Source organism: Miscanthus floridulus, chromosome 10 (assembly GCF_019320115.1).
Source record: "Miscanthus floridulus cultivar M001 chromosome 10, ASM1932011v1, whole genome shotgun sequence".
Classification (NCBI taxonomy): domain Eukaryota; kingdom Viridiplantae; phylum Streptophyta; class Magnoliopsida; order Poales; family Poaceae; genus Miscanthus; species Miscanthus floridulus.
The window spans coordinates 81412891-81484979 of NC_089589.1; the positions used below are offsets into that span (position 1 = coordinate 81412891).

At 45.8% G+C, this 72089-nt stretch overlaps 1 long non-coding RNA gene across 1 annotated transcript; it reads right to left on the reverse strand.

The window, feature by feature from the left end:
* Positions 1-25101: 25101 nt before the first annotated feature.
* Positions 25102-36333, reverse strand: LOC136484961 (uncharacterized). The gene is made up of 4 exons (XR_010766281.1): positions 35907-36333; positions 26006-26065; positions 25832-25906; positions 25102-25321 (listed from the first exon to the last, which is right to left on the reverse strand). It is a non-coding gene; the product is annotated as an uncharacterized lncRNA (long non-coding RNA).
* Positions 36334-72089: the final 35756 nt, after the last annotated feature.

A 72089-nucleotide genomic window follows, 5' to 3' on the forward strand; every position in this document is an offset into this window, starting at 1 on the left:
TCGAACAGACCTGAGAACTATATGGATTGGTCGTTGAGAATCTAGAGTCGGTCACCAGCTGACCCAAGCTAGACCCCCATGAATGGGATGCTAGGGCCCCACTCGAACTAGCTCGTTAACAACTCAACGAGCACCATGATTTGTCCATAGAGGAAAATCATGGCATGGCTCAGCCCCTCTGTTTTTATGAGAAAAAACGCTTGAGGGAAGATGATCATGAAGACAAGCCAACCCTCGACCAGACCCCTACTATGGGTGGGGGCTCGAGGAAAGTTGGACTCGCAAGGAGATCGAATGCGCAGTCGCAGAACGATAGACCCCTGTCGCACCCAATTTTGCATAGCAAAACCAAGTACTCATATGTGTGCGCCCAGGATGTCCAAACACACACATATATCACAAATTGCAATAGTATCAAAGTAAAGTACTTATTACATCGCATAACTCATCATAAAGTTAATACAAAGTTTGCTCGAAGGCAATATTATTACAATCATAGCAGAATAACTAGCCCAACTGCCACAGGGACTCCAACTGGTGAATGTCTCCCTAGTAGTCCTGGACATCCTCCGGAAACTCTTCATATCCATTATCTGTTACCCATCCGGGATTTTCATTGGATGTAAAGCAAGTGTAAGGTCACCATGCTTAGCAAGTATATCAAAGGGATCTATGAGGCTCAAAAAGGCTCGACACTGTTTGACTGCGGTTCACAATTTTAGTTGATCAAATTTTAACATCCTAAACTACTACTTTAATGAACAGTCCCAATTCCCAAGTGGTATTAAAGTATCATAAGTTTTATCTCATATCCCAACCATCCATCATCCACAGTAACCACTAATCTCGAAGGATCCAGACCGCTCGTATCCGTGAGCACGGCTGTTATAACAGGTTAATTATTTCTGCAGAAATTGTACATCTTTACCCACTGAGCTGTGATTCCCAATGCTAGGGTTCGTGAGACCCACTACACCTCTTCCTAGGAAGTGTGGTAGAGTTTCACTATGAAACCCTTAGCTAGTTGCACTAACAAATCATAGCTACAAAGGAATGGCACGCGTGGGCATCACAGCACGGTGCACACCCTAACAAAAAAAGGAAAGATACCCTCTTACCCCTTACTAGAGCTATAGACGAGCTAGTACAATCTAGTTAATAGGTTAAAGTCAGAGCCATGTGACACTCCGGGTTGTACGGTCCCTCCTGGGTCGTTTGTTTTACTATACGCTAGTCCTAGAGCCCGAGATGGACTTGAACTCAAGTTGGACTGGCCTCCGACTTGGCTTGGACATCCTTGCTGGCCTCCTAAGGTGGTGGCCAAGGAGGAGGATGTCTAAGGGCTTCCTTGGTGGGTTCTCCAAGTCCTTGGGGTGTGCTCCCACTTGAGCTAGGGTCCCAAGGATGAACAACAAGCCTATGACGACAGTGTATCTCTCGATAGAAACAGCGACAGAATATCAAACAAGCTTTCCATCAAGTGCTTATTGACTTCGATCGCACTCCAGATGGCTGAGTTATGGCCTTTCCACTAAAGCACTATCAAGCTGTCGATGAACCTAAAATTCAACTTTGATGAACTTGCACGTTGAGACACATTTGTACCTACATTCAAATAACGACATGTACATGTGGAACCAAGTGAATTATACCAAAAATCACTATGCAAATATAGGAATGAGCTCACTTTATAAACAATGGTCCTTTCTGATGGTGGCATGTCCTCATCACCTGGGTTGCCGCTTCAGGATTAAGTCCTTATGGAGAGGCACTAGAGTACTCAACCCTGTACTCCAGCCCCCTATCTGTTGCTAACAGCTTCACTTTATCACATTGCATATAGTCTTTAATCATGTTTAACAATTACTTCATGTTAAGCGTTGCAGCATCTATCCAACATGCCTACCCAATAAACCCAGGTATCAAGGATATGTGGTACAAGAATCATCTAGGTAAAGTCCTTAAAGGCAATTCAAATTAAACACATGCATAAATGTAAGTGGTAGTAGTTCATAGGTAACAAGGGGCCTTTGGTACACTTGCCTTCCTCAAAGTCATCCTGGGAGTACTGCTGATCCTACTGGGGGTCCTCAGTCACCTCAAATGGCTCACCCTCTAATCATGATCCAATCATCAATCAAGCATCATACCAATCATTACATGCACATAAGATAGACTTCCATTAGAACAGTACACCAAACAGTGAAAACATAAGTTGAAAAGCTTACAAATCTATTCTACACATTGCTATGAACACGTGAGCGAAAGAATCACTCAAATCGGACTTAAAACATGAAGTTATGCATGAAATAAGGTTCAGTGGCATTTCTGTAAATAATTGAACTCAAATTTGAATTAAAACAATTAAAATATGAATTTAAATGAATTTTGGACTGGGCATACTATTTCTGGAAACTGCAGGGACTTGAACGAACAAAAATAGGGCTGATTTGTATTTATTTTGAACTAAACCAGACTGTGGGTTGAATACTTCAAAACATGGGGGCTAAACTGCAAAACGGGCATGGCTTTGACTGGGGGTTTGACCCGACTGCTGACCAGGGCGACACGTGGCTGCACATAATTGGTGCGGTGCACCACGTGTGCATGGGCGTGCTAACGCAGGCACGGTGCACCGGGTCCACGAGTCCACGGTGGACCGGCCACTTAACCCCGAAGGGGTATGCAATCTTGACTCCTCATTCAAAATCTAACAGCGTAGGTGAGTGTGGGTGAGCCATGGCAGCTGCATAGTCCTGCCGGCGGTGACTGGTGCTTGTGGATACGAAGTCCTAGGGTGCTTTTTGAGGAACAGAGAACACCGGGAGGTGGAGAAGCTCACCGTGATGCTTCTAGAGGTGGTTGCGACGTCCAGGGAGGCTTGGTAGGGGTAGGTCGATGGTGGTGGCAACATCTGGAGAGAGAGAAGGCATGGTGAGGGCGAATCCAATCCAATCGCGACCAAAAACAAGGGGTGGAAGTACCTACAGACGCGGAGGATAATGGCAGAGCTCTTGGAGACATCGGAGACGAGGTTCAAGGCGCGGGAGGGGTGGATTGATGGGCGGCGGTGGCTAGCTTGAGCACCGAATGGAGAAGGGTAGAGGGGAGGGCTCGGCCTTTATAGGCAGGCGGGGCTATGGCGTGGAAGGAAGGGGAGCGGGGCAGATTGGCGCTTTCCATCTGTGGGCGACGGTGAGGTGGCCTTCCATACGGGAGTGCCATCACCAGAGGCAAGGAAGGAAAGAGCAGCACAAGGAAGAAGGAAAGGCCACGCTGATGGGCGGGTCCTACGGGGCAGTGAGGGAATGGAGAGAACGGCGCATGCGGTGAATGGCCAAAGTGGCCGCGGGGGAGCTGGGCCATGCGGGCGATCGTAAGCTCGCGGGGCAGAGGCCGAGCAGAGCAAGCTAGCGTGGGATGGGCCGCACGGAGCAGGCCGGGCGTGCTGGAAGAGAAGCCAAGGGGCACGAGACTGGGCTAGGCCGGGAAGGAGGGGAAGGAGGGGCGGCTGGGCCGCCAGCAGCGGGCCAATGCCGGGAAGGGAAATAGAGCAGGCCAAGGGGAGGAGTCATCGCCTCCAGATTGATGCTGTCCCCATAATGAGAATGAGCAATCGTGAAGGACTGATTAAACCCCGGTGCGAAGGGCATTCCTCTCGAGCTGGCGCACCTGAGCCATGATATCAACGGCATGAGCCGCGAGCGAGCTGGTCCCCTCCAACCGCACCACCTCAAGGTCATCATAGACCACTCTAAGGGCAGCACTTAGGATACCAAGCTCGTCACTCTCTGACTAAAGATTCCTCCTCACCTTGGTGAGATCCACAACTAGCCCAGCAGAAACGCTCTCAGCCTCCAGCTTCTGGGTCGTCTCCCTTTCGATCTCAGCCTAGAGGGAGCCGACCTTCTGCTGCATGTCGTCGTGCTCTTGGCAGGCTTGGTCACAATCTTAGAAAGCCTAGTCATGCTCCTCGTGAGCCACGCTGTGTTTCTGAGTGGAGCCTCTCTGTGGTTTGGATTAGCTCATCCCGTTCCTTGTGCAGTCAAGCGACCACCGTAGCATCTAGGCTCATCCTTTTCTCTAGGGCCATGAGCTTCTCCTAGGCCCCTAGCTTTAGATCCCTTTCTTTCTCGACCTCACCTAGAAGGTCAAGGATTCGCTGCTGGGTTTTGATGTCCTTCTAGAGCAACTCACATCCTGCTCCTTCCTGACCCTGGTGGCTTCTCATCATCCTTTCATGACCTCACCGATAGGCCTCAAACAACCTTCTCAGCCTCGTTAGCATCCGGACAGGCCTCGGCCACCCGTGACTGAGATTAGCCACCTCCTTGACACAGGGAGTCAGCTTGATAACCTCTGCTGTGGCAACAAGCTAAGCTAGTCACCTCCCCACATAGCTACGCCTCCTCGACAAGGTGGTCCTATGCTTCCTTCTATTGACGAAGAAAATCAAGATTTGCCCTTGCTACGAGCTATAAGGGACTGCAGGGATACGATGGTCAGGATCAAAAGTATAAGAGAAAGAAAAGGGCAAGAACTAGGACCAAACAATACCCAGCTAGAGGGAACAACAATGTCGCGCAATGTGCCCGTGGCGTGGTCTAGGGCCTTGAGGCATGGACATGATCCCTATGTCAAGGCTCTCCTAGCTCCATGCTCTCTGTGGCATCATCAAGAGTAAAAGCATCGATGTCGGATCCTATGGATCCATCAACTAGAGCTAGGGTCTCACCCAGTGCGGGTGAGCCGCTGCCCACCGACTGTTTAGGGTTAGGGATGACTCTCCGCCGGCCCCCAAGCACCTGCTAACCCCTCTTGCCATGATGTCCCCGCTGATATGCCCCCTCCCACGATAGAAGGGGTCAGCGATGTCGACACAACCTCTCTCCCAACACCATGACTCCCGAGGACCCCGCGGCAGCATCCCCCTCTGTCCGGCCTATGCCTAGGCATCGTTTGCTTGAGCCACCAATGGCTTGGAATGCCTCAAGCAACTGCTGTGGTGTGCCCGGCTATGACCCATCTGTCATGGCCGACTGCCACCCTCCACCTACAGTTGGTGGGGTCATGACCAGCTGCGTCACACCCGCCACAGTTGGTGCCACGAGCGTGGTCGGTAGCCCCATTTGCCCTGCTATGGGCAGTGGTATCGCAGCCATCACCGACTGCTCTGCGACCACCAAAGGTGCCCCTTGAACACCCACGGTCCGCTCGTCCACCTGAGGGCACAGGCGCCACCATGGGTGACACTCGACTAGCCAGCGATGCGGTCACACTGGCGCCGCTCCCTGTCTGAAACGGGCACGACACTAGCCAATGGCTGCTGCCCCGATTAGAGGGTGATGCTCTTCTTTCGGCGCCAACGCCAAAGGATTCTGGTGCCTACCGATGCTGCAAGGGACGAAAAACATAAGTCATGATGAAATCTGACTAAAACAGGAAAAAATAGAGGAATTGATGACTCACCTCAGCACCATTGGGTGATAGACATGTTTGGGGGATGAACCCCCCGACCCTTGATCCACCTCATTGGAATGAGGGCCGTTTCGAGCCCGTCGCCTGCTCCTAGGCCGAGGGGCTCGCCCCTGGCAGCTCCTATGGCACATTGGCGGAACGTCCCACTCCCCTTGGCGCTTGGGGCACGATGGAGGAGCTGCTCGCCTCTGTTGGAACCTCAGGCATGAAGGTAGAGCCACCCACCTCTATTGGCTCCTAAGGTAGGCTAATAGTGTGGCCTACCTCCACGGCTCCTAGACATGCCCTCCCCTCCATGGAATGGGAAGGGTCTCGACGCCTGCAAGGACTGAACCAACGCCTATCAGCGCATCCTCATTCTCCAGGTTGTCCCACTCGATATCGTCGGCTACCTCCATCACCTCAGTTGTCATCACCATCGTCATCGTCATCATCACCGTCAATGTCCTCCCCTCATTCCTATGCCCGCAACCTCCGTACCATCTTCCTCTTCTTGTCCTCCTTCACCTTCCTCAGCCGCTCGCCCTCAGCTCGATTCACCACCCTCATGGCCAAATCCCTTGGCAGCGACGCCGGGTGATCCATGAGGACTGAGGTCCCTCGGCTAGTCCCTGCCCCTCTTTAGAGTTAGTCTCATGGGGTTAGGAAATCAATTGAAGAGAAGACAAGACTAAAGGGAAACTTACTGAAGACAACAGTAGCCTGGCTCTAGCCTGCATCAGGAGGATGCCTCGACACCGAGTAGATGAAGTCAAGGGTGGCACCCACATCATCCCGCAAAGGCTCCATCACCTCCTTGATGCGTTGCGTGATCTTGGAGTTGGGGAGCGTTCCCTCGGTGAGCACCGTTCCATCGAACGACGCCTCGGGTGCCATCATGTAAAGCGGGAGCATATGCATCATCAACGGCGCCACCCTCCTTGCATGGTAAGCCCCAATGATGCCCAACCCTTTTAGGCCATTCTCCTTTAGGATGTGGATGGCAGTGATGTGGTCTCAGATCTTCTTCTTGTCCTTCTTCAGGACGCCCCACTTTGTCCACTGCTCTGGGGCCTCTTCGATCAGGCGTCTGGTGAACTCCAACAGAAGGGCGGTGGCATCATTCTTGAGGTAGAACCATTGCGAGTTCCACCCTTTGTTGGATGTCGAGAGCTGCATGGACAGGTACTCACCAACCCGATTGTTCCAGAGTTGTATGCTGGCGCACCCCATAGGCATGTGTAGCTCCTACCTGCCACCCTTCTCCCTCTTCTTCTAGAGGCTGACGGTGAAGAAATACCTCCACAAGTCAAAGTGGGGGATGATACCCAGGAATCCTTCACACAGCACGACGAATGCCGCCATGTGCTGGATCCCATTGGGATTCAGATGCTACAGCTTGATCTTGTAGAAGTGTAGTAGCCCCTAGAGGAATTTGTGGGCAGGGGTCGCGAGCCCACGCTTATGGAAGTGGGCGGACGACACCACGTAGCCATTGGGCGGTGATGGCTAATCCTCATCGCTAGGCAGCAACCATTCCTCGCCTGATGTCTGCACGTGGAGAAGACCACAATAGACAAGGCCCTCCATGCGCTGGGAGGTGATGTTGGAACAGCACCACAGATCCATTGGATGTGGGGGCAGATGGATGCGAGCCAAACGATGGTAGAGGAGTGGAGGCTATGAATCTAGGGCTCCAGCGGTGGACTAGCAAGTACGGCAGATCTGAAACAGCGATGGCAGAGAAACAGAGAAGGTAAGGTTGCAGGTTTTGGTGTGTAGAGACATCAAGGGGAAGGCCGCTATTTATAAGGCGAAGCAGGGTAAGGAGGCGATCCGTCCTCCTAGATTCACTGCGCCCTGCTGCACCACAACATGACACCTCCCTCCGAAGATCATGCCCACGCAATCTCTAGCTATGCCCTCTAAGGACACTGCCGGATAACAATTCGAGCGATCGAATAAGCCAAAAACCGTCGTAGGTAAGTAGGGATACTAGAGCTGAAAACACTCCCACTGGCCCACTCAGGCCTAGGAGTTCGAAGGCCTGGCCCACCGATGGTTTCACGGCCACTCCAGGGCACCCTAAGAGCGAGGGGTGGAAAAGGGTGGGCCCACTAGCGGCCAATACCCAGGCGCACAGAGCACCATGGGCATCCCTGCCCATGTTTAAGTCTCAGCCAAATACAATCCATGGATTTTTCCTCGAAGAAAGGTAGAGAGCCCTTGGGACTAGTCGAATAGACCTGAGAACTATATGGATTGGTCATTGAGAATCTAGAGTCGGTCACTAGCTGACCCAAGCTAGACCCCCATGAATGGGATGCTAGGGCCCCACTCGAACTAGCTCGTTAACAACTCAACGAGCACCATGATTTGTCCATAGAGGAAAATCATGGCATGGCTCAGCCCCTCCGTTTTTATGAGAAAAAACGCTTGAGGGAAGATGATCATGAAGACAAGCCAACCCTCGACTAGACCCCTGCTATGGGCGGGGGCTCGAGGAAAGTTGGACTCGCAAGGAGATTGAATGCGCAGTCGCAGAACGATAGACCCCTGTCGCACCCAATTTTGCATAGCAAAACCAAGTACTCATATATGTGCATCTAGGATGTCCAAACACACACATATATCACGAATTGCAATAGTATCAAAGTAAAGTACTTATAACATTGCATAACTTATCATAAAGTTAATACAAAGTTTGCTCGAAGGCAATATTATTACAATCACTAGCGGAATAACTAGCCCAACTGCCACAGGGACTCCAACTGGTGAATGTCTCCCTAGTAGTCCTAGACATCCTCCTGAAAACTCTTCATATCCATTATCTATTACCCATCCAGGATTTTCATTGGATGTAAAGCAAGTGTAAGGCTCACCATGCTTAGCAAGTATATCAAAGGGATCTATGAGGCTCAAAAAGGCTCTAACACTGTTTGACTGCGGTTCACAATTTTAGTTGATCAAATTTTAACATCCTAAACTACTACTTTAATGAACAGTCCTATTCCCAAGTGGTATTAAAGTATCATAAGTTTTATCTCATATCCCAACCATCCATCATCCACAAGTAACCACTAATCTCGAAGGATCTAGACCGCTCGTATCCGTGAGCACGGCTGTTATAACAGGTTAATTATTTCTGTAGAAATTGTACATCTTTACCCACCGAGCCGTGATTCCCAATGCTAGGGTTGTGCAAGACCCACTACACCTCTTCCTAGGAAGTGTGGTCAGAGTTTCACTATGAAACCCTTAGCTAGTTGCACTAACAAATCATAGCTACAAAGGAATGGCACGCGTGGGCATCGCAGCACGGTGCACACCCTAACAGAAAAAGGAAAGATACCCTCTTACCCCTTACTAGAGCTACAGACGAGCTAGTACAATCTAGTTAATAGGTTAAAGTCAGAACCATGTGACACTCGGGGTTGTATGGTCCCTCCTGGGTTGTCCGTTTTACTATACGTTGGTCCTAGAGCCCGAGATGGACTCGAACTCAAGTTGGACTGGCCTCTGGCTTGGCTTGGACGTCCTTGCTGGCCTCCTAAGGTGGTGGCCAAGGAGGAGGACGTCTAAGGGCTTCCTTGGTGGGTTCTCCAAGTCCTTGGGGTGTGCTCCCACTTGGGCCAGGGTCCCAAGGATGAACAACAAGCCCATGATGATAGTGTATCTCTCGACAGAAACAGTGACAGAATATCTTGATGGTTTGGAGGCCTTGCCGATGTGATATTGAGATGAGACCAGATCTATTTGAAAGCTTATCAAACAAGCTTTCCATCAAGTGCTTATTGACTTCGATCGCACTCCGGATGGCTGAGTTATGGCCTTTCCACTGAAGCACTATCAAGCTGTCGATGAACCTAAAATTCAACTTTGATGAACTTGCACGTTGAGACACATTTGTACCTACATTCAAATAACGACATGTACATGTGGAACCAAGTGAATTATACCAAAAATCACTATGCAAATATAGGAATGAGCTCACTTTATAAACAATGGTCCTATCTGATGGTGGCATGTCCTCATCACCTGGGTTGCCGCTTCAGGATTAAGTCCTTATGGAGAGGCACTAGAGTACTCAACCCTGTACTCCAGCCCCCTATCTAGTTGCTAACAGCTTCACTTTATCACATTGCATATAGTCTTTAATCATGTTTAACAATTACTTCATGTTAAGCCTTGCAGCATCTATCCAACATGCCTACCCAATAAACCCAGGTATCAAGGATATGTGGTACAAGAATCATCTAGGTAAAGTCCTTAAAGGCAATTCAAATTAAACACATGCATAAATGTAAGTGGTAGTAGTTCATAGGTAACAAGGGGCCTTTGGTACACTTGCCTTCCTCAAAGTCATCCTAGGAGTACTGCTGATCCTACTGGGGGTCCTCAGTCACCTCAAATGGCTCACCCTCTAATCATGATCCAATCATCAATCAAGCATCATACCAATCATTACATGCACATAAGATAGACTTCCATTAGAACAGTACACCAAACTAGTGAAAACATAAGTTGAAAAGCTTACAAATCTATTCTACACATTGCTATGAACACGTGAGCGAAAGAATCACTCAAATCGGACTTAAAACATGAAGTTATGCATGAAATAAGGTTCAGTGGCATTTCTGTAAATAATTGAACTCAAATTTGAATTAAAACAATTAAAATATGAATTTAAATGAATTTTGGACTGGGCATACTATTTCTGGAAACTACAGGGACTTGAACGAACAAAAATAGGGCTGATTTGTATTTATTTTGAACTAAACCAGACTGTGGGTTGAATACTTCAAAACATGGGGGCTAAACTGCAAAACGGGCGCTGGCTTTGACTGGGGGTTTGACCCGACTGCTGACCAGGGCGACACGTGGCTGCACATAATTGGTGCGGTGCACCACGTGTGCATGGGCGTGCTAACGCAGGCACGGTGCACCGGGTCCACGAGTCCACGGTGGACCGGCCACTTAACCCCGAAGGGGTATGCAATCTTGACTCCTCATTCAAAATCTAACAGCGTAGGTGAGTGTGGGTGAGCCATGGCAGCTGCATAGTCCTGCCGGCGGTGACTGGTGCTTGTGGATACGAAGTCCTAGGGTGCTTTTTGAGGAACAGAGAACACCGGGAGGTGGAGAAGCTCACCGTGATGCTTCTAGAGGTGGTTGCGACGTCCAGGGAGGCTTGGTAGGGGTAGGTCGATGGTGGTGGCAACATCTGGAGAGAGAGAAGGCATGGTGAGGGCGAATCCAATCCAATCGCGACCAAAAACAAGGGGTGGAAGTACCTACAGACGCGGAGGATAATGGCAGAGCTCTTGGAGACATCGGAGACGAGGTTCAAGGCGCGGGAGGGGGTGGATTGATGGGCGGCGGTGGCTAGCTCGAGCGGCGAATGGAGAAGGGCAGAGGGGAGGGCTCAGCCTTTATAGGCGGGTGGGGCTGCGGCGTGGAAGGAAGGGGAGCGGGGTGGATTGGCGCTTTCCATCTGTGGGCGACGGCGAGGTGGCCTTCCATACGGGAGCGCCATCAATGGAGGCAAGGAAGGAAAGAGCAGTGTGAGGAAGAAGGAAAGGCCGCGCTGATGGCGGGTCCCGTAGGGTAGTGAGGGAAGGGAGAGAACGGCGTGTGCGGTGAATGGCCAAAGTGGCCGCGGGGGAGCTAGGCCACGCGGGCGATCATAACCGCGCGGGGCAGAGGCCGAGCAGAGCGGGCCAGCGCGGGATGGGCCGCGCGGAGCAGGCCGGGCATGCTGGAAGAGAAGCCAAGGGGCACGGGACTAGGCTAGGCTGGGAAGGAGGGGAAGGAGGGGGCGGCTGGGCTGCCAGCAGCGGGCCAATGCCGGGAAGGGAAACAGAGCAGGCCAAGGGGAGGAGGAAAGAAAGAGTGGGCCGGTTCTGGGTCTGGGCTGGAAAAAAAGAAGAGAGAGAGTTTTTCAAATTCAAATTCTTTTCCAATTCTAGTTTTCTCTACTTTAAATTTTAATCCAAATTCAAATGGGATTTGAATTCAACTTCAATTCTTCTAACCCTACACTCACCCAAAAACCATATGCTTCGGCATGAATGCAACAAACAAGTTTCTAAACCTTATAGTTTATTTTATTTATCCAATATTTAATATTTAGCCTAAGTTAGAAATACCTAGAAAATGTATTAAAAGGGCAAGAATTTAATTGCTAATTTGTAGTAGAATTTTGGGTGTTACAAACCTACCCCCCTTAAGATGAATCTCGTCCTTGAGATTCGGATGGTTCAAAAAGATTGGGATAGTTAGTTCTGAGATCTTCCTCTCTCTCCCAAGTTGCCTCATCCACTGAGTGTCTGTTCCACTGAATCTTGCACATTCTTATTATTTTGCTCCTTGTGATTCTCTCTGCTGTTTCTAGGATTCTTACTGGATATTCTTTGTATGATAGATCCCCTCGATATCCAGTTCTTCCAAAGGTAGTTATTCCTCAAGTACTCTCAAACATTTCTTAAGTTGTGACACATGGAAAACATCATGAACACCTGAGAGCTGCTCCGGTAACTCTAGCTGGTAAGCAACTTCTCCTCTCCTGTTGATGATCTTGAATGGTCCCACATACCTAGGTGACAACTTTCCCTTGGTATGAAATCTCTTTACTCCTTTCATAGGTGAAACTTTGAGATAGACAAAGTCACCGATTTCAAACGACAAATCTCTTCTTCTCGTGTCCGCATAGCTTTTCTATCGGAACTGTGCAACCTTCAAGTTTTGCCTTATTGTTTGCACTTGTTTTTCTGCTAGTTGCAAAACATCTAGTCCAAAGACTTGACTTTCCCCCATTTGATTCCAAAACAATGGTGTTCTGCACTTCCTGCCATACAATGCCTCAAACGGTGACATCTTAAGACTCTTTTGGTAGCTATTATTATAGGAGAATTCGGCATAAGGTAAACTCTTATCCCAACTTGTCCCATACTGCAGAGCACAAGCTCTTAGCATATCCTCTAAGATCTGATTTGTTCTCTCGGTCTGTCCATCTGTTTGAGGATGGTAAGCTGAGCTAAAGTTCAACTTCGTATCCATTGACTCATGCAATTTCTGTCAAAAATGTGATGTGAACTGTGTACCCCTATCCGAAACAATCTTCTTTGGTACACCATGTAAACATACAATCCTTTCCATATATAACTCTGCTAACTTTGCACTCGAATAAGTTACCTTGACCGGAATGAAATGGGCCACTTTTGTCAGACGGTCAACAATCACCCAGATAGAGTCAAATCCTCTCTATGTACGGGGTAATCCAACTATAAAGTCCATTCCAACTTCTTCCCATTTCCACTCGGGTATCTTCATAGGCTGTAGCAAACCTGCTGGCCTCTGATGTTCTGCTTTCACTCTTTGGCACGTATCACATATAGCCACATGTTCAGCTACATCTCTCTTTAGTCCATATCCACCAGTATCTCTCTTTAAGATCAAGATACATCTTAGTACTTCCTAGGTGTATGGAATAGGCTGAGTCATGAGCTTCCCTCAAGATAGACTCCCTAATAGATTTTACTTCTGGCACACAAATCCTTTTACCAAACCATACCGTCCCTTGATCATCCATATGGAATCCTAGGGCTTTACCAATCACTATACACTCTGCAATATCCTTGATCCTTTCGTCATTCAATTGTCCCTTATGAATTTCTTGTTCCAGAGTGGATTCTACCTCTAACTCCATGGTGTTGGCCACAATACCCAAATTCAAGTATTTGAACTCCTCACACAACTCTTCAGGTAGTTGAGTTGTATAGGCCATGTTCACATAACTCCTTCTACTCAAGGCATCTGCTACAACATTAGCCTTTCCCTGGGTGATAGTGGATATCCAAATCATAATCCTTGATTAACTCGAGTCATCTACGCTGCCTTAGATTTAGATCTGACTGCGTGAATATATACTTCAGACTCTTATGGTCCGTATAAATCTCACACTTATGACCAATCAAGTAGTGTCTCCAAATCTTAAGAGCATGCACCACAGCTGCCAATTCCAGATCATGAGTCGGATAATTTAACTCATGTTTTCTCAGCTGTCTAGATGCAGTAGGCAACAACTCTGCCTTCTTGCATAAGAACACCTCCTAGACCTTGCCGTGAGGCATCACAATAGATAGAGAAACTTTTGGTGAGATCAGGTAAGATAAGCACTAGGGCAGAAGTCAATCTCTTCTTCAACTCCTCAAAACTATCCTGACATTGCTTAGTCCATACAAATTTGGCATTCTTCTCTAACAACGCAGTCATGGGCTTGGCTAACTTAGAGAATCCCTCGATGAATCTCCTATAATACCCAGCCATACCTAGAAAACTCCTGAATCTCACTGACATCTTTAGGTGGCTTCCAACTCAACACATGTCTAACCTTCTTAGGATCTACTACTACTCCTCCATTAGAGATTATGTGACCAAGGAAAGATACTTCTTTTAGCCAGAACTCGCATTTGCTGAACTTGGCATAAAGTTGATGTTCTCTAAGCTTCTACAACACCAATCTCAAATGTCCTTCTTGTTCTTCTTCATTCTTAGAATACACTAGTATGTCATCAATGAACACGACGACAAACTTATCAAGGTACTCCATGAACACTTTGTTCATCAGATACATGAAATAAGCAGGTGCATTTATCAGACCAAAAGACATGACTATGAACTCATACAATCCATAACGGGTCACAAAGGTGGTCTTGGGGATGTCAGTATGCCTTATCCTCAACTGATGGTATCCAGATCGAAGGTCAATCTTGGAAAACACACAAGCCCCTTTCAATTGGTCAAATAGGTCATCAATTCTAGGTAATAGGGTACTTGTTCTTAATTGTGACCTCATTAAGTGACCTGTAGTCTATGCACATCCTTTGTGTACCATCCTTCTTTTCTACAAACAGTACTGGTGCACCCCATGGTGATGAACTAGGTTAAACATAACCCTTATCTAACAATTCCCTTAGTTGTTTCTTAAGTTCTGCTAATTCATTCACTCCCATTCTATAGGGTCTCTTAGCTATGGGTGCAGTTCTAGGTAAAAGTTCAATTATAAACTCGATGTCTCGGTCAGGTGGCATACCTGACAATTCCTCAGGGAAGACATCCGAGGTACTCATTTGCTATCCTTATATCTTCTAAGGTTGTGCCCTCCAACTGATTAACCTAGCAGATTTCTACAGCTGACTGAGTTGCCACATACACCACTTCTTCTCTAGTTGAAGTGATAAGATTCACATAACTATTACCATAATTAATAACTGCTTTCTGCAACCTTAGCCAATCCATACCCAAGATGACATCGATACCGGTGGAATTTATGACTACAAGATTTGCTTGAAATTCTACCCCCCTTATGATGAGACTAGCAGCTAAGCATATCCTACTTTGCTTTCATTACCCCACCAGGTGAGCTTACTAACATGTGTTTCTTCATAACACTTACTGGAATACCATGCTTCTTTATGAATGTATATGTTATGAAGGGATGCGAAGCACCAGAATCAAAAAGTACTGTAGCTGAGTTTGAGTTGACCAGAAACGTACTGATCACCACATCCGGTGCCTCCTAAGCTGTTTCAGTAGTAACATGGTTCACCTTTCCCCAAACATAGTTCTGTTGTGAGTTAGCCGTCTTCTTGGGACATCTATTGGAGTAATGTCCCGGCTCTCCACAATTGAAGCATTTGTTGTCATTAACTGCATTTGGCGCTTCTGGTGCGCCATTCCTCTACGGAGCATTGGGGGCATTATTCCTCACCGGTACATTGTTGGGCTGCTGCTGGCGCTGAGCTAGTGCCTTATACTGCTGCTGCTGCTGTGCACGCTGCTATTGCTGGTTGCGGTTGGGACCTATCTGACCTTGATAGCGCTGCTGAGGTTGAGCTTGTTGAGGGTTGGTACGGAAGCGAGAGTTGCTCCCGGATTGCTAGTCCTTGAAATTTCCTCTTTTTGTCCTCCATCTGGCGGCGCTTGTTCTCAATCACTAAAGCTTTGTCCACCAGCTGCTGGAAGTTAGCAAAGGTATGAGACAACAGCTGGTACTAGAGACCATCATTCAAGCCCTCCATAAACAGTTCCTGCCTCTTTCCATCCTCATCTACCTTAGTAGGTGCATACCGTGACAATTGTATGAACTTATCACGATATTCAGCAATAGTCATGCTCCCCTGCTTGAGAGCCTAAGAACTCCTTCTTCTTTAGCTTCATCAGTCCTGCAGGCACATGGTGAGTGCGAAAGGCACTGCGGAACTCAGCCCAAGTGATGGGATTAGCTTCGGTGCAGGCCGAAAGCGGAATGAGTCCCACCAATCCTGTGCAGCTCCCTGCAACTGTCCAAAAGCATACAAAACCTTCTCCCTATCATCACATTGGGCAATCTCTAGTTGCCTCTCAATGGCACGTAGCCAATCATCAGCTTGGAGTGGGTCGGCAGAGTGCTTGAATACAGGTGGGTATCCTTTCAGGAACTCTCCCCTCTTATCTCTGACATGAAGGGGTGCATTCCCATTCCCTTGCCCCATGTTCTGCATGTTCTGGGCCATCTGTTGAAGCAACTGGGTCTGCATCATCATCAGCTGCTCCATGGTGACTGGGGGTGGTGGTGGTGGTTCCTTCGCCTCCCTGGTTGTTCCTCCTGGTGTTCACCATCTTTAGATGCATTATATAAGTCTCACATATCCAATCATATAACTCTGACAAGATACTGGTGTAACAAGAGTAGGTGTAGACAAGAGATATATGTAGGGTATGCAAGAAGATATTTGATCTGAACTTTTCCAGCGAGTTGGACAACAGCTGTTCTATAAAAATGAGCATATCTCACTCTCTATTTATCATATGATTGCGTATTTTATCTTTCTGGAAAGCTTATGAAATTCTCTACAACTTTGTTTAGAACACTTTTCCAGATTCTGACCGTTTACTTAGTCAAATACAGACGATAAGCAGTACTATTCTAGAATTCTGAACAGCACAGAAACCTCAACTTACAACAGCTGTATCTCACAATTTATAATAGCTATTGAGGTGATTCCAGAGCCAAAAGAAAGATGTTGAAGCCTACTTATCTCCATAAAAATTTCATGATCTTTGAACATCTATATTATGAGATATGAACTGATAAAGACAGACTGCTCCGAATGATACAGAATGGACAGCATGATAAAACGAAACCCAACTATTTATTCATAATATCCTTAAACCTTAACCTTAACTAAATGACCGTGGACATGCCCACAAGTCATCACAATCATATCAAAGATCCAAATCAAACATTATTCATAATGATAAACATCCAACCATGCAACTAACACTTGTCCAACCATTAAAAGAAAGAAACTAAATACTCTCTCGCGTAGCTACGCGTGCTTATTACATATTTTTAAGACTCTCCTATGGGTACGGGTCGATGTTGGTGCTGGTGCTGGGGTCTCTAGACTCTCCTCTGGTCCTCGGGGGAGACTGAGCGGGTACTCCTGAATCTTCCACATCTGGACCTCCTAGCTGCCGCTTCAGTGTAGCGTTCTCACGGGCCAGCTGCATATAGGCCCTCCCCATGGCATCGAGCTCGTCCAGGGCCTGATCCAAGTCAGTGTGGGTCTCAGCCAAGCACAACAGGGTAGGCCTCAGCCTTAGGTTCGCCTCTCCAAGTGGTGCAGCAATGTTGCACGTAGACTGTCCGCTCCGACAGCGGGGAAGATAGCGATCGTCCTCCCAGGCGATGTCATCGAAGTGACGGTTGTGGTTGACCATCAATGCCTGTCGAGCTGCATCCCTAATGACGGCCGCACGTGTGAGCCGTGTAGTGGTGATGCGGTGAGATGTAGCGCACCTGAGTCCCCTCTCGGATGTACACTTCTGTCTCCCAGAAGCCGGTGTAGTCGGGGTGGGTCCAATGCTCCGTCCAGTACTGAACAGTGCCTCTAGGGTGGATAGCGATGCACAAGTGCGAGAAGCCTAGGGTGGTAGTAGCCATCACCCTCCAAGTCAGTAGTGGATCTCCTGCAGTCCATCCCTGAGCCAACAGTGCATTGTGATCATCATCACTGTCATCACCCCCATTTCCACCGTCTCCATCGTCTCCACCATCTCCACCATCATCACCTCCATCAGCATCAGAATCATCAGAACCATCTCCATCATCGGGGTCACCAGCTCCATCCTGGCCACCTCGTTCCTACACCTCCTCGGGATCCTCCTCAGACTCCTCTATCTCAATGGGTCCCTCGAACATGGGTCCCTCTTCTGTTTCTTCATCCATTGGATCCTCCAGCAAGTCCTCCAGAGGTTCCCCCATGGGCACCTCCACAGGTGGTTCCTCCTCCTGGTTCCTTAGAGCCTCCACAAGATGTGCCAGGACATGCTTGCCCAAAGTGAACCTGGTCCTCCTAGTGGGCATCAGGATGGTCCTCTTGCATGGGGTCTGCTTAGGTACGGGCCATCTACAAGAATGAAAAGGTTGAGTATTAGAACAAAATAATTTTTGGCAACAGATAAAGAACAGAATATAAGCAAAAAAAATTAGTAAAGTAAAAGTAGTAAAATAAAGATAATGAAATCCTAGAAACATCCATTTCTAACTAGGTTGTTCGTCCTACAGTCAGTTATAGCATTGATACCAATTTGTCGCACCCAATTTTGCATAGCAAAACCAAGTACTCATATATGTGCGCCCAAGATGTCCAAACACACACATATATCACAAATTGCAATAGTATCAAAGTAAAGTACTTATTACATCGCATAACTCATCATAAAGTTAATACAAAGTTTACTCAAAGGCAATATTATTATAATCACAGCGGAATAACTAGCCCAACTGCACACAGGGACTCCAACTGGTGAACGTCTCCCTAGTAGTCCTGGACATCCTCCGGAAACTCTTCATATCCATTATCTATTACCCATTCCGGGATTTTCATGGATGTAAAGCAAGTGTAAGCTCACCATGCTTAGCAAGTATATCAAAGGGATCTATGAGGCTCAAAAAGGCTTGACACTGTTTGACTGCGGTTCACAATTTTAGTTGACCAAATTTTAACATCCTGAACTACTACTTTAATGAACAGTCCCAATTCCCAAGTGGTATTAAAGTATCATAAGTTTTATCTCATATCCCAACCATCCATCATCCACAGTAACCACTAATCTCGAAGGATCCAGACCGCTTGTATCCGTGAGCATGGCTGTTATAACAGGTTAATTATTTCTGTAGAAATTATACATCTTTACCCACCGAGCCATGATCCCAATGCCGGGGTTCGCGAGACCCACTACACCTCTTCCTAGGAAGTGTGGCAGAGTTTCACTATGAAACCCTTAGCTAGTTGCACTAACAAATCATAGCTATAAAGGAATGGCACGCGTGGGCATCGCAGCACGGTGCACACCCTAACAGAAAAAGGAAAGATACCCTCTTACCCCTTACTGGAGCTACAGACGAGCTAGTACAATCTAGTTAATAGGTTAAAGTCAGAGCCATGTGACACTCGGGGTTGTATGGTCCCTCTTGGGTTGCCGCTTTAGGATTAAGTCCTTATGGAGAGGCACTAGAGTACTCAACCCCGTACTCCAGCCCCCTATCTATTGCTAACATCTTCAATTTATCACATTGCATATAGTCTTTAATCATGTTTAACAATTACTTCATGTTAAGCGCTACAGCATCTATCCAACATGCCTACCCAATAAACCCTAGGTATCAAGGATATGTGGTACAAGAATCATCTAGGTAAAGTCCTTAAAGGCAATTCAAATTAAACACATGCATAAATGTAAGTGGTAGTAGTTCATAGGCAACAAGGGGCCTTTGGTACACTTGCCTTCCTCAAAGTCGTCCTAGGAGTACTGCTGATCCTGCTGGGGGTCCTCAGTCACCTCAAATGGCTCACCCTCTAATCGTGATACAATCATCAATGAAGCATCATACTAATCATTACATGCACACAAGATAGACTTCCATTAGAACAGTACACCAAATAGTGAAAACATAAGTTGAAAAGCTTACAAATCTATTCTACACATTGCTATGAACACGTGAGCGAAAGAATCACTCAAATCGGACTTAAAACATGAAAGTTATGCATGAAATAAGGTTCAGTGGCATTTATGTAAATAATTGAACTCAAATTTGAATTAAAACAATTAAAATCTGAATTTAAATGAATTTTGTACTGGGCATACTATTTCTAGAAACTACAGGGACTTGAACGAATAAAAATAGGGCTGATTTGTATTTATTTTGAACTAAACCAGACTGCGGGTTGAATACTTCAAAACGTGGGGGCTAAACTGCAAAACAGACTGTGGCTTTGATTGGGGGTTTGACCCGACTGCTGACCAGGGCGACACGTGGCTGCACGTAATTGGTGCGGTGCACCACGTGTGCGTGGGCGTGCTGATGCAGGCACGATGCGCCGGGTCCACTGAGTCCACGGTGGACCGGCCACTTAACCCTAAAGGGGTACGCAATCTTGACCGCTCATTCAAAATCCGACGGCGCAGGTGAGTGCGGGCGAGCCATGGTGGCTGCATAGTCCTGCCGGCGAGGATGCCATGGCCGGCGACGACTGGTGCTTGTGGATATGAAGTCCTAGGGTGCTTTTTGAGGAATGGAGAACACCGGGAGGTGGAGAAGCTTACCGCGATGCTTCTGGAGGTGGTTGCGATGTCCGGGGAGGCTCGGTAGGGGCAGGTCGACGGTGGCGGTGGCGATGTCTAGAGAGAGAGAGGGCTGCGGTGAGGGCGAATCCGATCCAATCGTGACCAAAAACAAGGGGTGGAAGTGCCTACGGGCGCGGAGGATAACGGCGGAGCTACTAGAGACGTCGGAGATGAGGTTCAAGGCGTGGGAGGGGTGGATTGATGGGCGGCAGTGGCTAGCTCGAGCGGTGAATGGAGAAGGGCAGAGGGGAGGGCTCAGCCTTTATAGGCGGGTGGGGCTGCGGCGTGGAAGGAAGGGGAGCGGGGCGGATTGGCGCTTTCCATCTGTGGGCGACAGCACGGTGGCCTTCCATATGGGAGCGCCATCACCGGAGGCAAGGAAGGAAAGAGCAGCGTGAGGAAGAAGGAAAGGCCACGCTGACGGGCAGGTCCCGTGAGGCAGTGAGGGAAGGGAGAGAATGGCGCGTGCGGTGAATGGCCGAAGTGGCCACGGGGGAGCTAGGCCACATGGGCGATCGTAAGCGCGCAGGGCAGAGGCCGAGCAGAGTGGGCCAACGTGGGATAGGCCGCACAGAGCAGGCCGAGGCGCACTAGAAGAGAAGCCAAGGGGCACGAGACTGGGCTAGGTCGGGAAGGAGGGGAAAGGAGGGGCGGCTGGGCCGCCAGCAGCGGGCCAACGCCGGGAAGGGAAACAGAGCAGGCCAAGGGGAGGAGGAAAAAAAGAGTGGGCCGGTTCTGGGTCTGGGCTAGAAAAAAAGAAGAGAGAGAGTTTTTCAAATTCAAATTCTTTTCCAATTCTAGTTTTCTCTACTTTAAATTTTAAGCCAAATTCAAATGGGATTTGAATTCAACTTCAATTCTTCTAACCCTACACTCACCCAAAAACCATATGCTTCGGCATGAATGCAACAAACAAGTTTCTAAACCTTATAGTTTATTTTATTTATCCAATATTTAATATTTAGCCTAAGTTAGAAATACCTAGAAAATGTATTAAAAGGGCAAGAATTTAATTGCTAATTTGTAGTAGAATTTTGGGTGTTACAACCCCCATAAGTGTCGAAATCAGGAAAGACCTTTTCCAACTAACCAAAACTCACGGCTATACCGCCGAGGGGTCCGATCATGATGAAAGAGAATCACCATCCCTAGGACATGCTGTGGGCGACAAAGGAAGGCCAAGGCCCTCAGAGTCCTCCCGTTTGGAAAAGCCTTCGAAGGAGTTTTCTACTCCTCTATAGGCTCGGGGGCTACTGTCGGGGACCAATACTAGGGTACCCAAAGAGGAGGAGCTAATGGTCATCAACATTGATTCATCCGAGAAGTCAAGAGCATGACTACAGCTCCAACTGACCCCTAGGTGCATGGGGCTCTGCCTTGCCCGACCTCTGGGGGAGGGCTTCGCCTCGCCCAACACCAAGGCTGTTGGCTCCGCCTCACCCGACCCTTGGGTTTGCGCTCCGCCTTGCCCGACACCTTGGATGCAGGCTCTGCCTCGCTCGACCCTTAGGTTTGCGCTCTGCCTCACCCAACACCTCTGGTGCGGGCTTTGCCTCACCCTACGGGGCCCCATACCACCGCCAACCACTCTAGGTCTAGGCATATGGGCCTAGGTCAAAACTCTAACACCAAGGAAGAGACCGGCATGCCCCGACATAACCCATGGCCATGACGGGCCATACCTGAGGATTCACATCAAGAAATGCGTCGGGTGTGTTAGTGTTGTTCTACCTAACCCTTGTATGAATGCTGACAGGCGCATCAGTTCACCACGATGTCTGCCAGGACAGAATGGAGCGCCATGACCGGTAGATGACACATGTGCATGGTGCCATTGATGGACAAAGCCATGACATGGAGCGGTCTCTATTGACATCTATAGGGTCGGTGGGACCCACATGAAGGAGAAGAAGGACCCAGCGATCCTAGGAGCCTTCCTCTCTCTCTTGTTCTCCACTTTTCCCTCCACTATAACCTGTGATTTCCCTTGGCCTATAAAAGGGAAAGCAGGGCACCCCATGAAGGGGATGGATCAATTAAGATCCGCACGAGATCAGAACACGAGATAAACACACAAGAACACGACACGAACACACGGCTGAGCAACGATCGAGCTCTCAGCACCCGTTCACTCCTTCCACTAGAGACTTGGGATCCTTTCCCTCTCTCGCATGTTTGTACCTCTACTACAAACTTTTAGTGCTAGTAACATGAGCAACAGCGACGAACTAGACGTAGGGACTTTCTGCCCAAACTAGTATAAACCTCGTGTCCTCTAAGCACACCATCTGGGCCAGACGTGTAATATTACAAATTTACTCATCGGTGGTAACTCGAAACACCGACACTCTTCCCTCACTCTCTATCTCACTATTTCTATTTATAAGACTAGATCCTATGGAGGACTAATCTTCTCTTGATAGCTGGCTCTAGTCCTAATGAGGAGGATATGAATTAGGGTTTCAAGATGGCTCTCTGGAGGGGGGTATAGGGCTGTATATATAGGGGGTAGCATCAATTCTAGACCCTCGGATCAAACCGACTTGAATAAATGACGTAGATGCAATCTTTAAGGCGATGGAGAACCATCATTCGAAGGAGACACTGAACCTTGGGTCCATAGGCCAGCCGGCCTACAGGTGGGACTAGCCAGCCCCACCTAGTAGCCCCTCACAGTCTTCTTTGGTGTGGTGTCCTCTAGAACCTTCTAGAGTTGTTTATGTCGCGGTTAAGCGCAATTTACTTTGACGAATAGGTCCACCTTGATGGTTTTCTAGATAAACCCTACTGAAAACACATATTCACAAAACTCATGGAATTCATTAGTTTAAACCCCTAAACCCATGTTCGGTGATGGAATTAAGTATATATGTAGAATATGTTGATGGTTTATGATTGATGTTAACAACCATCAACAGACCCCTAGGGAACAGGCCAGGCGTCTCTTCAATCCCTGTAGCACGCCTCAGGGCGGTTGCATGATGACGGCCGCGCAATAAAGATGGAGTCAGGGAACCACTGACAATGAGTCAAGTCCCTGCTCCACTTTACACCACGCACGCCGCCCACTCCGCACATGCCCCCTCGCGGAACTTGAGTGGATCCGACTCCCCTTGAGCCCACTGGCTATCATCGACAGCCTGGATCTGAGCGCACCAAGTGCCGCGGCTCCTCCACTAGATCTGCTCCACGTGGCCCGACGTCCCATCTCCTAGATGAAGTGGGACGACATGGGCGTGCATGCCATAACTCCTCCACTAGGCACAATGGCCCAGATGCCATCAACCGCCTGCGCAAGACGTCAGCGGAAGGGACATGCCCAGAAACCACCACTCCTGCTGATAGGGAGGCCCCACAATGGCCTCGGGGGCTGCCCTAGCTCCTCAGACGGAGCGGCCCGACCCCCCGATCAATGGGCACTCGGGTGACGCACCCCCAAAACCAACCAACTTCCTAGAGTTGGGGCGGGAGACGCTGAGTAGTGGAACCAACGAGGGCCCCCGTCTAAAGGCTCAGTGCGCTCCTCGCACCCTAATCTATGGCCGTAGAGGGTCGGCCCCAGAAGGCTGGCTCGAGAGGATTGGGACCTGCTACCGCAACCCTCAGAAGGGCGTGGTGCTCCGGATGATCAGATGGCCTTGAGCCAGAGCCTAGACGCTCTCAATCACCCAGCCCACGGTAGGCTCCAATCAAAAAGGAGGGCGCCTGTTGGCGATGCTTAACTCATGGTCCTACCGCCAACATTTAAATAAAATAAACACATGAGAATACCAAAATTTAGAATTAGGGTTTTTAACTCACACTTTCCACAAGTTTTGGTATAAGTATGTTTTGTAGGACACAACTATGAAATACATGAGAAAATGTGTAATCAGGGAAAGCGGGATGCGTATCCAAGCCAAGGAACACAAAGTAGCCCATCCAAACTCCAATTCTAGACAGAAGGCACCATGGGGACGCACTCTATGTCTAGCTCAGAGCCCACCGTGCGATGGCGGTGGCCACCAGAGCCAGTCAAGGGGCGGCCGACCCATGGGGGCGCCCTGACCCCCAGGTGGCGTTGCTCGTCCCCTCCTTCGTCTGGTGGTGGCATGGAGGCATGCAGAGGCGGTGGGAGCTGGGTTTTCGCGCCAAAGATAGCTGCAGCACCGCCTTACTCCCTATATAAATAAAGGGGTAGAGCTCCCCTCTACAACAGACAACAAGAGAGCAAGAGAAGAGAAAGAGCTTCATTCACTACTAGAAATACCCCCTGTAGTGACGCTTTATTTATACATTAGACATGCTTTATTTCGTGTCTACGAGAATATAGGGACGTTTTCATAAAGTGTGTTAGAAGCGTCTTCGCATGGACTGTGTCAGAACTTGTAGAGACGAATTCTCAAAGCGTATCAAGGAGATGAAAGGGCGCTTTGTAGAGACGTTATTTGCATGTCTACACACGCTGATATACTTTTATAGATACATTGATATAGCATGTCTATTTTTTTAGTTACGATGTCTAGCAGCACTTTATTATGTGTTAAGAAATTTAGAGACGCTCTCATAGATACATTTATAATACATGTGTACCTACTTAGTCACGCTGGGTAGTGACACCTTATTGTGCATCAAGAAGTATAGACACGTTTTAATAGATGCGTTTATATGGCGTGTGTACTGATTTTGATACATTGTATAGGTACGCCATGTTGCTGTCTCAAGAAAATGTAAAGGCGATTTCATATTAGCATCTACTAATATAAATACGTTGTGTTGTAAAATTTTAGTACGTCTTAACAAAAATAGGGACACTTTCATAGATGCATCTATATAGCGTAACTATTAATATCGATACACTTTATATTAACGGCTTCTTACATATTAGAAACAAAAATATATTTTTTACTGGACATAAATGATTTTTGTACTAATTTCTATGATTTGATAATGAGAAAGTGAATCATAAATTGCATTGATAAAATCCATTCTATCTTTACAAACCACGTTCATCAAGACAACCATGTTCATCAAGAAGCATAGGAAAAGTGACCATATCATACAAATATATATAATTTGTCTCTAACATCTAAAATTTATCTTGTTGGCACTAAACTTGTAGCTTGCCTTCCCATCCACATCAATCACATGCTTCCATTTACTTGTAGCTTGCCTTTCCATCCACATCAGGTCACATGCTTCCATCACGCTACAAAATAAGAGGAGATTAAATAGGAAAATTTAACCAATGAAAATAAGCTTGAACCGAACAATAAGTTTTATAATTCTCAACTTGGCTGTCCTCGGGAATTTTTAGTTGTGCCCTTTAATCAAGCTTTCACGAAGGAGTAGCGATCATAGTGATCATAATTTACATTAGACCATCATGGGAATAAATACTAAGTTATGAGCCTATAATATAATATGGTTAGCAGTTCTGATTTGTGCGACATCATTTTATACGAATGGGCCATACAATAGTTAGAGCAGTAGTTCAGACAATTTGGAGTTCTATATCAAATTCGAATAGTACAGCATGACAATGAAACAAATACTAATTATTTATTTATGTAGGCACCATGATTGAGCCAAAAAAAATTGTGACGGACCATGCATCTAGAAGTCTACCCTATCCGAAGCCTTACTCTTAAACCATTCAACTCAGAATATCCTTAGCTCATTATAATTGAGTTTGATACAATAGACATTTCTAACGTACCTTAGCAGTTGTTTGTTTCAATGGTAAAGATGCCTGAGCAAAATCCTTACTGGCTTGGCTATATCTCTGTTGACACTGCATTTTATGATGAACCAAAGTTTCTAGGACATCAGCAATTATTTACATACTATGCTTGTAGAAGGGAAATTAGAAATAAAATAGGAAATGTATTACCTGCACATCATTTGTTGGAGAGTACGCATTAGCATTTGAACGTACCACTATATTCACTTTCTGCAAAAATTCAGTGATGCATGCCTGACATCATATATTTATACAATGCAAGAACACAATGCTATCAATTATTAGATCAAAGCACTCAGTTAACAGGTCAGAAAACTTCAGTACAGAAGTTCTGAATTTTTCCTGCTACAATAATCCCTTCTTTTGTCAGTGTTCAAAATTGATCAATCTCCTACAACTAAAAAGAACAAAGCATGGACACTTTTTGGTGCAACATTTATTTTGGGTCTGCCTCTCCCCGTGCGATACCACTCTTCATCCGCTTCGCACGCTCACTTGAGATCCCGCTCTGCTTCTCATCGCGAGATCCCGCTCGTTCCCCCATGCGGCCGCGCCGTCATCCTTGCCGTGCACGCCAGCTCCGTCGTCGCATCCAACCCGCGACGACCACGACCCGATCCATCGACCATTCCTTCCCGTGACGACCACGCTCTCCAGCAGCCGCTCCTCCTCTCTAGTGGCAGCTTCTCTCCGCGACGAGCACCCTCCCCTCCGGCGGCGGCTCCTCTCTTCACAATGAACGCGACCTGTGGCAGCCACTCCTCTCTCCGGCGGCGGCCCTGGCACAGGTGAGCTCCGGCGTGGCAACCCCATCACGGGTGGCCTCCCGACGCGGTAGCGGCTCAGATCCACGGGGCGGGGCGCAGATCATCGAGGTGACGAGGCCCTAGCTCCCACTCTTCCTCTTCTCTCACTCTTCCTCGCTAGCCGGAGTGTAGGGTGGAGACACGGTGGTGGCATCAGTTTTAACCAGGGAGGGGCTTGGGATGTGCATGGAGGCAGTCAACGGCGAGGCCCCTGGCGGCCTCCATGGAGGGGGATGTGCTGGTCGCCTGGCCACGTACAAGGAACGGATGCGTCAGTGCACTGCTCCCTCTCTGTTTCCGACTGCCTCTTGTGAGTTGGCATATGCATGTAAGGTGTTTGATGAAATTCCTTGCTGAGTGGAAAGCTCTCGGATGCTTGGCAAGGCATCCATCCATCAATGAAGGTAAGGCATTGGCATTGGCACATATTCCTCTCAACTTCAGCAGAAGATATGAATATGATGCCTACGGGAAGATATTCCTCTCAACTGACAGCAAACACCACACCTGCAGCTCTTCTTTAATTCATGGTCTTCATGGCAGATCTTATTATTAACCTTTCAGTTGAGTAGATGCAGTAAGGTATAACGATCACAACACTACCAAGAAGCATGATACTTTCCTTGTTTTGCATCCATATTAGATGCAGGTCATGCATAGCTTGTTATTAAGCATTAAGCAGTGCAGATAATTCTCACAAGACTACTAACCTGTGGTAACCACTGCAGCTAGCTCAAGTAAAGCTCACATGTGTTATGCATTGTGCTGCTATAGTGACAAGGAAACCTGTGAATTAGGTCTTTATTCACATGTTTGATGCTACTAGATAGAAAAAGATCTACATTCAGAATAGCACACTAAAGTCATTGCCTGAAATAAATTAACATTCAGATCAGCAAAACCATTGCAATTCTCAGTAATTTAGATTACCAACAAACTGTTGCAACCCTTTAACCACGGTGGCATGACTGGTTATGTTTTACGAAATCTTGGATTTCATGAATTTTCATTAATTTCATAGATTTCGACATTTCGATCTGTCAGCTGACGAGTTCCCATTCAAATTTTCCTACTAGAGCCACTAGTAACCCCCCATCTGGTGCAGGTACTATGGAATTTTCCCTTTTGCCTAATTATCAAATTAGTCTAGATATAAATGATACACTGTTTTTTGCTACTCTACGAAATATCCAATTGAATCCTTGTGCTTGAACTAGATATGCACATGATCTAAATTCATGCCATGTCAAGTGTATATTCATATATCGCTAAGTAGTGTAGGATTGAATGAACAGTGTTGTGTTTTTAGGCAATTTTCTTGCAGTTCTTCAAAAGCTCCTTTATAATGTGGGAATCGAAGGACTGGATGTTTGCATGTAATTGGGTTAGTTTAGGAAGGAGGGATGGAGAGCAAAATTTACCACTAGCACTTGTGGTAGGTTCTCTTACATGGCTCATTATATTCAAACTTTGCTAGGATATGTTTTTTTACATTGTTCTTGATGCATTCAAGTATAACTAAAAGCTATTGGTTGCTTAGGAGATACTCCTTTTATCTTATTGCCATGGAGTGAATAAATTTGCCACCTGAAAAAACTATTGTTGCCAACCAGGCAAATTATTGTTTGTCCCTAGGCAAAGAAATGTATAGTGTTTCATTTTAACAAAAAGAAAAATACTAGACATGCTGTATAGTTTTCAGTTAAAGGAAATTTACTATTTTCGGTCAAGCAGGTGGAGGGCGTGCGCGACCGGAGGGTTGGGTGCTCTGTTAATCTTCTCTAGATACATTGCTTTCCCTTAGGCTGTGCGTGCTTCCTTCACCACGTCTCAGCCAGATCAAGGACGGCCGGGAGGTCACCAAGTATCTCATTAACTAATAAAATGTGTGCGTGGCTACAAGCCTACAACTCCTCATCTACAGGTCAGTTTACTCTTGCATATCCTAGATATTGGACGATATGCCTCTTTTTGGTGTGTTAGTATACTTTGCCTGGACTCAGTTTTGCCTGTTCCCAATGTGCTACTTAATGGTCCTCATCCACAGTTAATGATGATTCTAGATTGATTCAACTAGGTTAGGCATTTGGTGTGGGATAAATAGATAGTTCATGTTTTTAAAAAAAAGAAATTGGTTTTGGCTGCTTATAACTTTCGGTGACTAGTAATCAATTAGCAATGGCCAACATATATGGTGTTCTGGTAGGCACTTCATTCATTTGGCTGTCGTAATATAGGATGTTGCTCTCTACTCTTCGTTGTCAGGTTCCTGATTAGGGCCATCTTCTTATGAAAAGAGTCAAGGCCATCTACTTATGAAAAGAGTCAATAGACTCTCTCAAAAACAATCAAGATCATTATACCCCATTATACCCTACAATTATTAGTCATAGTTGCAGTCATTAACAACAATAGGATGGGTTGATGTATATGCCTTGGTTAAGTGATGCTACTAATAAGGGATGTACAAGAGTTGGGTTGATGTACATTGCCTGCAATAGGAATTTACACCAAATACATATTGAGTTTTTTCAGTCCATTTGTATGTTTGGTAGACTAACAACAATGCGGCATTGCTTTCATATGCATGTTGTTTTTTTTGGTCTGAGTAACAGAATATAATTGTCATACATTCTGACACATCAGCAGCTAGGGCATCATCAAGGCAAACACTGGAGGCCTTATCCAGCAAGGTGCATCTAACAGTGTCACTTCACCTTCTGCACCTTAGGTATTCTCCTCAACCCTGCTCACTGTCTCCAACAACGGTTACCCAAAATACAAGACTTATTCCACATTTGGGTAACGCTACAGGCAAAAGGTTTAATACCCATTTTCGGTCTTCTCCAACAACAAGACCCAAAAGCGAACCCTTTCTGCAAATGGGTCTCCAGGAGAGAGAATACTCAGATTTGGGTTATATCTCTCCTGACACCCAAAATGGGTCTTCTATATAGGCACTCTGTTGGAGGCTATAGGTATTCTGTTGGAGACCCATTTTAGGTTTGGCTCTCTTGATGGGTCTCCTGTTAGAGACAGCCTTATGATTTTGTATAAAGACCTACCAGCTATTGTGTCAACCAAATATCTAATCCTGTTCCAATTGCGCTAGGAAAAAAAAGTCCAAAATAATTGCACAATAGGACTTTTGGAGAGGACTCCAAAACAAATATATGGTTCTACTAAACTATTTGTCATTGGTTAAGCACAGTCACACATTCTGAAGTTAATTTGCTATAGTTTCATCACATTAACAAGGTTTTGATTCAGCTACAGTCCTCTAAACTAATGCCCTAATAGCCCTAAAAATTTTGAGGACATATACAAGGTTATAGTGCACACCCATAGCATGTTCTAGGTTGGGAATTTTGTGTCTATAGACCTGCATTTATGTTTTTCAGTAGAGATTCATACGGTTTTAGGAGGACCATGAGCTTTGAACTAGAAAATAATCTTCTACTTTTTTCAAGCCCTTACATGTGTGTGTCTTACCAAAGTGTTTCTTCCTTGTAGGATGGTTTGATTTCGTTGGCCCATTTAAAGAAAGTCTCAGTGATGCCCTCTCAAATTTGCATGTATGTAGATGTCCTTTGCTGGCTGCAGAGTGCAAATAAAAAGCAATGGAAATACCAAGAGGAAGGTTGAATGAGCATGTTCCAAATGTAAATTGCTACGGTTCAAGAAAAAGTTTTCCCCTTGCATGGGTTCCTATTGAATTTACCGAACCATATTTTGAATAAGTCAATTGCTTTTAGTAGATTTAGTTATAGAGATGGATCATGGCCCTGGTAAAAGATCCTAGCTTACAGATTGGATTTGACCATGTATGTTTATGGCGGTGCATCCTAGATTTCCTCATATACTGCACTATTAGTTTGAAGGTGGATCCGAAAGGTTTGCAATTCACAAAGGTCATATCTCCACTGCAATCTAAACAGCTTAGGTATTGATGGTGGACAATCATCGAAGTGAAATACAAGCTGTTCTTGCAAGACGTTTGACCATACAAAGTCTCACGGTTACCTATGCATGTACTCAAATCGAAACCATGGTGCACATGAGACATTTCTTTCATATATGTATTAGCTGGAAAATATATAGGATCGTGTGAATTTAAAAACCTGTAGCAACACATGCACACGAACCTATCCACTGCAATCTAAATAGCTTAGGTATTGATGGTGGACAATCATTGAAGTGAACTACAAGCTGTTCTTGCAAGACGTTTGACAGTTATCTATGCATGTAGTCAAATGGAAACCATGGTGCACATAAGACATTTCTTTCATATATGTATTAGCTGAAAATTTTATAGGATCGTTAGAATTTGATATGTATTAGCTAAAAAAATTTGACCATACAAAGTGTTTCAGTTATCTATGCATGTAGTCAAATGGAAACCATGGTGCACATAAGACATTTCTTTCATATATGTATTAGCTGAAAAATTTATAGGATCGTTAGAATTTAATATGTATTAGCTAAAAAATTTATAGGATCGTTGAATTTGATATGTATTAGCTGAAAATTTTATAGTATTGTTCAATTTGAAAACCCGTAGCAACCACGGGCACGAACCTATTATTTAAAATATGAAGAAGGGTGACCTTGGTATAATGCATACATTGATGATTGCAAACCATCAATGAGAATTTTAGCCATGCACAAAATTTAATTTGTAATATTCACAATCCCAACATCACCCTCGAATTATTGTTTTTTGTAACATTTTCCTCATGACCAATTGCTCTCAATGCCGCTGCATCAAACCTGTCCTCCCCTAATCCTACCATTGTGGTACTACCATGGTTGCTCCACTGCGCCCATCACTCAAAATCCTCCCCTAATCCCATCGCTTAGGCACTACCACCGCTGCTCCATCTATCACTCAGTAAGGGTTGAATCATGAATGCTCCAGCATCCTCCTAAAAAACATTCAGCTCAAAATTCTTGCAAAATTCTCCATTTCTCCTCAACTGTCGACAGAATAAATATACTGCATTTATAGCTATATCTAAATGAGAAATGATCATCATCGTTAAGGTGTCCTGATATAACTCCTTCATTTAAAACCATAAATGTCTGTTAATAGAAAATACAACTCCCATTCTAGCAAAACTGAAGAGTATCCCATGAAACAGAATTATGGGCTTATAGGCAAGGTGTCCTGAGGCAGATGTGGACCATTTCCATAGCTTGCTCACTAGGATTTTGTGGCATGGATTGATGAAAAATCAGATTGCTTCTCTGTAAGTAGTGCTTATAGGCTAGGGATGGTGCTTGGTGACCTTGTTGAGCAGGGTATTTAGAATTGAAACTGATCTAGTTCTTTGCTGCCTGTCGCAGGGCATGTGATTCTGTACTCGCCAATGCATGCCATGTTTGTCACTGTCTCCTCATGACATCTATGTCCTCTGGTTAGTCCTGTCGACTTAGTGCCATATTTGTTGCTTCTTGGAAATGCTCGGTTGTTGCAGTTATCTTGTCAATTGTTTGATTGCTGTCGAGGTACATCCAATTTAAGTCCTTCCTGATGTTTGAATTAAATATTTGTTGAGATTGTGATTACTTGAGTTCACTCAAAAATCAATATAAAATGTTTTTCAAAATGGTTAGGTTCTGCAGCAGAATAATGGTTAGATGTGGCATGATGCTCTAGGCGGGGAGGGGAGGAGGAGTTGGAGGGCTGGTGGGCGCCATCGTGGGGGTGCTGCGGAGTCGCTGGTGATGTGCAGCACGGGTGTCGTGGGTGTTGATGACGACGATCATGAGGAGGAGGACAGCGACAAGGAGCGGATCGAGATTGGGCAGCCCACGGACGTGCCACACGTCTCGCACATCACCTACGACCGTTTTGGCAGCTTCCTCGGCCTCCCCGCCGACCTCGAACCAGACGTACCGCGGCGTGCGCCCAGTGCCAGGTGAGCTCGCCACTGTCATGCTGTGCGAATGATTAAGCGTTGATTACCTTTTTGTCTCTTGGATTTTTCCCTTGATTTGTAGTTTTGTGTGCCTTGATTTTTCTATTGCTTCTGTGATGGAATTGTAGCTTTCTGATGAAGTGGGCGTTGGCCAAACACGCTGCGTGAAAAATGGTGTGTTCCTAAATTCAGTTTGAGTGACGCACTACACTTTATAGAAGTTTTTTGGGGGGGGGGGGGGGACGTTCCTAAGCAAGCTGATGGAAGTGAGCTGTATTTTGTTTTCAGATATTGTCTTCAAATTTGTAGACTGGATAGCTCTTGGATACTTGGATCTTGGTCCAATTAATGAATTATATTAAGGTGCTTCACCGGACTGCTATATCATCGTCTTTTTTTTGTAGGAATGAGGTGTTTAGTGTTTAGTGTTCACGTCGAGCTTTGAGGACGACACAACGAGGACAAGCTCGGCAATGGCAGTCCGGGCGTCGCGCGATCGCGCGCATAGGTGGTGAACGTGTATCCTTAAGGTGTGAAAAATAAGGAAAATATTATACAAAGAATTTTTCGGCCTTAGATATTAACTGATATCAACAACACAATACTTAGATATCAACTGATATCAACAGCAGGAACAAAACGTTAATTCCTTTTGAGTTGAGCTGTAGTTCTGAGCATCAACATAACCCCTTTTTTCTAACACTGTTTGGGTGGTAAGCAGAATATCATTTTTTAATGTTGGGATTATAAATCATGTACTGCATATTAGCATATTTTTAGTGCTACTTGTGTACAAAAGTATAGAAGTAAAATACTTTCTCATTCGGTATGTATCTATTTTGGTTGTGCAGGTGCTCTTCCTATCTGTGTACTGGGTCATTGGCTTCTATAGTTGCACATTTCAGAAGGTGTAGAACACTTCAATATAGTACAGTTCAGTTTATTCAGTCAGCACAAGATGATGGGTTATCTACTCAATACTTCAGTAGTTAGAATATCATCCATCGAATCTGCTGACACACTTGTTTTTGTTAGTGTTTTATCGGCATACCATCTGTAGTTGAAGATGAAGGAAAGAGATGCACCATCAATGCGGTCTGGACTCTGTGAACTGTTCAACCTGGCCAAAGAGGCGTCGAAACTGCTGGTGTCCAACGAGAAGGTCCTACCTTGGATGAGGGGCAGTACGTTTAGGGTCCGCTCGTAACTGAGAGAGGCTGGCGGTAGTTTTTACAAAAGTCATAGCTCCTCAATCAAATACACCCAAAAGTAGGGCTGATGGTGCTGTGAAATTTGAACACGCTAAAAGTTGCTTTTGGTTATACAATATATAAGACATCAATCTTAATAAATCTGTTTTTTTGTTTTATTTTTATATAAATTTTCACTTCTTATTTTACAGTATATGTTTGCGTGGAATAGATCTAAAGCAACACATATTTATACGGTGAGTATAACATACTTTGTTTTAAGGTTTTGTGAGAGATTTTTCAAGACATGTAGTATTACCCATATGACAGGCACTAATATTTATATATATACTCGAACCTGTGTATATGATGGCATGGAGTTCGTGGATTTATTGGCGCACGAAAGAAACAGATATCAAAGATTTCTTCCTCCCAATATAAAATATTATCGTAGCCACATCACGAAAAGATCTATACAATAGAGTTTGTGAGCATGCGACGCCGCGCTCTCTGTAACTGTGTTAATTTTACGAACTTCTTGGATTAATGTCACTTTAATGTCTGTATTTAATTTCACAGTATTGTTATCTTATCGTGCAATCCGGGTATTTTTAGTATAAAAGTTTAGTTGTCCCATAGCAATGCACGGACACGCTACTTAGTAGTAGCTACTAATCTCCAATCTACAGGTCAAAGGTAATTCAGTTTCCATACACATTATCAGAAGACAGAAAACAGCAGATTGATTCATAAAGGCCAAAACTACTTGGCATGGTAGGGCACAATTACACAAAAAGAGGACAGGTGATTTAATGTCAATTTACCCAACCAAAATGGTTAACTTTATGTCAACTTTGAACTAAAAACTACTGCAATGGGTCACTAGACCAATATAGAGTAACCAATAAAACACTCAGACGTTCAGTATTTTTCTGCTCCAATAATCCCTTCTTTTCTGAAACTCCAAAATAAACCCAGACTAATCTCTACATTAAGGAGCATAACACTAGAATTCAGTGAGTAAGACCATCTAGGGAATAAAATCAGTAACTTGCCGAATTCTAATGATTGCAGTAGCATCCAGCCAGACATTAGTGCTTCATTGCAAAGTACTCCCTCCGGTTCTCTAAAATAAGTCGTTTTGAGGTTGTCTTAAGTCAAATATTTTAAACTTTAACTACAAATAACTTTTTTTGGGTTGAGTTTGAAAATATAAAAGTGATGTAAGTAAATTCATCTTGAAATGTAGTTTCATAAAAGTATATATTGACTATATTTTATAAATATTTTATAGCAAAAAGTTATAGTCAAAGTCGTTTCTTAAAGACCGTGTCGATATTCAAATCGACTTGTTTTAGAGAACCGGAGGGAGTAGCATCACCAAAATAAAGTCCTCGAAGACAAAAGTATCTGAACCTACCACTATGTTCAAACAGATATGACCAGTTAGGCTAGAAAGAATTAATCGATGGTAGCTGCAACAGTAATATATATTAGGCTAGTAGCAGCATAGGCACAGGGACCAATCCCACCGGATCATGGGACAAATCTGAATGCAACTAAATATAACATTTACTTTCTCAGGACACAGCACAGGAAGCGCTAAAAATGCAATACTGATTTTGTTGGCCATGTTTTTGGCAGCTATGCCACAATATAGAAAAACCAAACACTGATTGACAACACCAAACTGCAGTGCGAGAAAAAAAGTGCCCTAGATGTGATGAGAGAATCACCTGAAGTCCTGAACTAATAACATTAATTTAAAATGCTCAAAGAACGTTCGGATCAACCTTGTGACTAGAAAATTTGGGAAAACAGTATATGTCGCTCATCTGTTGTGGGGCAAATCTATCATACAGTTTCTTATTCCTTGAAAAGCCTTAAAAAAGAATTTCATGTTTAATAGATGCAAACATATGCAGCTAATTCCCAAAGATTCATCTCCACATAAGATAGTATTTCCCCATCTTACTAATTCCCAAAGATTCATCTCCACATTGACATATGCAACTCAAATTAATTCCTGGAAACTAATTATCAACAAGTAAATCAGAAAACTGGGATTGGATTCAACTTGCATCTGAAATTAAAATGTGTAAAAAGAGACAAATGGAAACAAAAAATGCATTGCCTGCTGCAGAGTGCTGCTGCGAGTGGCCGTAGCCCTTGGTGGCTTGGTCGTCTTGCAGGCCTGCTGCGACTGGCCCCTGGCGGCCTGGCCGGCGATGGCTGGTGCCTGCCCTGGCGGCCGGGCCTGGCTGCCCGCCTTCCGGCCTGCGCCGCTGCTCGGCTGCCGCTCTCGGCTACGGCTGGCCCTGGAGCAGAGGGAAAGGGTGAAGTATGCTCACCGATGGCAGATGTGGACGGCAGCGATGGGAAGGGAAGATGTCCGCCCTCTGCGGACAAGAGCGACGACGAGTCTACGATCGGTGGATGGCTGGTGCCGTCCAAGGAGCGGCCAAGTGTTGGGCGGTTGATGCGTCGGCGTCGAGGAATTGGGGATGCGGGCGTGCCGCGAGTGCTGCGCCGACTCAGATGTGGACGGGGGAGGGAGGGAGGATAATGGATGCGCTTTTTCCGTAAATCTCAGATTGTGGGGCAGTTTAGGTGCGAAAATAAAATGTAAACACTGCCATTAGGCGGCAAGTTTTTATTATTCTGCGTTACAGTAGGCGGCAAAAAATTAATGTTCATCCGAAATTCCAATTTGATTTTTGTGGTACTTATGTTAATGAATATCTATGAACTTTACACTTTGCGGTACTTATATTTCTAAACACCGGATCTTTTAATCTTGTAAATTTCGTAAGCTTGGAGTTATTTTGAATCTTAAATGGTCTTCGAAATCTAAAACTCGTTCAGATTAAGAAACCGAGGATGTAGAAAAAATATCAAATAAAAATATAATTTAAGTTGTGATAGTATATTAGCAACATGTATCGAATGGTTTAACTTTGTATAAGGGGACATCAGGAGTAGCCGGAGCAACATGTATTCAATTTTTTTATTTCATTCAATCCTGTTTCATCTAGCCGACGTCTGTAAAATTTTGAATTTTCTGACAAAATTGAAGCAAATATTCTTTATCTGGATGCTGCTCTTATGCAACTGCAAACTTTATTCTTTTCCTCTAGATTGGGTAACCCACGGCAGTGATGGATCTTGCCTATTTTGCAAATATTTTTTTTATTTCATTCAATCTTGTTCCATCGAGCGGACGTCTAAAACAGGGGTAAATAAATAATAGTTTTAATAACAAAGTCAAGGTAAAGTAACAATGTTAAGAAGGACAAAAACGTCATTGAACTTTAGAATAGAACGAAATCACTAAAATCCCTATAAGTAATAATATTTTTGTGTAAAATTTGTTGAATTTAAAATGGTTTGACCTGATCCTAAGTCAAAACCACGGTTTGCTTAAACGGTCGTTTAGTCCATTTACACACCATTAACGCTACACTGTACTTCATTTCCATTTAACTGTTTATCCTGTTTAAATGGTTGTTTTGTCCGTTTAAGTGATCATTTAGTCCGAATAATGGCTAAACGATAAGTAAGTAACCGTTTAGTTTAGTATTTAGAATAACACTTGTTAAAACTGTATTTTTCGCTAAAATTGTATTATTTCTAAGGAGGAGGTGCAGTATTAAGCAAACACAATTGTGTGACTGTAATTCCCATGTGTAGCATCTTCCATAACATTATTCATATTGAGTGTGTTGTTAAACTCCCATCCATGTTCACACGAAACACTACTACAAAAGGATTTGTAGCAACGACCACCCCATTTTTAGGGGTGGCTCTATATTAAGCCACCCCTACAAATGGTGCCCAAATGATCCGCCCCTGGTGTTATCAGCCGCCCCTACAAATGGCTCGATTTGTAGGAAATTCAATTTTTTTCAAACGATCTTGGATGGATAAATGATCAAAATGAAAGTTGTAGATCTCGAAAAGTTATGAACTTTTTCTATATATAACTTTTTCATTTGAAATCATTTACTACTTTAAAATATTATTTAAAATTTAATTTTGAAATTATCGAAGAACACTAATTTCTCTTTTTAATCTCTGGCTAAAAGCTGTAACTAGTCTTTCTCTCTCGTACTAACTTCAAATTTAATGATTATTTTTTCTAAAATTTTCTAAAATCATGCTCTATCAATTTATTATGTTATTACAACTATTATTTTATCCATCTTTTCATTTGACTATGTTTTATCAATTTGAATTTTGAATTTCAAAAAATAGCAACTTCAAACGTCATTTTGAAACATTAAATGATTTCAGCTGAAAAAATCATAAACATAAAAGTTATAGAACTCATCCAGATCTACAATTTTTATTCTAGTCATTTCTCATCCGACAAAGTGGTAGTAATATTGTTCATAAAATTTACATCTCTTGTATTTTCATAAACTATAAGAGGGATATGTAAAATTTATGAACAATGTTACTACCACTATGTCGGATGAATAAATGATCAAATGACCAAAACAAAAGGTGTAGATACCAAAAAAGTATACAATTTTGTAGTTGATAACTTTTTGATTTGAAATCATCTTTTCAAGGAAAACTACGTTTGAATTTCCAAAAATTTTAAAATTTGAATTTTTTAAACGACCTTGAATGGAGAAACCACCAAAATAAAAGTTCTGGATCTCAAAAAGTTATTAAACTTTGTAGTTGACAACTTTTTGATTTGAAATCATCTTGTAAAGGAAAACTACGTTTGAATTTTTCCATTTTGAAATTCAAATTTTATAAATGACTTCGGATGGAGAAACTACCAAAATAAAAGTTGTAGATCTCAAAAAGTTATACAACTTTGTAGTTGACAACTTTTTCATTTAAATTCATTTAAGACCTCAAACAATCAATTTAAACTTGGTTTAAGATAATACGAGGGGAACCAAAATCTAATACAAATATAAGTGTGTGGTGTGTGGTAGAGGAGCTTATGCACGAGGGGGAGTCGCGGGTTCGAATCCCCGCAGCTACGCGACTTGCGATTTCGACAGAGCGGGCGGATGGCTGACTAGTGGGGGCCTCCCTGAATTTAAAAAATTCCTATTTTTTAGCCCGGATTTGTGAATTTTTGGAAACGGAGCCACCCCTACAAATTCGATTTCTACAAACTAGCTATTTGTAGCAATAGATCAGTAGGGGCGTGTCACACCCGATTTTAAGGATAAAATAGGATGCAAAATCTTATGTGTGCCTAGAGTTCAGTCACACACATAAGCCGATAAATTATAAATAGTATCATCACAAGTGTTTATTACATCACGAATAATAAGACATAGTCTTCACACAAATGTAGCGGAAGTATAAAGGAAATATCTCTCGTGTAAGCTCCATATCACAGGGACGTCAACTGGTTGACCACAAGTCTAGTAATCCTCAGAAAAGTCGTCATTACCATAGCCATCGTTACCCATCTAGGATTTTTATCCAAATAATGAAAATAACACAAGCGTAAGTACATGTCGTACTCAACAAGTGTAACATGGGGTTCATGAGGCTCAAAAGGCTTGACACTGGTTTAACAGCGTTTAGCTTTTAGTTGTCACAATTTTAGCATAAGAGTAGCAAGAAGTTGTTTCATTCCTAAAGTAAAACACATGATCAATGTAAACATGAATAATGAATAGCCTAAACCAATAATTCTTAGTGATTATCTATTTCATAAGGGTTCCAAAGCCACTCATGACCGTGAGCACGACTGATATACCAGTTTTATACTCTGCAGAGATTGTACACTTTCACTGTGAGTCGTGATACTCATATGTCTAGGTTAATTACTCCCAAAACACTTTTAAGGTGAGTAGGTAGGGGTCACTATGAAGCCTTTCAAAGGTTCGTCTAACAAGTTAGGGCCATCAGATTCATTCGGCAAATAGATATAGGAACTCTCCCTGTCGAATGGCACAATTCTATCATGGCTATACACATAAGAGTAGTGGTTGTCCTATACCCGATTTGTCAAGCCATTCTTATGCTAATAAAGGTAACCTCTAACAAGCTTGAAAAGGTCCTCATACTGAGCTAAAGCCAGAGCCATGTAGCCCTCACAGTTGTATTGTAAGTCCTGGATGATCACTTACAGATAAGTCCTTAGGGAGAGTAATCTGAAGCATTTAGAAAGTAGCTAAATACTCCAACCCCCTGTTTCCAGGTTGCTAAAAAGTCAAGTTTTAATGTTTATTGCATATACCATTAGTCAAGTTACAAGATCATGGTTGAATTGAGCACTAGCAAAGCTACCCAATGCATATCTCATAGGTGACAAGGTATAAGTTCAATTCTAGGGAATCCCTATCAAGGTGACACATGCAACAGGAATTAAATGTATTAAGGTTGATAGAAAACAAGGATGATTCCATGCTATAGTTATCTTAAACAAAATGCTCCTGCTGATCCTACTCGTCAAAGTAATACTCTTGGTCTCCCACGAATTGCTCACCGTCTGTACTCGATAATCACAGCAACATACAAGCATCCAGAAGCAATCATGCATAGCAAACAAAAGCTATAGATTAGAATAGTACATTAATCAATATAAAATTAAGATGAAAAGTTTGTAGAACAAGTCTACGTCTCACTACGAACACACAGACGCGAAGATCATAAAAATCGGAGCTAAAACAGAGAAGTTATGAATTAAACAAGATTTCCTTTAGTAAAATAATAGATTAATCTAACCTCGAATTTTAAAAGTTGAAAACCTACTTAATAGTAGTATGAACATGTAGATTATGAAATTACGAACCTAACACAAGTTGAACGGATCAAATCGGAGTTAAAACAGAGATTTTATGGCCTACAGAAGGTAGTGACAATTTTGTAAATAAGTGGAACTTGATTTTTGAAATACAATAAATCAAATTCTGATTTTAAAATGATGGAGGGACTATGGGCACTATTAAAAGAAAAGGCAGGGGTCCTTTTGAAAGAAACCAGGGACAACAGGTTGAGATCTAAATAGTTATAAGGGCCTTTTTGCAAATTTCATAGAGAAGGGGTATCTTCTAATCTGGGCCCTTGATCTCAGATTGGACGGCTCAAAATAGATCTGGATGGGATGGGGGACGCCGGCGAGCTCCACGGCGACGCCATGGCTGGAGACAGGCGGTGCTCGTCGAATTCGGTCTACGGACCATGATACAGCAAACCAAGAACACCGGAAGCTAGAGGAGAGCAAGGCGAACTCGTCTAGGTAGCTTACCAAGGTGCGGAGCGGACGAGAGCAGCGCGGTGCTCGGCGAGGCGGCGAAGATGGCGGCGGTGCTAGGGTTAACGGCGGCGCTGCGAACTCGAGACGAGGTGAGGTGGCTTCGAAGCTTGGGACGGGCGCGGCACGATGCAGGCAACCGGTTTTTTATAGCCAAGAACGTCTTGGGGAACAAGGCAAGGAGGGAGCGTGGGCGGCGCGGATTCGGCAGCTACGGCAACGGCGGAGTCCGTCCCGGTCACGCGCGGAGGAGGAAGACGGCGCTGCTGACAGGTGGGGCTGGACTGTCAGCGAGAGGAGAGAAACGGGCCCGGCTATCAGCGGAACGGAGGGAGAAAGAGAACGGTGCGGCGCGCTGCCCGCGGGCCAAGCGAAGCTAGGCCACGCTTGCTGGGCCACGGGGGAAGAGAGCAGGCCACGCTGGAGCGAAAGAGAGCAGGGCAGCTGGCCAACAGGCCGACCGGCTACGGCAGGCTGAATTCAAGGGAGGGAGGGAAAAATCCTTTTCCATTTTTCTAAACTAATTTCCAAACAAATTTTTTAATGCAAATTCAAATCAGTTCAAAATCTGACTTCAAACCACACAATTCAAAAATAATATGCAGCAGCATGTATGCACATACATGTATGTAGTATTTGATTTTATTTGATAAAATTTATTATTTTTCTATGTTACATGCTCACACTATTACATAAATAATTCCAATTCACCTATTTTCAAAATGTTACAAATTTTAGGGTGTTACAGGACGGCTGGCCAAACTGACCCTACACACCATCCTGGACCACCCCTGCAAATCGCTACTGGCGTAGTGAAATAAAATAGCACACGCATCCCACGATACAGGGAGATGACGCAGGATTTAAATTATGTTGCAATGCATGTGCAATTCTACGAGTACACATAAAATTCTAGACGGATCACAACTCAAATTTCCTTGTAGCCCAAGTGGTTAGGCTTGCCATTCGGATAATCATTGTTCAAGGTTCAAAATATAGGTTGGTACTATATATTTTTTGATCTTTTCATTATATTAATAAATTCCACAGTGGACGTATCCTATTAGGCCTCATGCCATAACAAACGTTCATGATTTGAACCTGAAACATGTACTATGTTTTTGTTGTTGTTTTCATCATATTATATAAACTCAATAGTGGCTTAGGCTCATCCTATAGTACGTTGAGAAAATCGAGTCAAGTAGTAAGTCCGAGAGGTACATAAAATAGAAACTTATGGAAATATTTAAAAAATATGTTATAGCAATATAATTTTGCCATAAGTATAGATGTTTGGTTTTGGCCTATATTTTCTTAAAACAATGAAAAAATATTTCATTACATCTTGACATTAATGCCTCACGGTGTGTCGTGGCTATATTTATTGCTTGTAGGTAACTACAAATGTGTAGGACAAGGCTTTGTGTGTGAGTGAGAGAGAGAGAGAGAGCTCGATATGTATTGGATGTTTAATATATTTTTTAGGACGTCACCATGCTACTTATGGATGATGAAGGCACATCTAGTTTCGTTTCACTTTGAGATGTTCTTAATATCGTATCAAGAAGCATGTTTATGTGACTATATATGATTATTGATAAGCTTTGCATCGTCTATAAATTATACTAACGGCTTAAAGCCGGTTTAACTTCGTGTTATTTTGAGACGACTTTAGTATTGTGTCAAAAAGCATCTTTAATTAGTTGTGAAGCGTTCTCTGATATGCTTTGTACTGTGTCTAGAAGCTATTGACGATTAAAAGAGTGTCTAGCACCTTGTCAGTTTGAGACGCTTAAAAAATCATCGTAAAAAGTGTCTTTAGATGCCTTTTAACATAGAAAACGTGTCTAATATCATGTTAAGCTGAGACATTCATAGAATCGTGTCAAAAAACATCTTTACATCACTATGTAGAGACGCTTTTAGTGTACGTTTCTATGAAAGCGTGCCTAGAGCAGCTTTTTCTTGTAGTGATTACTACTTAGCTTTAGCTAGAATAAGAGTGGGAGTGAGTGAGGAAAGAGTTGGAGAAGTGCCGGGGCTGTCGGCAACCTCCCTTAGTGTGCTTGCTACACTTAGTGGAAGGAGTGTCGGAGCTAGCAACTCTTCCACTTGTACCTCTACGTCCTCTTACTATTTGGGGTAAGAAGTTCTTGTTTAACTTCGGCATTGATTTCTTAAGAAAGATACCTTTGTTCATTATAAACTTGTGGGTTCGTCGTCCGTCCTTGTGGTAGGTACTCTAGTATAAGGGCCCTAATAAAGACGGATAACCCTTGCATGCGCTAGAGTAATAGTTGATAGCGTAGACGTGGTGTCTAGGCTAGAAGCTATCTTCGTTTGTCTCATTCCCCAAGGTTGAGGGGTAGGCGGTAGGTGGTGACAACCCTGTCCATCTTTCGTACTCCCCCACGTCCGGGTTCGACGTAGAGCTACAAGCCGACATTGCTTGGCAGACCAAGTGATAACCGGTGCCCGAACCAAGTCTATAGTGTCAAGGTTATCTTCGCTTAGGATATCTATCCTTAGAAAAACCTCACTACCCAAGCTACCCTTTCACTTATTTTTGAGGTGAACTAGCTAAGAGACTTACACATCTATTCCTTCGAGAAAATACGATACCATGAATACTTCAGGGTGAAGTGCTACAATGGTGTATCCGTGCGCTTGCAAATTCCTCTACTTATGCTAAGATACACCAACAAGCATTTCTGGCGCCGTTGCCGGGAACGGTTGTCGTAACTATCTCCGAACCTAGTTCGCTTGTGTATCCTTTTATTTTACCTTTCTTTTTTTTATTCTTTTACCAATGGAGCACAAAACCATCCAAAACCTTTATGCTCCCAAGGGCGAGTTCATAGAACCACCACAGTCTTCGAAGCCAATCACAGCTTCCAGTTACGAACTCCGCCCTGGCTTTATAGCCATGGTTCGGGAACAAACCTTCTCAGGTTTAGGCTATAAAAACCCATACACACACTTAAGGGAGTTTGAGCAGCTCTATGCTTGCCTGACCATTTCAGGAATGTCATAAGAAACACTTCGGTGGAAGTTGTTTCCTTTCTCACTTGATGAGAGGGCGAAACAATGGTACACACACAACGTAGGGAAGGTAGCTGGCGATTAGGAAGAACTATGGAACAGATTTTGTCTCACGCTCTTCCCTATATCCTGAATCGCTGCCCTACGACAAGAGATCCTCAACTTCCAACAAAAAGAGAAGGAAACCATAGGTGCAGCCTGGGACCATTTTTCAATCCTAACAAGGTTCGGCCTAGACTTGTCTATACCAAACCAAGTGCTGTTACAGCATTTTTGGCTAGGGCTTAGCAATGAGTCTGCCCTACAACTTGACATAACTATTGGAGGTTCATTCACACACCAAACCACTGAGGAAGGAGAAGCCCTCCTTGACCGCATTTTAGAGAACACTCCTCCGTTGGAACACCTCCGTGTAGAACCGATGTTAAGCCATGAGGAACACTCTTCGGTCGAGGCCGAACCAACACTTCCATTCAAGAACCCTCACCCGAACCAGAAGATCCAAAGGAAGGTTTCCAACCTTTGGACCTTCCACCTTTCGAGGATGATCTTTTTGAAGATTTTGGAAACACCTCGAATTATTCATGTCAAAAGAACCACAAGCTCCTATCACTCCTATAAACCCATTAGACGAATATTTCCTTAGAGAAAACATCAAGGAGTTGATTGCAATCATGAGCAGCGAATGGGTAGAAGAAACGGAGCACTCATCTGAAGAAATTCAGATCTGCACCCCTTCTTCTACCATCCAATGCCAAATCTATAGAACTACGATGGAGGTGCTATACAACCCCCTAGTCAGAGCAAATCTCATGTCCTGCATCTTTCGCATGCACCTTCTTTAATGAAAACACCCTTGCTCCGACAGACAAGTCCTTTAGAGTCGCATCACGGTCAAAACTAGAAGCACTAGGGGTTCTTCATAACATCTCACTAAATCATAATAAAATTGAAGTTGCCCTAGACTTCCATGTCTTTGACATTCATGACTTTTAATTTATGATAGGGCATCCCTTAGAAAAACTTTTTATAGAACCACCATCATTAGGGGATCTGGACATAAAGTAGGAAGAAACATATTTTCAATTCCTATCACTAGAGCCAAGAACTCAGTGGCAGACACTCTTCCCTACCATGAACCACTAAAGGAAGTCATGTTGGTCTCACCATTTGAATCTCCTAAGTCATCCTTAGACAAAGATGCCAAACTCTTTATAGAAGAAGAGGATGACCTAGGCGAAACCATTAACCTTCCTCAAGAGGAAGCACCGACATGACCTCCTGTTGAACTTAAACCCCTACCCATTGGCCTGCGTTATGCTTTCTTGAATGGCGACAAAGAAGCTCCTGTAATCATAAGCGACAAGCTTACTGATGAGGAGATGTCCAAACTCATTGCTATCATAGAAAAACATAGGTCAGTTTTTAGGTATTCACTCCAAGACCTTAAGGGGATAAGTCCAACGCTTTGCACCCATCGTATTCCAATTGACCCTGCAAGCACACCATTGATGAATGTGTATAGAATGTGTATAGACTACCGAAAACTCAACGCGGCCACAAAGAAAGATCATTTCCCACTACCCTTCATTGATGAAGTGTTAGAATGGTTGGCGAAACACTCTTTCTTTTATTTTCTCGATGGGTATTTGGGGTATCATCAAATACCTATCCACCCTGACGATCAAAGCAAGACTACTTTCACATGCCCATATGGAACATATGCATATAGACGAATGTCTTTTGGGTTGTGCAATGCACCCGCCTCTTTCCAATGGTGCATGATGTCAATTTTCTCAGACATGATAGAAGAAATTATGGAGGTTTTTATGGATGATTTTTTAGTTTATGGAAAAAACTTTGACCACTGTCTAGAGAACTTAGACAATGTCTTGCAACTATGTCAGGAAAAAGACTTAGTGCTTAATTGGGAAAAATGCCATTTCATGGTCCAAGAGGGCATCGTTCTTAGACACTTAGTGTCTGAGAGGGGGATTGAGGTTGACAAAGCTAAAATAGAAGTTATAGAATAGCTACCTGTCGGGTTCATAAACCCGGGGTCCCTCGGGGACCGGCTTCCATGCCAAGGCTCGGCCCAAATAGGCAGCACACAACTCATCGCCCAGCCCAAGGGTCTAAAACGATAGGCCAAAAGGGCAGACCAGTCATCAATCGGAAGGTCTGGCCAAAGAGGAACGACGCCCGCTCGTCGACTACTTTGGCCCACCTCTCTGGCCGGAGCGCTCACTTTAGACTCCAACCGCCTCTGGACAACCTCTCCGATCGGAAGGCCTAGCCCAAAACGCTACTCCTGACTCTGACCCTGCGTCTTCAACCGAGGTTCGTAGAAACCCTGCTGACCATTCTTCTCCAACAAGCGTGACCAGGGCCGACTGGGGCCATCCGACCGGGGGCGCCCGCTTGGAAGGAACTAGGGGATGAACAGAGAAAGCAAGCCAGGGTGCACAAGTCAAACCATGATACCAGGGACCATACCCTGCACACCTGTAGGAACAGTACTCTGCAACTGCCCTAACGCAAATAGTATTGTAGGCGCCGACATTTTCCCTCTACAGTGTTGTGGGCGCCGGTAACTCTCTTACGGTAAGGCCCCCCACATGCCTCTAGGCATCGATAGTGTTGTGGGCGCTGGGATTTACCATACCAGGTGAACATAGTGAAACTCCTCACATGCCTCTAGGCATCAACAGTATTTGCAGGTACCGACATCTACCATTTATGAAGAAGGCAACGTAACCTCCCATGTGCATATGACATTCTACAGTGACAACCAATAGTGTTGTAGGCGCCTACCATTATCCTTGTACCCGCTGGCATGGGCAACAGAGCCCAGTAGCATACGTACCCTCACCCTCTCACTTGTAAAGCCATCCCTTTTATCTATAAAAGGGGATGCGCTCCCTCCAACAAAGGAGAGCCTTTTTTAGTCCTTTTAGTGAACCAACGTCGATCCAGTTCATCAGCTCACAACCATAGAACTGCCGGGTTTGTACGCCAAGCACACGTCTAAACACTTAGCTCATAGTGGAGCTCCTGTCGCTCTTGGCCCTTCCGACCGGAGCCGTCTGGACCTCTCATACACCCCATTTTCTCCTCCTTGTTTGTAACCCCACTGTAGACTTCAAGCACCTAGGCTCAGGAATAAAGTCACCGACCGACTCAGACTGGACATAGGGCATGTTGCCTGAACTAGTATAAACCCTATGTCATTGAGTGTTAGGCCACCTCCGATCATAACGTACGGCAGAACTACAAATATTCACTAGTAGGTCACATTCTGCACCGATAGTTGGCGCTGTCTGTGGGGAAGATGTTGTACGTTCAACACTTTTTGGTCATCGGATGGCCCACTTTTCTGCCACCCTCGCCGTGGCGGGCTCGAGCGATACGATTTGCTTCGGCTTACTGGAGTTTCCCACACTCTCACCAGCTGGGAAGCGGGTTCCACCAGTCTTCGAGCCATCCTAGGCCTTCCTCTTCGGAAGCCTAGACTTTGTCATCGACCAGCTCAACGTACTACACCTCCATGAGGAGGCTCACATCCCCACACCCATCGGAGGGGCGCCCTCCATCAACTCTGGGACACACGACTTCGACAACGTGGCATCTAGGCTTCTTTCCGAGCAAACTCTCTGCTCAAACCCCGTTGTAAGTAATATGCGTATTGTCATTTACTCTTTATTTACTATCACCCACCGATCATCCGGAGGGACTGTATCGCCCATGCCATGAACACCGTATGATCGATTCCCCTATGGCCTCACATCCTCCGTAGATGCGTACGCTCAAGGGCTCTGAAGGATGCTGGCACCGTCCCCCCCTCGCATTCGAATTCATGGGAATGGTAGGCCATGCTCCTGCCACTTTCCATGAACTCCCAGATGATGAGGGTGAGAGCAACAGTTCCAGCATAGGTGATGTGGCACCCCACCACCGTTTGTCCTAGGAATGCGCTATCGCGGACGCTCTAGGACAGCCGTCGGTGGTTGTGGAGTCAGCGTAGACTCACACCCCTCTAGACCCGAGTGCGGGGGCCCTCACGTCTGCATAAGCGCACGCCGAGGAATTACGACAATGGCGGTAGCACCAGCCACTGCCTGCGCCGACGTAGTCGGTATAGCACGTTGCACCCCATGCGCATGGCCTAGTGGGCGGCACCTGGTGGGTCCAACACGACATCATAAACGATGGGAATGATCTCCCACAATTTGCTTGGGCCGACCAGAACATCACTGCTGCGGCAATGCTTCTGCGCGGCATTCCCGAGCCCATCGAACCCTAGGAGCGGGCAGTCTACCGAAACCTCTGGGTTCTAGTAGAAGCCACCACCGTTCAACAAGCAGAAAGCTCCACGTCACGACTCTGACTCATGCCCTCTCTCCCCTCTAGGGGGATGGGGATGCACCAGATGGATTGCTCCATTCGCTTGCTGCTACAGCCGTTAGGCACAGCTCGGGGGGGGGGGGGGGCAGCCGCGCCATGGTCTGATCCGGTGCCTGCTCCACACCGACCACTGGTACACAAGCGGCCCGATCCACACTAGGATGCTCATAGCATCATCAGCAACCGGCATCAGGCCCGACACGATGATGATGTCCACCGCACAGCGGCGAGTGACACGAATCCCGATCGAATCATCGAGAGGAGCGGTGAAACACGCCCTAGGCGTGCTCACCGACTGGACGATCAGAGCCCCAACCCTGAGGGCCTAGGACCACGGGCCTTCAACTGGCATATCCAGAGAGCACCGTTCCCACAGTGTTTCCGACCACCCACCCACATCACCAAATACACCGAGGAGACAAACCTAGACACTTGGCTCGAAGACTTCCGGCTCGCCTGTCGAGCCGGAGGAGTGGATGATGACTTTTTCATCATTCAGTATCTTCCCATTTGCGTGGGGGGAACATGTTAGGCATGGCTTGAGTTCCTCCCGCATGACAGCATCCGTGACTGGGCGGACCTCAAGAGGGTCTTCGTCAAAAATTTTCAAGGGACGTATGTCCGCCCTAGAAACTCCTGGGACCTCAAGAGCTACCAGCAGGAGCCCAACATGCTTGGCTGCCTAAAGCCCCGTACCACCCATGACCTGCTCGACATCGCCACTAACCATGCCTCTAGCGAGGAGGTGGTCAGAGCGGTGTTCAGTGGAGGCCAGGACAAAGGCAAGGGCAAGCGCGCAGACCTAGACAAGGGCCCCTCCATGCAAAGGGGCAAGAAGAACAAAAAGGATCAGCGCCGATCGGACAACACCACGATGGTCGCCATGACTGATCGCACGGGCAAGCAGCCCCAATAGGGGCAGCCTGATCACTTCAACAAACTCATGGACAATCCATGCACCAACCACGCGTACTCCATCAAACACCTCTACAAGGACTGCAAGCTCCTCAAACATTTCCTTTGACAGGCCGGTGGGCCAAAGGAGGGAGACAGCAAAGAGGAGGCAGCCAAGAAAGGAGCCATGATAGGCAAGGACAGAGATGGTTTCCCCAATGCTGATGAATGCATCATGATCTTCGGCGGATCTAACGCATCTAGTCCAAGCAACAGCACAAGGTTCGCTATAGAGAGGCATGCACCACCGAAACGGCCATCCCCTCCTTCCTTAGTTGGTCGGAATCTCCGATCACCTTCGATCAGAGGGACCATCCCTCCCACATCATGAGACCAGGATGCTACCCACTCATCGTTGACCCCATCATCCACAAGAAGCGCCTTACCAAGGTGCTAATGGATGGAGGCAGTGGCCTCAACATCCTATACATCGACACCCTCGATGCCATGCGCATTCCCTGATTGGAGCTCCGCCTGGCGGGCTCCCCCTTCCACGGGGTAATCCCGAGAGCATAGGCATACCCGCTCAAACAGATCGATCTACCCGTCACGTTCAGTAGCTAGGCCAACTTCTGCTTGGAGGTCCTCACCTTCGAGGTGGTGGACTTTCTAGGGTCCTACCATGCCATCTTGGGGTGGCCATGCTACGCAAGATTCATGGCAATCCCTAACTATACCTACCTCAAGCTAAAGATGCCGGGACCAAACAGCATCATCACTGTGAGTAGCGCCTTTTCGCACGCCTTCGTGTGCGACCGTGAGCACTATGACCTCACCACTGCGGTCGTCAACTTGTCTGAGCTCCTGCGGCTTGGGGAATCGTCAGCTCCGGTAGTCCTAGACTACAGCAAACCAACCTCCTCCTCCTTCTGTCCGCTAGAGGAAACCAAGGTGGTGGGAACCGACCCCACCAACCCAACCAAGACGGTTCGGATTGGGACCCAGCTCCTAGCCAAATAGGAATGCAAGCTCGTCGACTTCCTGCATGATAATCACGATGTCTTCGCATGGCAGCCCTCTGACATGTTGGGCATACTGTGGAAGGTTGCCGAGCATGCACTGTGCCTTATCCTAGGCTCAAAGCCCGCCAAGCAGTGCCCATCGCTTTGACAACAAAAGGTGCAGGGCCATAGGCAAAGAGATCACCAAACTCCTAGCGGCTGGATTCATCAGAGAAGTATTCCACTCCGACTAGCTTGCTAATCCCGTTCTTGTAAAAAAGAAGACTGGGAAGTGGAGAATGTGCGTGGATTATACTGGACTCAACAAGGCATGTCTAAAGGATCACTTTCCTTTGCCGCGCATAGACCAGATAGTCGACTCCACCTCAGGTTGGGAGATCCTCTCCTTTCTGGATGCTTACTCAGGCTATCACTAGATCGCGATGAAAGAATCCGATCAGCTCGCAACCTCATTCATCACCCTGTATGGTTTGTACTACTACATGACCATGCCTTTTGACCTAAAGAACATTGGCGCCACCTACCAAAGGTGCATGCAGCATTGCTTCACCAACCAAATCGACCCGCTCGATCAGCCTAATCAAGCTGAGCGGCCAAAACCAACAATCGCCGTCTATGTTGATGACATAGTGGTCAAAATAGCTCAAGCTTGTGACCTAATCGCAAAGTTGGCCTCAACATTCATGAACCTCCGAAGGTTCAACATCAAGCTGAATCCCAAAAAATGTGTTTTCGGGGTTTTGAAGGGGAAGCTGCTTGGATACATCATGTCCGAGAACAGCATCGAGGCCAACCCCAAAAAGATCACGACCATCTCCAACATGGGCCCCATACGCAACATCAAGGGCATGCAAATGCTTACCAACTGTCTGGCTACCCTGAGCTGCTTCATCTCCTGGCTCGGCGAACAAGGGATGCCACTCTACAAGCTCCTCAAAAAGACGGACTCCTTCGTCTGGACTGAGGAAGCCCAGTAGGCTCTCGAAAGCCTCAAAATGTCCCTGACGTTAGCCCCAATCCTCATTGCTCTCGAATGGGGAGAACCCCTCCTCCTTTACGTTGTGGCAAGCAACCATGTGGTGAGCGCCGCCCTGGTTGTTGAAAGGGAGGAGCCGGGACACCAGCTCAAGGTACAACAACTCGTATACTTTGTCAGAGAGGTACTTACCGACCCCAAGGTCTAGTACCCCCAGGTGTAGAAGCTCCTATACGCTGTGCTAATGGCGACCAGGAAGCTCCTACACTACTTCACTGACCATGAAGTTGCGGTCAGCACTTCATACCCACTCAGAGACATCATCCGCAACCACGATGCTGTAGGACGAATCTCCAAGTGGGCACTCAAACTCATGGGCCATGACATCAGGTATATCCCTCACACTGCTATTAAGTCTCAGGATCTCATGGATTTTGTTGCCGAATGGATGGAGGTCTAGCTACCGACCCCGGATGTCACCCATGAGTATTGGATAATGTACTTCGATGGGTCCGTAATGGGGCCCGACTCGAGGGCTGGAGTGGTTCTGATCTCCTAAAAGGTCCTTGTTTGGTTTTGGTAATTGAGTGACAACTTAGGTGGACTAATTATGTTTATGTGAGATACGCAGGTGATTAGTCCACAGATACATGTGTGTGAGCAACATATGCCATGAAGGTGAAAATGGCTTGGAGATGTTGCAAAGCTCACACATGTGATGATGAAGGAGCTCATTGCACATGAGACATGACATTGAGTCATGTGATCAAAGGTGGAGAAGATCAAGACAAGACTTGGCTTGATGGACTGGTTGCAAGCGTGAAGGGCAAGTCGAAGGCTTTGGAGTGATGGACCGCATGGCGGTGAAGCTTGAGCAAGACTTGGCGTCGATGGACGATGGCAACGGTGAAGAGCAAGTAAAGTCAAAATCGATGAACCAATATGATCACGTGATGATATGAAGTGGATCATATCATTGTTGATCATGTTGGTGCATGTGTTGCATCGATGTTGGAGGAGATAGAATGGAATGTGCAAGGCAAAGGTATAACCTAGGGTATTTCATTTCACTGGTCATAGGTGTGTAGAGAAGTTTATGACCGGGTTTAGGATAGATGGCCATACTATCAAGAGGGGCAAACTTGTTTGCATATCGGTCATCTAGTGCCACTCGAGTGATCTAACTTTGCATCGTCGCTAGGATCGAGTGGCGTGGCAAGTTGAGTGGCTAACATCCTTTGGGAAATGATTGTGAAAAGCTAACACACATACACATGGTGGTGTACACTTGGTGGTGTTGTCACATCTACACATGATTGTGAAAAGCTAACACACATACACATCAGAAAAATGGAATGCCTATTTTCTATTGCGCTGGATGCAAATTCTTGTGGTTGGCACATTAGAGCAAGGGTGAAGAAGTTAGAAGTGAAAATGAGTTGATCGTGAAGACGCTGGCGTCGGTCAACTGACCGGATGCTGGGTTTGAAAGCACCAGACCCTGGCAGGGTGCATCTGGTTAGGCTGACGTACGGTGATGTAGAAGCTAGAGTGTGACCGGACGCTGGGCTACGTCCGATCATGTGCGATCGGACGTGTCCGGTCATGTCTGGTACCTTACTGGAAATGACCAGACACTGGGGTTGCTACGTCTGGTCAGTTGAAGCTACTACATCTGGTTAGAAGATGGCCGTTGAGATCAGAAGAATGCCATTGAACGCAGGTGACACGTGGCTATCATCGGGCGACCGGACGCTAAGGTCCAGCGTCCGGTCAACACGACCGGAGCGTCCGGTCGACCCGACAATTGCGTAACAGCTCGTTTAGCCCTTGGGGCTATAAATAGAAGTGGCCTTCGGCCATGGCTGGTGCTGAGCACCTCAGGGGACTTAGTGTCCATGCTTGTGAGTGCTTAGGAGCCCTCCATCTCACACATACTTAATAGTGATCATCCGATTGTGTGAGTGAGCGATTCTAGTGCGATTGCATCGTGAGGTTGCATCGAGTGGCACTAGGTGATCGAGTTGCAAACCGGTGGTCCTTGTTACTCTTGGAGGTTGCCACCTCCTAGATGGCTTGGTGGTGGTCTCCATGGAAGCCTGCAAGAAGCTTGTGCGGTGCTCCAGAGAAGTGCTTGTGAGGGGCATCGTGCTTGCCCCGTGGGAGCTGCGAAGAGCAACTCTAGTAAAGCATGTCATTGAGCTACCCTCACTCAAGGGGTAGGTTCTTGCGGCGCCCGACGTGCAGGCTTAGCGGGTGATGCTAATTAGCCACTGAACCACCAAGTGAGCGGTCGACACAACGGAGACTAGCGTGTTGGCAAACATGTGAACCTCGAGAGAAAAATCATCATGAAAACCTTGTTCTTCTCATTGGTTTGCATCCCTGTTACACAAGCTTGTGATTATTTTTATATACATTAAGCTTGTGTTGTTGCTCTTGTAATTAGCTAGCTTGTATAGCTTACTAGTTACCTTCTTGCTTGTGTAGCATAGAAGTAGCTCCCTTGCGTGGCTAATTTGGTTTGTGTAGCCTTGTTAGTCGCATTGCTTAGTCTGTGTAGCTAAGTAATTGCGCTCTCTAATTTGGCATTGGTTGCCTTGTTATTGAGTATTGCTAGTGAGCTTAGTTGGCTTTGTGCTTTTGCTTACTAGCATGTGTAGGAGCTCCCTTGTCGCTTAAAGTACTAGTGGCATAGGTTTATGTGACCTTGCTTCTAGAATTGGTTAGGAGAGCTCTAGCTAGCCCAGCACCTTTGTTGATTAATTAGTATCTTTGGAAGGTGCTAGTGAACATAGATAAAGGGGTGTAGTCTTGGCTAGACCGATAGTCTTAATTCCACACTTGTTTTGGTTAGCCGACGCGATTAATTTTAGAAAAGACTATTCACCCCCCTCTAGTCGCCATCTCGACCCTTTCATCTCTCTAGACGGAAGTAGGCTCTGCTACGCCATCTGCCTCTATTTTTCAGCCTCAAACAACGCCATGGAATACGAGGCCTTTATCAATGGACTACACATCGACATCGAGCTCGGTGCTACGTGACTCTACATTCGTGGCGACTCAGAACTAGTCGTGGATTAGGTCATGAAGGAGTCCTCCTGCAAAAGCCCCCTCATGACAGCATACTGCCCAGAGGTGCGCAAGCTCTAGGACAAATTCCAGGGGATCGAACTACATCATGTCCCTCGAAGGGACAACGATGCCGCTGATTTCCTTGCAAATTTGGCCGCCAGATGGTAGCCATCCCCGAGCGGGGTCTTCATCAATGACATCCACGAGCTGTCCGCCTGCATCCTGGAAAGTCCAATCTAGACAAAACCCGACGCCTAGCCAGCGCTCGGGGGCTCCGACCCCGACGCTCGGCTAGCACTCGGGGGCTCTAACCCCAACGCCAAGCCAGCGCTCAGGGGCTAATGGAGATGGGGATCCCAATCTTCCATCAGGTGGTGGTAACTATCGTTGTGGCGGAGAGTGACACACCGATCCGGCTTCAGATCGAAAGATTGAACCCTGCAATCTTAGCACCATAGCTCCTCTGGTTATCAACTGAGTCATGGACCAGGTTGACCTCACCAAGAAGGCTAATCCCTGCCTACGCAACAAAGAACACAAGCAAGAACAAGAAAGAACGCAACCAAATTGCAGATGAATGATTAATCTCTCAAAGTTGGGGTCTCACAAACCGATGAACGGCGAAACTGTTCTTGACAGAATATTCTAAGCAAAACCCAAACCCTAATGGAGGAGCGGTGGCTGTCTATGAAGACTCTAGGGTCATGCAAGACCCCTGGACGCACCCCTAATGGGCCCAAATACGATACATGGTCCAACGGACCAAAAGACGGTGTCGCAGCACCCTGGCAGATTCTGGATGCTGTCTTGTGACCACGATTCCTGTTGATTACGAATAGCTTTTGATGTGAGACCACTTGGATTCACTTCCTTATCAAATTAGCTTTCCATCCATATGTGGATCGTCAAAAATGGAGTCCGGATGCATCCTAGGTGACCAGTTTAAGGCAGACTAGTCCTAGGAGACCGAGGCAGACTCGAATTCATGTTGAACTAGGGCCTCCGGCTTGTGTTGGACGTCCTTGCTGGTCATTATCACCTCCACCACTTCCTCTAAGTCCTTCATGACCCTCTCCAATGTTTCTAAGCAAGATAACATCATTAGGTAGTAGTCTATTCTCAAAAGTATGAAAATGATCGCTTAAGAATGAGCTCACCTCTAAATTGAGTTGACGCATTCGAGCTCGAATCATTAGACCTTGCATGAATGGTTGGAGGATCAGCAGGCGCATCTAAAGGAGTGATGTCTTCATCATCCTCCCCCTCTTGAATTAGAGTCGTCCTCGACTCAAGCTCATCTTCTACTCCCAAATAAGGTTTCAAATCTACAATGTTAAAGGTGGGACTAACCCCGAACTTGGGTGGCAACTCAAGTTTGTATGCATTATCATTTATTTTCTCAATAATCTTGTAAGGTACCTGCTGCTCTTGGCATTAATTTAGACTTACGCAGCTCAAGAAATCTATCTTTTCTCAAATGTAACCAAACCAAATCACTCGGTTCAAGTTTAATCTCTTTTCTACCTTTACTACCAGCAATTCTATACTTTTCATTCATTCTTTCAATATTTACTTTAGTTGTTTCATGCAACTTATGAATAAAATCAGCATGCTCTCTAGCATCACTATGTATCCTCTCAGTGGTAAGTAAAGTCAAAAGATCAATAGGAGCATGGGGGTTAAAACCATACACTACCTGAAAAGGACTTACCTTGGTGGTTGAATGTTCTGCCCTGTTATATGCAAACTCCACATGCGGCAAACACTCTTCCCACATCTTCAAATTGCGCTTCAAAATTGCCCTCAACATGGTGGACAATGTTTGATTCACAACCTCAGTTTGCCCATCAGTTTGGGGATGACATGTTGTAGAAAACAGCAGCTTGGTCCCCAATTTATTCCACAACATGCGCCAAAAATGACTCAAGAATTTTGCATCGCGATCTGAAATAATAGTAGAAGGCATACCATGCAAGTGAACGATTTCTTGAAAGAAAAGGTCAGCAATATGAACAGCATCATCGCTCTTATGACAAGAAATAAAATGTGCCATCTTAGAAAAATGATCAACCACCACAAAAATACTATCCCTCCTCCTCTTAGTCCTTGGCAATCCCAACACAAAATCCATAGATATATCAGCCCAAGGAGTAGAAGGAATAGGAAGAGGCATATACAAACCATGTGGGTTCAACCGCGACTTAGCTTTTTGACATGTGGCACACCAAGCCATGTACCGCTCTACATCTCGCCTCATCTTTGGCCAAAAGAAGTGTGTGGACAGCACCTCCTCCGTCTTCTTGGTACCAAAATGTCCCATCAATCCACCTCCATGTGCCTCCTGCAACAACAAAAGATGAACAGAACCAACTGGAATACATAGGCGGTTAGCTCTAAACAAAAACCCATCATTGATCATAAACTTATTCCATGTACATCCCTCTCTACAATTAAGCAACACATCCTTAAAATCAGGATCAAGCGCATATTGTTCTTTTATTGAGTGAAGACCAAAAATCCGACAATCAAGTTGGGACAGCAATGTATACTTCTAGACACAACATCAGTAATCACATTATCCTTCCCTTTCTTATGTTTGATAATATAAGGAAAAGATTCAATAAATTCAACCCATTTAGCATGCCTACGATTCAGATTATTTTGAGAGCGAAGATACTTAAGCAATTCATGATCAGAATGAATAACAAATTCTTTAGGCCACAAATAATGACGCCATGTCTCTAAAGAACGAACAAGTGCATACAATTCTTTATCATACATGGAATAATTAAGAATAGGACCATGCAATTTTTCACTAAAGTAAGCAACAGGTTTACCATCTTGCATCAAAACACCACCAACACCAACTCCACTAGCATCACATTCTAGCTCAAAAGTGTTACCAAAATTTGGAAGTTGCAGCAATGGTGCGTGTGTGAGCTTGTCCTTCCAAGTGTCAAAGGACTCCTCTTGTACCTCTCCCCAATGAAACACCACCCCTTTCTTCAGTCAACTCATGAAATGGGGTAGCAATGGTGCTGAAAATCTTTAACGAAGCGCTGGTACAATCCTACAAGACCAAGAAAACTCCTCACCTATGTGACGGTTTGGGGAACCAGCCATCTCTTTATGGCTTCAATTTTCATCTCAGTCCACCTCAATTCCCTGTGAAGTTACAACATAGCCTAGAAAAGAAACTCGATCCGTGCAAAAGATGCACTTCTCAAGGATTACCAAATAAACATGCGTCACGTAAAGCATTAAAAACAGCACGTAAGTGATCCATATGTTCATTAAAAGACTTGCTGTAAATTAATATATCATCAAAGTAAACTACCACAAAGTGACCAATAAAAGCTCTTAAAACCTCATTCATTAAGTGCATGAAAGTGCTATGTGCATTTGTCAAACCAAAAGGACATTACTAACCACTCATACAAACCTGAATTTGGTTTTAAACGCAGTTTCCATTCATCTCCAAGTTTCGTTCTAATTGGGTGGTAGCCACTTCGCAAGTCAATCTTAGTGAAAATTATAGAACCACACAACTCATCAAGCATGTCATCTAGCCTAGGAATAGGATGACTGATAATGAATAGTAATATTATTGATAGCTCTACAATCAACACACATACGCCAAGTTCCATCTTTCTTAGGAACCAAAAGTATAGGAACGGCACAAGGACTAAGGCTTTCATGTACATACCCATGGTCCAGAAGGTCTTAGGACTTGCCGTTGAATTTCCTTAGTATCCTTAGGATTGGTTCGATAGGCCGCACGGTTGGGCAAGGTTGCTCCCAGAATCAAATCGATTTGATGCTCTATCCCTCTCATAGGTGGCAGCCCTAGGGGTATCTCAGCTGGAAAAATGTCCTCATACTCCTACAAAAGGTTAGTGACAATAGGAGGTACCGAGCTAACAATATCATCAAGCGAAAACATAGCTCATTTGTATACCAAAGCATAGCAAATGTCATCATCAGAAATTTTAGCAAAGTCACATTTTGTTGCAAGCATAACACCACCCTTCAATTTAATCCCCTCAGCCTTAGAAATAGATGTAGACTTATCCGTTTTAGGTGAGAAAATAGAATTAGCAACTTGTTGATTTTGAGATTGAACATCATTCAAACTAGCAGCGCGTTCTCTATCAGCTTATACAATTTGAGCAGGGGTCAAAGGTACCAAAGTAATTTTCTTTCCTTTATGCACAAAAGTGTATTTATTACTTATACCATGGTGTGTAGCATCATTATCACTGTTCCCAAGGATGATCCAATAAGAGTGAACAAGCTTACATAGGTACCACATTACAATCAATAGAATCAGCATAAGAACCAATGGAAAATGAAACTCTGCAAGTTTGTGTTACCTTTGCTTTACCAGAATCATTTAACCACTGAATATGGTATGGACATGGGTGTGGGCATGTGGTCAAGCCAAGCTTCTTGACCAAATCAGAACTCACCAAATTGTTATAGCTACCTCCATCAATAATGATACGTGCGCGACGGTCGCTGATAACGAAGAAAATCTGGAACAAGTTATGGCAGTTGTAGCTTCTCAGGTTGCTGGACTTGTGAGCTGAGCACCCAGCTGTACAATGATGCTCCTATAGGCCACTGTGGCCTCATCACCAAGGACTTCGTCGTCCTCCTCATCTACATCTTGGTCTTCTTCATCCTCAATGTCAGAGGTGTTGATGTAACCATCTTCTATAGCAATATATGCCCGCTGACTTGGGCAGTCCTTCTGCACATGGCCAATGCCATGGCAGTGGTAGCACTGAATGCCCGAAGTGCATCCCAGTTGATGCAATAGATGAGGAAACTCTTGGTAGGCACCTACAAAGAATTTTTACCTGAATCTGAAGGTCATTTGAGAGGTGCCTTAGGTGAAGCGGAAAACTCCAGAGGCTACTGGTCAGCTTGCTCGCTGGTGGAGGCACCCAAAAAGTGGTTGGCTTGGTTAGCCCCGAAGATGGTGCCGAGCATGGCAGTGTATGTGTTGGTGCTAACCTTGCTCTTGCCCTACTGTTCATGCCCCTGCAATTCCTTTTCTGCAAGCATAGCAAACTGAAACAACTAGTTGACAGTGTTAAATTCTTTATAATCAACAATGTCCTGAATCTCATGCCTCAAACCCGAATAAAAATGACAAATGACATCTTCATTTCCCTCCACAACACTACAATGCATCAATCCCTTTTGGAGCTCACCATAGTAATCCTATATAGATTTATCTCCTTGTTCTAAACGCATCAATTTCTTACGCAAGTCTCTATGATAAGAAGGAGGAACAAAGCGATCATGCATAGCTACCTTAAGTTCTTCCCATGTACCAAGGTAAAGCATCCTGTGCAGCTAGCCCATTCCACCAAATAATGGCAAAGTCCTTAAACTCACTAGTAGCTTGACTGAACTCTATGATGCTCAGGCACAAGGTGGGCACTAAACTTTTGTTCTACTGTCATCTCCCGATCAAGATATCCCTCAGCATCGTAATGACCCAAAAAAGATGGTATTGTGAACTTAATCTTAGCATAAGGATCATCGGGTACACAGGTGATTATTACCTTGATGGTGGTGGACACCACCCATACCTGTCGTGTTGCGGCGAAGACGTCGTCGTAATCTCGCTTGTCGGAAGGCTGCTCGATCTATGTTTCCTAGTAGCATCATGCACCATGTCTTCTGGCAAGAGAGCCATCGGTGTTGCTGCCGGAGACGTCATTGTTGGTGACCGCCACCAATGTTTCCAACTCAGTAACCTTGTCAGTTAGCATGGAAATTCTTTTGTCCAATCTCTCCATGCTATTGCCAATGTTGAGTTCAATGAGTGCGTTAGTGACTGGCCTTCCTGACGGCCTCATTCATCCTTTTTTGGGCATCCCTCTACAACAGCTTGTAGTTGCTCTTGACTGACACACTCAGTTGAAACCCTTAGGATTGTTATCTCCAGTCTGTTCACCGTCCTACCATTGTAAACACAAAAATAGGAACAAATGGTAAAAGTTATCCCTACCAAATGACTACGTGGTTGCAGTGGTGTCACTTTTCATAGCAAGCTGGAAGCGTCTTACCCAGCTCTTACAAAGTTCTTACCAACGCAAGCAGTGGGCAGGTACAACCAATGGCTGGTTCGTGATACCTGTGAGGCAGTGGTACCGAGATTGCAAGGCCCTTTGTCTGTACTGATCTGAAGAGTTTGTGGAGCTTGGAAGGCACACAAAGAGTAATATGTATATCTAGCATACAAGTCAGTAACAGAAAGTAATGCTGAATTATAGTCTAAAGTACTTGTTCTCAGTTGCTAGTCTAAAATGTTCTAAGTACCAGGTGTGTGATAAAAGTATGGTGGATAGCAAGGTGACAGGTGTATAAAAAATAAGTATGGTGGATGGAAACATCAATACAAACAAGGAAATAGACATCACATGCTAACACAACTCACTTTGGTCTTCTCTATGTGCTCCTCTAAATATTGTTCCTCTTTTGCCCCTCTTTTTTTCTATTTTTTGGGTTGTCGTTGTTTTTTGGGAAATTTTGACTTTTTATTTTATTTTTTTGATATTTTTCTTTACTTAGGAGCACAAAAGAAGTAAGCACAAAAATATGAGCTTAAGCAGGTGAAAGACGTGGCTTGTGGAATTTTCAGAAAACTTGCTCAAAATCGACAAAAACCTTGTGACCATGAAAAGAGGATCTTGTGACCACTTTTTGACAAATTTTAAATTTTCGAGCCCCACCATGCCTAGGGATGGATGGATCCGAATTTTTTTCTGATCGATTTTGATATATGGAACGTCAAAATTGGAGTTCGTATGCGAAAACTAGACCAGTTTTAAGAATTGACTCCGAATTAGAGGACAAAACGGGAACAATGTGCGCAAAACTGGTCACAATAGCAAAGATTTGATGGAAACGATGGGGGAAAACACACGAACTGGACTCTAACACGATCTAACCAGCGACAAGATCTTGACCAGGACACAAACTCAATATGACGGACTCTAAAACTGAAATATGCAAAGGCTATGGCACAGAAGGTTCTAGGACAAGAAAAACGAGTATGGCACTAGGACTATGGGACGAATGCGAAACACTCAAACTAGGGAATAAATGTGAACCTAACAGTATACCTTAGCTCTGATACCACTTTAATGGAGATGGGGATCCCGATCTTCTGTTAGGTGGTGGTAACTATCATTGTGGCAGGAGAGTGACACACCGATTCGGCTTCAGATCGAAAGATCGAACCCTGCAATCTTAGCACCATAGCTCCTCTAGGTTATCAATCGAGTCATAGATCAGGTTGACCTGCACAAGAAGGCTAATCATGTGCCTGCGCAACGAAGAACACAAGCAAGAACAAGAAAGAACGCAACCAAATTGTAGATGAATGATTAATCTCTCAAAGTTGGAGTCTCACAAACCGATGAACGGCGAAACTGTTCTTGACAGAATAATCTAAGCAAAACCTAAACCCTAATGGAGGAGCGGACAGCTGTTTATGAAGACTCTAGGGTCGTGCAAGACCCCTGGACGCGCCCCTAATGGGCCCAAACATGATACATGGTCCAACGGACCAAAAGACGGTGTCAGTAGCACGCTGGTAGATTCTGTATGCTAGTCTTGTGACCATGATTCCTATTGATTCTGAATAGATTTTGATGTGAGACTAGTTGGATTGGCTTCCTTATCAAATTAGGCTTTCCATCCATATGTGGATCGTCGAAAACGGAGTCCGGATACGTCCTAGGTGACCAGTTTAAGGCAGACTGGTCCTAGAGGCCGAGATAGACTCGAATTCATGTTGGACTGAGCCTCCGGCTTGTGTTGGACGTCCTTACTGGTCATCATCACCTCCACCACTTCCTCTAAGTCCTTCATGACCCTCTCCAATGTTCCTAAGCAAGATAACATCATTAGGTAGTAGTCTATTCTCAAAAGTATGAAAAGGATCGCTTAAGAACGAGTTCACCTCTAAATTGAGTTGATGCATTCGAGCTCGAGTCATTGGACCTTGCATAATGGTTGGAGGATCAGTAGGCGCATCTAAAGGAGTGATGTCCTCATCAGGGGCTCCGATCCCGGTACCTCTAGGATGATGTCACCCATGAACATCGCCGTATTGGCACTCGATCAAGCTGACTGGCGAGTACCGCTACTCGCCTACCTCCTCAAGGAGGTTCTCCCGTACGAAAGGACTGAAGCCTGACGGATCATTTGACGCGCCAAGACCTTCGTCGCGCTCGGTGACGAGCTCTACAAATGGAGTCCATCAGGGGTACTCATGAAGTGTGTCCCCACCAACTAGGGGAGGCAACTCCTCCTCAAAGTCCATGCCGGGATTTGCGGACATCACGTGGCCCCAAGGTCGCTGGTCAGAAAAGCCTTTTGCCAAGGTTTTTACTGGCCCACCATGCTGTGAGATGTAGAGGAGGTCGTCCATAGGTGTGAAGGATGCCAGTTCTATGCTTGGCAAACCCATTTGCCGGCACAGGAGCTGTGGAGGCCCAATAAGATGCAGTCGACCTGCTCGAAGAGGCCTGCGAGACGACCGTCATCCGCTCCTGCTCGCTACCAACAAACCCTCCACAGGTACCACGAAAGGAAGATCAGAGGGAGGATACTCGAAATTGGTGATCTCGTACTTCGGAGGACCCAATCGATGAAGGAAAAACACAAGCTCTCTCCACCATGGGAAGGGCCCTATACGGTGACCGAAGTAATCCGACCAGGCGCCTACCGACTGGAGGACAACAACAGTAATGTTCTCACCAACACTTGGAACACTGAACAGCTACGTCGTTTTCCCCCTAAATTTGTTCTAACTGCTTTTTAGTGAACACATGCTTCTGTAAAAGTGCCCTAGACCGAACACTTTTTGCCTAGGGCGCTCGGGGGCTTCATAAGGGTACAATATCAAATATTACCTCTCTTCTCCTTACTATCACATGATAAAACAACTTTGTCCCTGAGCGGAAGCACATTCCATTCCATACGTGACTCTGTTCTTACTCCCAACCGAACGCACCCCACCATGACCTACGGTTATAGGTAGCCAAGCCCCACAGGCCACGCCTAGGCTCTTAACAGCTGCAACCTATGGAACTAATGAGTAGGTGAGAGAGGAAAAAGGATAAAAACGAAAGTCATGCTAGGATAGAAACAAGGAATAGATATCATGGTTCTATCACAAAAGCAGTACTAGTGTATTCATTGATACAAAAAACTGTTCACATGGGGACTCACCCACGAACTCAACTATTACATTTTCTACTAAATACTACTGCAGTCGCTCGCCGATGTCGCCTGAACGCCAAAGGAGAAACCACGGCACACACTGCCAGACATAATCACCTTCGCTGGGGCCCCTGCCCGGTTCCGCTCCCTCAACTTCGGCGAGCACAACGGGTACCTCAAGGGACCCACCTGGTTCCTGCTCCCTCAACTTTGACAAGCGCAATGGGTACCTCAAGGGCGTCACACCCATAGATGCTCAATAGAAGACCATAGAGCTCCTGACCTTCTCATGCAGTCGAGGTAGCTCCTAGTCAGGGATGACGCTACCAAGGTATGGCCACCATGGCTAGAAGAGATCTCATCAAACTTTATGAACTGGCCAACCTGAGTAGCTACAGGCGTAGAACCCTCCACCGACGCAATCCTGAGCAACTTCCCCTCCGACAAGGCTCGCCCAACGAAGATCCACCAGAGAAAGTCCACACACGGCTCCATCCCAAAGAACGCCTCACAGATAAATCCAGCAAGCCACCCCCTTCGACGGAAGCCACCCCTTCTCAGGCAAAGACGACCAACACTGCCCTGGGCAGCCTCTAGCTTGACATCGCATTCTGGATTCATGAAAGGATCTGTAAGTCCTCCCCCTCACTTACCATCTCTCTCACTTAGGAACCACAGCGGCATATAGGCACTCTCGATGAGGAGGAAGAAGGAGGAGAGACAATAGTTGGAGAACAGGCAAAGGACTACGACGAAAAGCCCCCCTTCCCTGTATTTAAGGAGGAGACACGATAGCTGAAGAGGGGCAAAAGATCAAAACAAAAAACTCTCTCCCTTCCCCCATTCAATATGGATGGGAAATGATGGGATGCACACTGATCGATGGAATGACGCCTGGTCAGATGGAGCGATGCCCGGTCAGGCAGAACGCCCGGTCAGGCAGAACATGGCCTGGGTATGGCCCACCACTACTGCACGACTAGGCATAAGAGACAAAGCGTCACCACACGCAGCGGGCTCTCCCTGCTTCCCTAGGCCAGACTTGGAAAAACCCAAAATGGGATCTCTGCTGGGAGACACCACCAGGCTTCCTAGATCGATCGAACGGCTCAGAAAGACACACCGAGACACAGGTAGGAAGCGAAAGGGGCGCCCCATGTAGGCCATGCTGACTTCATCACGAACGACGAGCATGGGTCCCTGGTCGGAACATTTCTGATCTAAAGCTCTCCAAACCCCATCACTCTAAGTCACCAAGGTAAAAACTACAAACCCCCTCTACTTCCTTAATAAAAATTTCATACATCCATATGCAGCATTCATTCCATACGCTTGTGCCTCCCGGATGAATTTGGGCCCTGAATCGCCTGGGGGCTCGGGAACTAAGCATCGCACGTGCAGTGAAATGCATCACAACACTCCGTGTTGCAGTCACGAAGCGGTGGTTGCCTCATTCAACATGAGCAACCGATAGATCCAGGGGAGAAAAACATAGAAGTGCCCCGTGCGGCCCTCGCCTGGTCTAGTAGACTGGGTCATCTCAACCTTCTCGTTCGATCCTGAACCTCTCGCCAAGCCCATAGAATCTCCATCGAGAGGAGGCCATTAGGCCACTCGGGTCGGTCTCTGGAATGACCCAGGCTTCTACTGGGTTGCAGGTAAAGGAGTAGTGGAATGTCACAAGAGGGCTATGTCGACCCCGTTATGAACGATGGACCCGAATTCCACTCGATCACACCCGTTAGCGAACTCATTGAGCGCATCACTCGAGCCCAAGTGATCGAGACAAGCGACAAAACTCAGCCCCTCTGGTTGTGAGGAACCGAGGATGGGGTAATGCACACCACTTACACCGACCCCCACTAAGGCCCGATAGGGCTCGGGGGCTCAAGATACGAAAAGCCCGGGTCTGCGACCCCGATCTCGCCCCATCCGGCTACGCTTTCGACTGTGCTCCAAACACCTGGGTCTGCGACCTTGATCTCGCCCCATCTAGCTACGCTTCTGACTATGCTCCAAACACTTGGGTCTGTGACCCCGATCTCACCCCATCTGACTACACTCCGACTGCGTTCCAAACACCTAGGTCTACGACCCCAATCTCGCCCCATCCGACTACACTTCCGACTGTGCTCCAAACACCTAGGTCTACGACCCTGATCTCGCCCCATCCGGCTACGCACTAACTACGCTCCAAACACCTGGGTCTGCGACCCTAATCTTGCCCCATCCGGCTACGCTTCCGACTATGCTCCAAAACACCTGGGTCTATGACCCCGATCTCGCCCCATCCACGGCTTCGCCTCACCCGATCCCACGGCACACATCGACACCAGGATCAGTGAGCTTTGTCTCATCTAAACTAACTTCCTCACCTGATCCCACAACATGCATCGACGCTAGGATCAGTGACCTTTGTCTCGTCCAAACTAAACTTCGCCTCACCCGATCCCACGGCACGCATCGACGCCAATATCAGTGAGCTTTGTCTCATCCAAACTAACTTCCTCAACTGATCCCATGGCGCACATCGACGCCAGGATCAGTGAGCTCTATCCCATCCAAACTAACTTTCTCACCCGATCCCATGGCGTGCACCGATGTAGGATCAGTGAGTTTTTGTCTCAAAAACTCCGTCCCAACTAAAAACATGCACACACGCCCGCTACCGAACACCCCCAGATGGTTCTGCCCAAACCGCTTGGGGGCTTGGGGCTACACCCATGGGTGCGCTCGTGCGCACCTGTCGACAAAACAAAAAAAACCCCCAGACGGTTCTACCCGAACCGCTCGGGGGCTCGAGGGCTACACCCACCGTCAAAAATAAAATCCCCCGGACGATTCTGCCCGAATCGCCCAGGGGCTCGGGGGCTCTATCGGGTTCACAAACCTGGGGTCCCTCAGGGACGGGCTTCCACACCAAGGCTTGGCCCAAATAGGTAGCACACAACTCGTGGCCTAGCCCAAGGGTCTAAAGCGATAGGCCAAAAGGGCAGACCAGTCACCGATCGGAAGGTCTGGCCAAAGAGGAACGATGCCCGCTCATCGACTACTTTGGCCCACCTCTACGACCGGAGCGCTCGCTTCGGACTCCAACCGCCTCCGAATGGCCTCTCTGATCAGAAGGCCTGGCCCAAAATGCTACTCCCGACTCTAACCCCGCGTCTCCGACCGGGGTTCATAGAAACCCTGCTCATCGTTCTTCTCCAACTGGCGCGACCAGGGCCGACTAGAGCCATCAGACCGAGGGCACCCGCTCGGAAGGAACCAGGGGATGAACGGAGAAAGCAAGCCAGGGCACACAAGTCAAACCACAATACCAGGGACCATACCCTGCACACCTGTAGGAACAGTACTCTGCAACTGCCCTAACGCAAATAGTATTGTAGGCGCCGACATTTTCCCTCTACAGTGTTGTGGGCGCCGGTAACTCTCTTACGGTAAGGCCCCCCACATGCCTCTAGGCATCGATAGTGTTGTGGGCGCTGGGATTTACCATACCAGGTGAACATAGTGAAACTCCTCACATGCCTCTAGGCATCAACAGTATTTGCAGGTACCGACATCTACCATTTATGAAGAAGGCAACGTAACCTCCCATGTGCATATGACATTCTACAGTGACAACCAATAGTGTTGTAGGCGCCTACCATTATCCTTGTACCCACTGGCATGGGCAACAGAGCCCAGTAGCATACGTACCCTCACCCTCTCACTTGTAAAGCCATCCCTTTTATCTATAAAAGGGGATGCGCTCCCTCCAACAAAGGAGAGCCTTTTTTAGTCCTTTTAGTGAACCAACGTCGATCCAGTTCATCAGCTCACAACCATAGAACCGCCGGGTTTGTACGCCAAGCACACGTCTAAACACTTAGCTCATAGTGGAGCTCCTGTCGCTCTCGGCCCTTCCGACCGGAGCCGTCTGGACCTCTCATACACCCCATTTTCTCCTCCTTGTTTGTAACCCCACTGCAGACTTCGAGCACTTGGGCTCAGGAATAAAGTCACCTGACCGACTCAGACTGGACGTAGGGCATGTTGCCTGAACCAGCATAAACCCTATGTCATTGAGTGCTAGGCCACCTCTGATCATAACATACGACAAAACTACAAATATTCACTAGTTGGTCACATTCTGCACCGACAGTTGGCACTGTCCGTGGGGAAGACGCTATACGTTCAACACTTTTTGGTCATCGGATGGCCCACTTTTCTGCCACCCTCGCTGTGGTAGCTCAGGCGATATGATTCACTTTGGCTCACTAGAGTTTCCCTGCACTCTCACTGACTGGGAGGTGGGTTCCACCTGTCTTTGAGCCATCCCAGGCCTTCCTCTTTGGAAGCCTAGGACTTCGTCGCCGACCGACTCGGCGTACTACACCTCCGCGAGGAGGCTCATGTCTCGGCACCCGTTGGAGGGGCGCCCTCCATCAACTCTGGGACGCACTGACTTCGACAACACAGCATCTGCACTTCTTTCTGAGCAAACTCTCTACTCAAACCCCACTGTAAGTAATATGCGTATTGTCATTTACTCTTTATTTACTATCACCCACCGATCATCCGGAGGGACTATATTGCCCATGCCACGAACACTGTATGATCGGTTCCCCTAGGCCTCGCGTCCTCCACGGATGAGTATGCTCGGGGGCTTCGAAGGATGCTGGCGCCATCCCCCCTCACATCTGAATTCATGGGAATGGCAGGCCGCACTCCTGCCGCTTTCCACGAATGCCTGGATGATGAGGGTGAGAGCGACGGTTCCAGCATAGGTGATGTGGCACCATGCCACCGTCTGTCCCAAGAATGTGCTATGGCGGACGCTCTGGGACAGCCGCCGGTGGTTGTGGTGTCTGCGCAAACTTACACCCCTCTAGACCCATGTGCGGGGGCCCTCGCGTCTGCGCAAGCACATGCTGAGGAATTATGACAACGGCGGCAGCACAAGCCGCTACCTGTGCCAGCACAGTCGGTACAGCACATTGCGCCCCATGCGCATGGCCCGGCGGGTCACGCCCATTAGGTCCAAAATGATATCATAAACGAATGGGAACGATCTCCCATAATTCGCTCGGGCCGGCCAGAACATCACCGCTGTGGCAATGCTTCTACATGGCATTCCCGAGCCCATCAACCCCTAGGAGTGGGCAGTCTACCGGAATCTCCAGATTCTAGTAGAAGTCGCCATCGTTCAACATGTGGAAAGCTCCACGTCACGACTCCCACTCGTGCCCTCTCTCCCCTCCTAGGGGACGAGGATGCACCAGATGGATCGCTCCATTCGCTCGCCGCTACAGCCATTTCTGAAGAAGGCAACACAACCTCCCATGTGCATCTAACATTCTATGGTGAAAACCAACAGTGTTGTAGGCGCCTACCATTATCTTGTAACTACCGGCAAGGGCAACAGAGCCCAGTAGCATATGTACCCTCACCCTCTCACTTGTAAAGCCATCCCTTTTTTCTATAAAAGGGGATGTGCCTCCCTCCAACAAAGGAGAGCCTTTTTTAGTCCTTTTTAGTGAACCAATGTCGATCAAGTTCATCAGCTCACAACCATAGAACCGTCGGGTTCAGTACTGCCAAGCACACGTCTAAACACTTAGCTCATAGTGGAGCTCCTGTCGCTCTCGGCGCTTCCGACCTAGAGTCATCCGGACCTCTCGTACACCCCATTTTTCTCCTCCTCGTTTGTAACCCCACTAGCAGACTTCGAGCACCTAGGCTCAGGAATAAAGTCACCTGACCGACTCGGACTGGACGTAGGGCACGTTGCCCTGAACCAGTATAAACCCTATGTTATTGAGTGCTAGGCCACCTCCGATCATAATGTATGGCAAAACTACAAATATTCACTAGTTGGTCACATTCTGCACCGACACTACCACTCCCTATGAACATAAAAGGAATCCGTAGCTTTTTAGGACACGTAGGTTTTTATAGACATTTCATTAAAGACTTCTCACAAATCTCTAGACCATTAACAAACCTGCTAGCTAAGGATGTACCCTTTAAGTTCACTAATGAGTGCTTAAAAGCTTTCCACACAATCAAGAAAGCACTCATCTCAACACCAGTCATCCAACCACCCGATTGGTCGCTAGCCCTTTGAATCATGTGTGATCCTAGTGAATACGCTATTGGTGCGGTCCTTGGCCAAACGAAAGACAAAAAGCATCATGCAATTGCCTATACTAGCAAAACGCTGACTGGGGGCACAACTCAATTATGCTACCACTGAAAAAGAACTCCTTGCAGTCATCTTTGCTATTGATAAATTCAGATCTCACTCAAATACTTGCTCACTAAGAAAGATGCAAAACCATGCCTAATAAGATGGATTCTCTTACTTCAAGAATTTGACTTAGAAAAAAAGGATAAAAAAGAGTAGAGAATACCATTGCAGACATCTATCACGTATGCAAGTCACTGACATGTAGGAACTTCCAATTAATGACTTTCTACGTGACTATATGCTGCTAAGGATGACTAGATTCAAACCCAGTGGTACGCGAACATTATGAATTTTATGGTTTCAAGGGTATGTACCACTCAGTGGGAACATGAAGAAGCTACAAGCCAAAAGCAGACGTCACCTTTGGGATGACCCAGTACCTCTACAGGATATGTTCTGATGGCTTATTAAGAAGGTATGCCCACGGTGGAGGGTGTATAGATCATCGAAAAGTGCCATGCAGCCCCATATAGAGGCCACTATGGAGCATTCCGCACACACACCAAAATCTAGCAATGCGGATTCTTCTGGCCAACAATTTATAAAGACACCAAAGAATTCATTCGAAGGTGTCGAAAATGCTAGCTGTAAGGTGGCATCACCTCTCGCAATGCAATGCCCCTCCACTACAATCTTCAAATAGAAATTTTGATGTGTGGGGGCATTGACTTCATGGGGCCATTCCAAAAGTCCCAAGACTGTGAGTACATACTTGTCGCCGTTGATTATGTGTCAAAGTGGGTGGAAGCGTTGCTGTGCAGAGCTGCCGATGCCAAGCATTCAAGAAGAATGTTCCATGAAGTGATCTTCCCTCGCTTTGGAACACCAAGGATGGTGGTAAGCGATGGAGGATCTCACTTCATCGATAGGACTTTTAGAGCCTTCCTAAGGGAGCTTGGGGACAAGCACAATGTCGCCACCCCATACCACCCTCAAACCAGTGGCCAGGCGGAAACTTCAAACAAACAAATAAAAAATATCCTATAGAAGATAGTCAATGAAATGGGGAAGGGATGGAAGAACAAGCTTCTTGATGCACTCTGGACATACAGGACAGCTTATAAAACCCCATAGGCATGTCACCGTTCTAGCTCTTCTACGGAAAAAGTTATCACTTACCAATCGAGCTTGAACACCGAGCTCACTAGGCAATCAAGAACTAGAACATGGATGTAAAGCTAGCCAGTCAAGAACTGACAAAAACAAATCTCCTGAGCTAGAAGAATGGCGTGAAAAAAGCATACCATAGTTCCAGGCTCTACAAAGAAAGGACCAAGAGATGCCACAAGCACCGAATCCAACAAAAGGAATTCAAGGAGGGAGGCAAAGTCTTACTCTTCAACTCCCAAGTCAAGCTCTTCGGTAAGGGAAAACTACACAGCAATTGGGAAAGACCATTCACCGTTGTCAACTCATCAACACATGGCGCAATCACCATTCAAGACAATGACTGGTAACACTTTTAAAGTTAATGGTTAAAGATTCAAAAATTTTCCTAGAACCTTCTCATGATATTGATCAAGAAATTGATAAAATAGATTTAATCTCTTTTAATGAATTCACTACAAATCTATAAAAATTTAAAATATTTCTAACATATTCTTGCATTACTCTCATGTATTTTTCATTCATAATCATGGACTATGTAAAAACAATACCTTGCTCATGTCTTGTTTAAGTAAATGACATACAAAATTGCCAACCATATTTAAAAATTTGAAAGACAAAATTAGAAAACCAAGGGATATGGATATTTCATGCATGGACAAACATCTAGAAGAAGCCCCTCGATCAGGGTAGTGCTCCCTAGGGGACAGGCGACCCCTAGGGTTGGCCGCCCCCTCCTGGCTCCTCTCACGCCCAGTCTACGGGGATAGACTCTCACAACTTAGTGCTATGCTATCCTTAGGGTTTTGGTGCAAGATATCTCTCTCTCGCGCAGAGCCAAGCCTCTATAAAAGGCTACCTTAGGCCTCTCTTCATTTCACACAAAGCCTTCCTCTCCTCCTTCACAAAGGGTTGATTCCAAGCACTCCTAGCTAAGCCATGGCCGACAAAACACTAGCTCTATACACCGGCTCTAGCTCCACCTACAATTTAGAGGGAATTCCATAGGCCATCGACCTAGTCCTAGAAAATACCTTTGTGAGAGAAGAAGCAAGAGATGTCACGATGGCTCCACT